The following is a 69,495-nucleotide window of genomic DNA, read 5'->3' on the forward strand; positions in this document are numbered from 1 at the left end:
TGGGTTAGTGTTAGTGTACGGGTTACAATTAGAGGACGGGTGAGGTTAAGGGTTTGGGGAAGGGTAAGGGTTAGGGTTCGGGCTAGGATTAGGGTTAGGGTATGGGGACGGTTTAGGGTCCAGGTCCGCATACGACAACGCTTTAGGGTGAGCGTACATGTGAGGGTGCGGGTTAGTGTTAGCGTATGGGTTAGGATTAGGTGACGGGTGAGGGTAAGGCTTTGGGGAAGGTTTAGAGTTAGGATTAGGGCTAGGGGTAGGGTTAGGGGACGAGGACGGTTTAGGGTCCAGGTGAGGGTACAACGCTTTAGGTTGAGCGTATGTGTGAGGGCGTGGGTTAGTGTTAGCGTACCGGTTAGGATTAGGGGACGGGTGAGGGTAAGGCTTCGGGGAAGGGTTAGGGTTAGGGTTTCAGCTAGGGTTAGGGTTAGGGGACGGGGACGGTTTAGGGTCCAGGTGAGGGTACGACAACGTTTTAGGGTGAGCGTACGTGTGAGGGCGCGGGTTCGTGTTAGCGTACGTGTTAGGATTAGGGGACGGGTGAGGGTAAGGCTTCGGGGAAGGGTTAGGGTTAGGGTTCGTGCTAGGGTTAGGGTTAGGAGACATGGACGGTTTAGGGTCCAGGTGAGGGTACGACAACGCTTTAGGGTGAGCGTACGTGTGAGGGTGCGGGTTTGTGTTAGCGTACGGGTTAGGATTAGGTGACGGGTGAGGGTAAGGCTTAGGGGAAGGGTTAGGGTTAGGGTTCGGGCTAGGGTTAGGGTTAGGGGACGGGGACGGTTTAGGGTCCAGGTGAGGGTACGAAAACGCTTTAGGGTGAGCGTACATGTGAGGGCGCGGGTTAGTGTTAGCGTACCGGTTCAGATTAGGGGACGGGTAAGGGTACGGCTTCGGGTAAGGGTTAGGGTTAGGGTTCGGGCTAGGTTTAGGGTTAGGGGACGGGGACAGTTTAGGGTCCAGGTGAAGGTATGACAACGTTTTAGTGTGAGTGTACGTGTGACGGCGCGCGTTAGTGTTAGCATACGGGTTACGATTAGGGGACGGGTGAGGGTAAGGGTTCGGGGAAGGGTTAGGGTTAGGGTTCAGGCTAGGGTCACGGTTAAGGGACGGGGACGGTTTACGGTCCAGGTGAGCGTACGACAACGCTTTAGGGTGAGCGTACGTGTGAGGGCGCGGGTTCGTGTTAGCGTACGGGTAGGATTAGGGGACAGGTGAGGGTAAGGCTTCGGGGAAGGGTTAGGGCTAGGGTTCCGGCTAGGGTTAGGGTTAAGAGACATGGACGGTTTAGGGTCCAGGTGAGGGTAGGACAACGCTTTAGGGTGAGCGTACGTGTGAGGGTGCGGGTTAGTGTTAGCGTACGGGTTAGGATTAGGTGACGGCTGAGGGTAAGGCTTAGGGGAAGGGTTAGGGTTAGGGTTCGGGCTAGGGTTAGGGTTACGGGATGGGGACGGTTTAGGATCCAGGTGAGGGTACGACAACGCTTTAGGGTGAGCGTACGTGTGAGGGCGCGGGTTAGTGTTAGCGTACGGTTTAGGATTAGGGGACGGGTGAGGGTAAGGGTTCGGGGAAGGGTTAGGGTTAGGGTTCGGGCTAGGGTTAGGGTTAGGGTGCGGGGACGGTTTAGGGTCCAGGTGAGGGTACGACAATGCTTTAGGGTGAGCGTACATGTAAGGGCGCGGGTTAGTGTTAGCGTACCGGTTCGGATTAGGGGACGGGTAAGGGTACGGCTTCGGGTAAGGTTTAGGGTTAGGGTTCGGGCTAGGGTTAGCGTTAGGGGATGGGGACGGTTTAGGGTCCAGTTGAAGGTATGACAACGTTTTAGGGTGAGCGTACGTGTGACGGTGCGCGTTAGTGTTAGCGTACGGGTTACGATTAGGGGACGGGTGAGGGTAAGGGATCGGGGAAGGGTTAGGGTTAGGGTTCAGGCTAGGGTTACGGTTAAGGGACGGGGACTGTTTACGGTCCAGGTGAGCGTTCGACAACGCTTTAGGGTGAGCGTACGTGTGCGGTCGCGGGTTAGTGTTCGCGTACGGGTTAGGATTAGGGCACGGGTTAGGGTAAGGGTTCGGGGAAGCGTTAGGGTTAGGGTTCGGGCTAGGGTTCGGGTTAGGGGACGGTGACGGTTTAGGGTTCAGGTGAGGGTACGACAATGCTTTAGGGTGAGCGTACGTGAGAGGGCGCGGGTTAGTGTTAGCGTACGAGTTAGGATTAGGGGACGTGTGAGGGTAAGGCTTCGGGGAAGGGTAAGGGTTAGGGTGCGGGCTAGGGTTAGGGTTAGGGGACGGGGACGGTTTAGGGTCCAGGTGAAGGTACGACAACGTTTTAGTGTGAGCGTACGTGTGAGGGCGTGGGTTAGTGTTAGTGTACGGGTTACAATTAGAGGACGGGTGAGGTTAAGGGTTTGGGGAAGGGTAAGGGTTAGGGTTCGGGCTAGGATTAGGGTTAGGGTATGGGGACGGTTTAGGGTCCAGGTCCGCATACGACAACGCTTTAGGGTGAGCGTACATGTGAGGGTGCGGGTTAGTGTTAGCGTATGGGTTAGGATTAGGTGACGGGTGAGGGTAAGGCTTTGGGGAAGGTTTAGAGTTAGGATTAGGGCTAGGGGTAGGGTTAGGGGACGAGGACGGTTTAGGGTCCAGGTGAGGGTACAACGCTTTAGGTTGAGCGTATGTGTGAGGGCGTGGGTTAGTGTTAGCGTACCGGTTAGGATTAGGGGACGGGTGAGGGTAAGGCTTCGGGGAAGGGTTAGGGTTAGGGTTTCAGCTAGGGTTAGGGTTAGGGGACGGGGACGGTTTAGGGTCCAGGTGAGGGTACGACAACGCTTTAGGGTGAGCGTACGTGTGAGGGCGCGGGTTCGTGTTAGCGTACGTGTTAGGATTAGGGGACGGGTGAGGGTAAGGCTTCGGGGAAGGGTTAGGGTTAGGGTTCGTGCTAGGGTTAGGGTTAGGAGACATGGACGGTTTAGGGTCCAGGTGAGGGTACGACAACGCTTTAGGGTGAGCGTACGTGTGAGGGTGCGGGTTTGTGTTAGCGTACGGGTTAGGATTAGGTGACGGGTGAGGGTAAGGCTTAGGGGAAGGGTTAGGCTTAGGGTTCGGGCTAGGGTTAGGGTTAGGGGACGGGGACGGTTTAGGGTCCAGGTGAGGGTACGAAAACGCTTTAGGGTGAGCGTACATGTGAGGGCGCGGGTTAGTGTTAGCGTACCGGTTCAGATTAGGGGACGGGTAAGGGTACGGCTTCGGGTAAGGGTTAGGGTTAGGGTTCGGGCTAGGTTTAGGGTTAGGGGACGGGGACAGTTTAGGGTCCAGGTGAAGGTATGACAACGTTTTAGTGTGAGTGTACGTGTGACGGCGCGCGTTAGTGTTAGCATACGGGTTACGATTAGGGGACGGGTGAGGGTAAGGGTTCGGGGAAGGGTTAGGGTTAGGGTTCAGGCTAGGGTCACGGTTAAGGGACGGGGACGGTTTACGGTCCAGGTGAGCGTACGACAACGCTTTAGGGTGAGCGTACGTGTGAGGGCGCGGGTTCGTGTTAGCGTACGGGTTAGGATTAGGGGACAGGTGAGGGTAAGGCTTCGGGGAAGGGTTAGGGCTAGGGTTCCGGCTAGGGTTAGGGTTAAGAGACATGGACGGTTTAGGGTCCAGGTGAGGGTAGGACAACGCTTTAGGGTGAGCGTACGTGTGAGGGTGCGGGTTAGTGTTAGCGTACGGGTTAGGATTAGGTGACGGCTGAGGGTAAGGCTTAGGGCAAGGGTTAGGGTTAGGGTTCGGGCTAGGGTTAGGGTTACGGGATGGGGACGGTTTAGGATCCAGGTGAGGGTACGACAACGCTTTAGGGTGAGCGTACGTGTGAGGGCGCGGGTTAGTGTTAGCGTACGGTTTAGGATTAGGGGACGGGTGAGGGTAAGGGTTCGGGGAAGGGTTAGGGTTAGGGTTCGGGCTAGGGTTAGCGTTAGGGGACGGGGACGGTTTAGGGTCCAGGTGAGAGTACAACAATGCTTTAGGGTGAGCGTATGTGTGAGGGCGCGGGTTAGTGTAAGCGTACGGGTTAGGATTAGGGGACGGGTGAGGGAAAGGTTTCGGGGAAGGGTTAGGGTTAGGGTTCGGGCTAGTGTTAGGGTTAGGGGATGGGGACGGTTTAGGGTCCAGGTGAGGGTACGACAACGCTTTAGGGTGAGAGTACGTGTGAGGGCGCGGGTTCGTGTTAGCGTACGGGTTAGGATTAGGGGACGGGTGAGGGTAAGGCTTCGGGGAAGGGTTAGGGTTAGGGTTCGGGCTAGGGTTAGGGTTAGGAGACATGGACGGTTTAGGGTCCAGGTGAGGTTACGACAACGCTTTAGGGTGAGCGTACGTGTGAGGGTGCGGGTTAGGGTTAGCGTACGGGTTAGGATTAGGTGACGGGTGAGGGTAAGGCTTAGGGGAAGGGTTAGGGTTAGTGTTTGGGCTAGGGTTAGGGTTAGGGGATGGGGACGGTTTAGGATCCAGGTGAGGGTACGACAACGTTTTAGGGTGAGCGTACGTGTGAGGGCGCGGGTTAGTGTTAGCGTACGAGTTAGGATTAGGGGACGGGTGAGGGTAAGGCTTCGGGGAAGGGTTAGGGTTAGGGTGCGGGCTAGGGTTAGGGTTAGGGGACGGGGACGGTTTAGGGTCCAGGTGACGGTACGACAACGCTTTAGGGTGAGCTTACGTTTAAGGGGGCGGGTTAGTGTTAGCGTACGGTTTAGGATTAGGGGACAGGTGAGGGTAAGGCTTCGGGGAAGTGTTAGAGTTAGGGTTCGGGCTAGGGTTAGGGTTAGGGGACGGGGACGGTTTAGGGTCCAGGTGAGGGTACGACAACGCTTTAGGGTAAGCGTACGTGTGAGGGCGGGGGTTAGTGTTAGCGTACGGGTTAGGATTAGGGGACGGGTGATGGTAAGGTTTCGTGGAAGGGTTAGGGTTAGTGTTCGGGTTAGGGTTAGGGTTAGGGGACGGGGACGGTTTAGGGTGCAGGTGAGGGTGTTACAACGCTTTAGGGTGAGCGTACGTGTGAGGGCGTGGGTCAGTGTTAGCGTACGGGTTAGGATTAGGGGACGGGTGAGGGTAAGGCTTCGGGGAAGGGTTAGGGTTAGGGTTCGGGCTATGGTTAGGGTTAGGGGACGGGGACGGTTTAGGGTCCAGGTGAGGGTACGACAATGCTTTAGGGTGAGCGTACGTGTGAGGGCACGGGTTAGTGTTAGCGTACGGGTTAGGATTAGGGGACGGGTGAGGGTAAGGCTTCGGGGAAGGGTTAGTGTTAGGGCTTGGGCTAGGGATAGGATTAGGGGACGGGGACGGTTTAGGGTCCAGGTGAGGGTACGACAACGCTTTAGGGTGAGCGTACGTGTGAGGGCACGTGTTAGTGTTAGCGTACCGGTTCGGATTAGGGGAGGAGTAAGGGTAAGGCTTCGGGGAAGGGTTAGGGTTAGGGTTCGGGCTAGGGTTAGGGTTAGGGGACGGGGACGGTTTAGGGTCCAGGTGAAGGTATGACAACGTCTTAGTGTGAGCGTACGTGTGAGGGCGCGGGTTAGTGTTAGCGTACGGGTTACGATTAGGGGACGGGTGAGGGTAAGGGTTCGGGGAAGGGTTAGGGTTAGGGTTCGGGCTAGGGTTAGGGTTAGGGGACGGGGACAGTTTATGTCCAGGTGAGGGTACGAAAACGCTTTAGGGTGAGCGTACGTGTTAGGGCGCGGGTTAGTTTTAGCGTACGGCTTAGGCTTATGGGACGGGTGAGGGTAAGGCTTCGGGGAAGGGTTAGGGTTAGGGTTCGGGCTAGGGTTAGGGTTAGGGTACGGGGACTGTTTATGGTCCACGTGAAGGTACAACAACGCTTTAGGGTGAGCGTACGTGTGAGGGCGCGGGTTAGTGTTAGCGTACGGGTTAGGATGAGGGGACGGGTGAGGGTAAGGCTTCGGAGAAGGGTTAGGGTTAGGGTTCGGGCTAGTGTTAGGGTTAGGGGACGGGGACGGTTTAGGGTCAAGGTTCGCATACGACAACGCTTTAGGGTGAGCGTACATGTGAGGGCCCGGGTTAGTGTTAGCGTACGGGTTAGGATTAGGTGACGGAAAAGTGTAAGGCTTCGGGGAAGGGTTAGGGTTAGGGTCCGGGCTAGGGTTAGGGTTAGGGGACGGGGACGGTTCAGGGTCCAGGTGAGGGTACGACAACGCTTTAGGGTGAGCGTATGTGTGAGGGCGCGGGTTAGAGTTAGCGTACGGGTTAGGATTACGGGACGGGTGAGGGTAAGGCTTCGGGCAAGGGTTAGGGTTAGGGTTCGGGCTAGGTTTAGGGTTAGGGGACGGGGACGGTTTAGGGTCCCGGTGAGGGTACGACAATGCTTTAGGGTGAGCGTACATGTGAGGGCGCGGGTTACTGTTAGCGTACGGGTTAGGATTAGGGGACCGGTGAGGGTAAGGCTTCGGGGAAGGGTTAGGGTTAGGGTTCGGGCTAGGGTTAGGGTTAGGGTGCGGGGACGGTTTAGGGTCCAGGTGAGGGTACGACAATGCTTTAGGGTGAGCGTACATGTAAGGGCGCGGGTTAGTGTTAGCGTACCGGTTCGGATTAGGGGACGGGTAAGGGTACGGCTTCGGGTAAGGGTTAGGGTTAGGGTTCGGGCTAGGGTTAGCGTTAGGGGATGGGGACGGTTTAGGGTCCAGGTGAAGGTATGACAACGTTTTAGGGTGAGCGTACGTGTGACGGTGCGCGTTAGTGTTAGCGTACGGGTTACGATTAGGGGACGGGTGAGGGTAAGGGATCGGGGAAGGGTTAGGGTTAGGGTTCAGGCTAGGGTTACGGTTAAGGGACGGGGACTGTTTACGGTCCAGGTGAGCGTTCGACAACGCTTTAGGGTGAGCGTACGTGTGCGGTCGCGGGTTAGTGTTCGCGTACGGGTTAGGATTAGGGCACGGGTTAGGGTAAGGGTTCGGGGAAGCGTTAGGGTTAGGGTTCGGGCTAGGGTTCGGGTTAGGGGACGGTGACGGTTTAGGGTTCAGGTGAGGGTACGACAATGCTTTAGGGTGAGCGTACGTGAGAGGGCGCGGGTTAGTGTTAGCGTACGAGTTAGGATTAGGGGACGTGTGAGGGTAAGGCTTCGGGGAAGGGTAAGGGTTAGGGTGCGGGCTAGGGTTAGGGTTAGGGGACGGGGACGGTTTAGGGTCCAGGTGAAGGTACGACAACGTTTTAGTGTGAGCGTACGTGTGAGGGCGTGGGTTAGTGTTAGTGTACGGGTTACAATTAGAGGACGGGTGAGGTTAAGGGTTTGGGGAAGGGTAAGGGTTAGGGTTCGGGCTAGGGTTAGGGTTAGGGTACGGGGACGGTTTAGGGTCCAGGTCCGCATACGACAACGCTTTAGGGTGAGCGTACATGTGAGGGTGCGGGTTAGTGTTAGCGTATGGGTTAGGATTAGGTGACGGGTGAGGGTAAGGCTTTGGGGAAGGTTTAGAGTTAGGATTAGGGCTAGGGGTAGGGTTAGGGGACGAGGACGGTTTAGGGTCCAGGTGAGGGTACAACGCTTTAGGTTGAGCGTATGTGTGAGGGCGCGGGTTAGTGTTAGCGTACCGGTTAGGATTAGGGGACGGGTGAGGGTAAGGCTTCGGGGAAGGGTTAGGGTTAGGGTTTCAGCTAGGGTTAGGGTTAGGGGACGGGGACGGTTTAGGGTCCAGGTGAGGGTACGACAACGCTTTAGGGTGAGCGTACGTGTGAGGGCGCAGGTTTGTGTTAGCGTACGTGTTAGGATTAGGGGACGGGTGAGGGTAAGGCTTCGGGGAAGGGTTAGGGTTAGGGTTCGTGCTAGGGTTAGGGTTAGGAGACATGGACGGTTTAGGGTCCAGGTGAGGGTACGACAACGCTTTAGGGTGAGCGTACGTGTGAGGGTGCGGGTTTGTGTTAGCGTACGGGTTAGGATTAGGTGACGGGTGAGGGTAAGGCTTAGGGGAAGGGTTAGGGTTAGGGTTCGGGCTAGGGTTAGGGTTAGGGGACGGGGACGGTTTAGGGTCCAGGTGAGGGTACGAAAACGCTTTAGGGTGAGCGTACATGTGAGGGCGCGGGTTAGTGTTAGCGTACCGGTTCAGATTAGGGGACGGGTAAGGGTACGGCTTCGGGTAAGGGTTAGGGTTAGGGTTCGGGCTAGGTTTAGGGTTAGGGGACGGGGACAGTTTAGGGTCCAGGTGAAGGTATGACAACGTTTTAGTGTGAGTGTACGTGTGACGGCGCGCGTTAGTGTTAGCATACGGGTTACGATTAGGGGACGGGTGAGGGTAAGGGTTCGGGGAAGGGTTAGGGTTAGGGTTCAGGCTAGGGTCACGGTTAAGGGACGGGGACGGTTTACGGTCCAGGTGAGCGTACGACAACGCTTTAGGGTGAGCGTACGTGTGAGGGCGCGGGTTCGTGTTAGCGTACGGGTTAGGATTAGGGGACGGGTGAGGGTAAGGCTTCGGGGAAGGGTTAGGGCTAGGGTTCCGGCTAGGGTTAGGGTTAAGAGACATGGACGGTTTAGGGTCCAGGTGAGGGTAGGACAACGCTTTAGGGTGAGCGTACGTGTGAGGGTGCGGGTTAGTGTTAGCGTACGGGTTAGGATTAGGTGACGGCTGAGGGTAAGGCTTAGGGGAAGGGTTAGGGTTAGGGTTCGGGCTAGGGTTAGGGTTACGGGATGGGGACGGTTTAGGATCCAGGTGAGGGTACGACAACGCTTTCGGGTGAGCGTACGTGTGAGGGCGCGGGTTAGTGTTAGCGTACGGTTTAGGATTAGGGGACGGGTGAGGGTAAGGGTTCGGGGAAGGGTTAGGGTTAGGGTTCGGGCTAGGGTTAGCGTTAGGGGACGGGGACGGTTTAGGGTCCAGGTGAGAGTACAACAATGCTTTAGGGTGAGCGTATGTGTGAGGGCGCGGGTTAGTGTTAGCGTACGGGTTAGGATTAGGGGACGGGTGAGGGAAAGGTTTCGGGGAAGGGTTAGGGTTAGGGTTCGGGCTAGTGTTAGGGTTAGGGGATGGGGACGGTTTAGGGTCCAGGTGAGGGTACGACAACGCTTTAGGGTGAGAGTACGTGTGAGGGCGCGGGTTCGTGTTAGCGTACGGGTTAGGATTAGGGGACGGGTGAGGGTAAGGCTTCGGGGAAGGGTTAGGGTTAGGGTTAGGTTTCGGGCTAGGGTTAGGGTTAGGAGACATGGACGGTTTAGGGTCCAGGTGAGGTTACGACAACGCTTTAGGGTGAGCGTACGTGTGAGGGCGCGGGTTAGTGTTAGCGTACGGTTTAGGATTAGGGGACGGGTGAGGGTAAGGGTTCGGGGAAGGGTTAGGGTTAGGGTTCGGGCTAGGGTTAGCGTTAGGGGACGGGGACGGTTTAGGGTCCAGGTGAGAGTACAACAATGCTTTAGGGTGAGCGTATGTGTGAGGGCGCGGGTTAGTGTAAGCGTACGGGTTAGGATTAGGGGACGGGTGAGGGAAAGGTTTCGGGGAAGGGTTAGGGTTAGGGTTCGGGCTAGTGTTAGGGTTAGGGGATGGGGACGGTTTAGGGTCCAGCTGAGGGTACGACAACGCTTTAGGGTGAGAGTACGTGTGAGGGCGCGGGTTCGTATTAGCGTACGGGTTAGGATTAGGGGACGGGTGAGGGTAAGGCTTCGGGGAAGGGTTAGGGTTAGGGTTCGGGCTAGGGTTAGGGTTAGGAGACATGGACGGTTTAGGGTCCAGGTGAGGTTACGACAACGCTTTAGGGTGAGCGTACGTGTGAGGGTGCGGGTTAGGGTTAGCGTACGGGTTAGGATTAGGTGACGGGTGAGGGTAAGGCTTAGGGGAAGGGTTAGGGTTAGGGTTTGGGCTAGGGTTAGGGTTAGGGGATGGGGACGGTTTAGGATCCAGGTGAGGGTACGACAACGTTTTAGGGTGAGCGTACGTGTGAGGGCGCGGGTTAGTGTTAGCGTACGAGTTAGGATTAGGGGACAGGTGAGGGTAAGGCTTCGGGGAAGGGTTAGGGTTAGGGTGCGGGCTAGGGTTAGGGTTAGGGGACGGGGACGGTTTAGGGTCCAGGTGACGGTACGACAACGCTTTAGGGTGAGCTTACGTTTAAGGGGGCGGGTTAGTGTTAGCGTACGGTTTAGGATTAGGGGACAGGTGAGGGTAAGGCTTCGGGGAAGTGTTAGAGTTAGGGTTCGGGCTAGGGTTAGGGTTAGGGGACGGGGACGGTTTAGGGTCCAGGTGAGGGTACGACAACGCTTTAGGGTAAGCGTACGTGTGAGGGCGGGGGTTAGTGTTAGCGTACGGGTTAGGATTAGGGGACGGGTGATGGTAAGGTTTCGTGGAAGGGTTAGGGTTAGTGTTCGGGTTAGGGTTAGGGTTAGGGGACATGGACGGTTTAGGGTCCAGGTGACGGTAGGACAACGCTTTAGGGTGAGCGTACGTGTGAGGGTGCGGGTTAGTGTTAGCGTACGGGTTAGGATTAGGTGACGGCTGAGGGTAAGGCTTAGGGGAAGGGTTAGGGTTAGGGTTCGGGCTAGGGTTAGGGTTAGGGGATGGGGACGGTTTAGGATCCAGGTGAGGGTACGACAACGCTTTAGGGTGAGCGTACGTGTGAGGGCGCGGGTTAGTGTTAGCGTACGGTTTAGGATTAGGGGACGGGTGAGGGTAAGGGTTCGGGGAAGGGTTAGGGTTAGGGTTCGGGCTAGGGTTAGCGTTAGGGGACGGGGACGGTTTAGGGTCCAGGTGAGACTACAACAATGCTTTAGGGTGAGCGTATGTGTGAGGGCGCGGGTTAGTGTTAGCGTACGGGTTAGGATTAGGGGACGGGTGAGGGAAAGGTTTCGGGGAAGGGTTAGGGTTAGGGTTCGGGCTAGTGTTAGGGTTAGGGGATGGGGACGGTTTAGGGTCCAGGTGAGGGTACGACAACGCTTTAGGGTGAGAGTATGTGTGAGGGCGCGGGTTCGTGTTAGCGTACGGGTTAGGATTAGGGGACGGGTGAGGGTAAGGCTTCGGGGAAGGGTTAGGGTTAGGGTTAGGTTTCGGGCTAGGGTTAGGGTTAGGAGACATGGACGGTTTAGGGTCCAGGTGAGGTTACGACAACGCTTTAGGGTGAGCGTACGTGTGAGGGTGCGGGTTAGTGTTAGCGTACGGGTTAGGATTAGGTGACGGGTGAGGGTAAGGCTTAGGGGAAGGGTTAGGGTTAGGGTTCGGGCTAGGGTTAGGGTTAGGGGATGGGGACGGTTTAGGATCCAGGTGAGGGTACGACAACGTTTTATTGTGAGCGTACGTGTGACGGTGCGCGTTAGTGTTAGCGTACGGGTTACGATTAGGGGTCGGGTGAGGGTAAGGGTTCGGGGAAGGGTTAGGGTTAGGGTTTAGGCTAGGGTTACGGTTAAGGGACGGGGACGGTTTACGATCCAGGTGAGCGTACGACAACGCTTTAGGGTGAGCGTACATGTGAGGGCGTGGGTTAGTGTTAGCGTACGAGTTAGAATTAGGGGACGGGTGAGGGTAAGGCTTCGGGGAAGAGTTAGGGTTAGGGTGCGGGCTAGGGTTAGGGTTAGGGGACGGGGACGGTTTAGGGTCCAGGTGTGGGTACGACAATGCTTTAGGGTGAGTGTACGTGTGAGGGCGCGGGTTAGTGTTAGCGTACGAGTTAGGATTAGGGGACGGGTGAGGGTAAGGCTTCGGGGAAGAGTTAGGGTTAGGGTGCGGGCTAGGGTTAGGGTTAGGGGACGGGGACGGTTTAGGGTCCAGGTGAGGGTACGACAACGCTTTAAGGTGAGCGTACGTGTGAGGGCGCGGGTTCGTGTTAGCGTACGGGTTAGGATGAGGGGACGGGTGAGGGTAAGGCTTCGGGGAAGGGTTAGGGTTAGGGTTAGGGTTAGGGGACGGGGACGGTTTAGGGTCCAGGTGAAGGTATGACAACGTTTTAGTGTGAGCGTACGTGAGAGGGCGCGGGTTAGTGTTATTGTACGGGTTACGATTAGAGGACGGGTGAGGGTAAGGGTTTGGGGAAGGGTTAGGGTTAGGGTTCGGGCTAGGGTTAGGGTTAGGGTATGGGGACGGTTTAGGGTCCAGGTCCGCATACGACAACGCTTTAGGGTGAGCGTACATGTGAGGGTGCGGGTTAGTGTTAGCGTACGGGTTAGGATTAGGTGACAGGTGAGGGTAAGGCTTTGGGGAAAGTTTAGAGTTAGGATTAGGGCTAGGGCTAGGGTTAGGGGACGGGGACGGTTTAGGGTCCAGGTGAGGGTACAACAATGCTTTAGGGTGAGCGTATGTGTGAGGGCGTGGGTTAGTGTTAGCGTACCGGTTAGGATTAGGGGACGGGTGAGGGTAAGGCTTCGGGGAAGGGTTAGGGATAGGGTTTCGGCTAGGGTTAGGGTTAGGGGACGGGGACGGTTTAGGGTCCAGGTGAGGGTACGACAACGCTTTAGGGTGAGCGTACGTGTGAGGGTGCGGGTTCGTGTTAGCGTACGTGTTAGGATTAGGGGACGGGTGAGGGTAAGGCTTCGGGGAAGTGTTAGGGTTAGGGTTCGGGCTAGGGTTAGGGTTAGGAGACATGGACGGTTTAGGGTCCAGGTGAGGTTACGACAACGCTTTAGGGTGAGCGTACGTGTGAGGGTGCGGGTTAGTGTTAGCGTACGGGTTAGGATTAGGTGACGGGTGAGGGTAAGGCTTAGGGGAAGGGTTAGGGTTAGGGTTCGGGCTAGGGTTAGGGTTAGGGGATGGGGACGGTTTAGGGTCCAGGTGAGGGTACGACAATGCTTTAGGGTGAGCGTACATGTGAGGGCGCGGGTTAGTGTTAGCGTACCGGTTCGGATTAGGTGATGGGTAAGGGAACGGCTTCGGGTAAGGGTTAGGGTTAGGGTTCGGGCTAGGGTTAGGGTTAGGGGACGGGGACAGTTAAGGGTCCAGGTGAAGGTATGACCACGTTTTAGTGTGAGCGTACGTGTGACGGCGCGCGTTAGTGTTAGCATACGGGTTACGATTAGGGGACGGGTGAGGGTAAGGGTTCGGGGAAGGGTTAGGGTTAGGGTTCGGGCTAGGGTTAGGGTTAGGGGATGTGGACGGTTTAGGGTCCAGGTGAGGGTACAACAACGCTTTACTGTGAGCGTATGTGTGAGGGCGCGGGTTAGTGTTAGCGTACGGGTTAGGATTAGGGGACGGGTGAGGGAAAGGTTTCGGGGAAGGGTTAGGGTTAGGGTTCGGGCTAGGGTTAGGGTTAGGGGGCGGGGACGGTTTAGGGTCCAGGTGAGGGTACGACAACGCTTTAGGGTGAGCGTACGTGTGAGGGCGCGGGTTCGTGTTAGCGTCCGGGTTAGGATTAGGGGACGGGTGAGGGTAAGGCTTCCGGGAAAGGTTATGGTTAGGGTTCGGGCTAGGGTTAGGGTTAGGAGACATGGACGGTTTAGGGTCCAGGTGAGGGTACGACAACGCTTTAGGGTGAGCGTATGTGTGAGGGTGCGGGTTAGTGTTAGCGTCCGGGTTAGATTTAGGTGACGGCTGAGGGTAAGGCTTAGGGGAAGGGTTAGGGTTAGGGTTCGGGCTAGGGTTAGGGTTAGGGGATGGGGACGGTTTAGGATCCAGGTGAGGGTACGACAACGCTTTAGGGTGAGCATACGTGTGAGGGCGCGGCTTAGTGTTAGCGTACGGGTTAGGATTAGGGGACGGGTGAGGGTAAGGGTTCGGGGAAGGGTTAGGGTTAGGGTTCGGGCTAGGGTTAGGGTTAGGGGACGGGGACGGTTTAGGGTCCAGGTGAGGGTATGAGAATGCTTTAGGGTGAGCTTACATGTGAGCGCGCGGGTTAGTGTTAGCGTACCGGTTCGGAGTAGGGGACGGGTGAGGGTAAGTCTTCGGGGAAGGGTTAGGGTTAGGGTTCGGGCTAGGGTTAGGGTTAGGTGATGGGGACGGTTTAGGGTCCAGGTGAGGGTATGACAACGCAGTAGGGTGAGCGTACATGTGAGGGCGCGGGTTAGTGTTAGCGTACGGGTTAGAATTAGGTGATGGGTGAGGGTAAGGCTTCGGGGAAGGGTTAGAGTTAGGATTAGGGCTAGGGTTAGGGTTAGGGGACGGGGACGGTTTAGGGTCCAGGTGAGAGTAAAACAACGCTTTAGGGTGAGAGTATGTGTGAGGGCGCGGGGTAGTGTTAGCGTACCGGTTAGGATTAGGGGACGGGTGAGGGTAAGGCTTCAGGGAAGTGTTAGGGTTAGGGTTCGGGCTAGGGTTTGGGTTAGGGGACGGGGACGGTTTAGGATCCAGGTGAGGGTACGACAACGCTTTAGGGTGAGCGTACGTGTGAGGGCACGGGTTCGTGTTAGCGTACGGGTTAGGATCAGGGGACGGGTGATGGTAAGGTTTCGGGGAAGGGTTAGGGTTAGTGTTCGGGCTAGGGTTAGTGTTAGGGGACGGGGACGGTTTAGGGTCCAGGTGAGGGTACGACAACGCTTTAGGGTGAGCGTATGTGTGAGGGCGCGGGTTAGTGTTAGTGTACCGGTTCGGATTAGGAGACGGGTAAGTGTAAGGCTTCGGGGAAGGGTTAGGGTTCGGGTTCGGGCTAGGGTTAGGGTTAGGGGACGGGGACGGTTTAGGGTCCAGGTGAAGGTATGACAACGTTTTAGTGTGAGCGTACGTGTGAGGGCGCGGGTTAGTGTTAGTGTACGGGTTACGATTAGAGGACGGGTGAGGGTAAGGTTTCGGGGAAGGGTTAGGGTTAGGGTTCGGGCTAGGGTTAGGGTTAGGGGACGGGGACGGTTTAGGGTCCAGGTCCGCATACGACAATGCTTTAGGGTGAGCGTTCATTTTAGGGCACGGGTTAGTGTTAGTGTACAGGTTAGTATTAGGGGACGGGTGAGGGTAAGGCTTCGGGGAAGGGATAGGGTTAGGGTTCGGGCTAGGGTTAGGGTTAGGGGACAGGGACGTTTAGGGTCCAGGTGAGGGTATGACAATGCTTTAGGGTGAGCGTACGTGTGAGGGCGCGGGTTAGTGTTAGCGTACGGGTTAGGATTAGGGGACGGGTGAGGGTAAGGCTTCAGGGAAGGGTTAGGGTTAGGGCTCGGGCTAGGGATAGGGTTAGGGGTCGGGGACGGTTTAGGATCCAAGAGACGGTACGACAACGCTTTAGGGTGAGCGTACGTGTGAGGGCACGGGTTAGTGTTAGCGTACCGGTTCGGATTAGGGGAAGAGTAAGGGTAAGGCTTCGGGGAAGGGTTAGGGTTAGGGATCGGGCTAGTGTTAGGGTTAGGGGACGGGGATGGTTTAGGGTCCAGGTGAAGGTATGACAACGTCTTAGTGTGAGCGTACGTGTGAGGGCGCGGGTTAGTGTTAGCGTACCGGTTACGATTAGTGGACGGGTGAGAGTAAGGTTTCTGGGAAGGGTTAGGGTTAGGGTTCGGGCTAGGGTTAGGGTTAGGGGACGGGGACAGTTTATGTCCAGGTGAGGGTACGACAACGCTTTAGGGTGAGCGTACGTGTGAGGGCGCGGGTTAGTTTTAGCGTACGGCTTAGGCTTATGGGACGGGTGAGGGTAAGGCTTCGGGGAAGGGTTAGGGTTAGGGTTCGGGCTAGGGTTAGGGTTAGGGTACGGGGACTGTTTATGGTCCACGTGAGGGTACGACAACGCTTTAGGGTGAGCGTACGTGTGAGGGCGCGGGTTAGTGTTAGCGTACGGGTTAGGATTACGGGACGGGTGAGGGTAAGGCTTCGGGCAAGGGTTAGGGTTAGGGTTCGGGCTAGGGTTACGGTTAGGGAACGGGGAGGGTTTAGGGTCCAGGTGAAGGTACGACAACGTTTTAGGGTGAGCGTACGTGTGAGGGCGCGGGTTAGTGTTAGCGTACGGTTTAGGATTAGGGGACGGGTGAGGGTAAGGGTTCGGGGAAGGGTTAGGGTTAGGGTTCGGGCAAGGGTTAGGGTTAGGGGACGGGGACGGTTTAGGGTCCAGGTGAGGGTACGATAATGCTTTAGGGTGAGCGTACGTGTGAAGGCGCGGGTTACTGTTAGCGTACGGGTTAGGATTAGGGGACGGGTGAGGGTAAGGCTTCGGGGAAGGGTTAGGGTTAGGGTTCGGGCTAGGGTTAGGGTTAGGGGACGGGGATGGTTTAGGGTCCAGGTGAGGGTACGACAATGCTTTAGGGTGAGCGTACATGTGAGGGCGCGGGTTAGTGTTAGCGTACCGGTTCGGATTAGGGGACGGGTATGGGTACGGCTTCGGGTAAGGGTTAGGGTTAGGGTTCGGGCTAGGGTTAGGGTTAGGGGACCGGGACGGTTTAGGGTCCAAGTGAAGGTATGACAACGTTTTAGTGTGAGCGTACGTGTGACGGTGCGCGTTAGTGTTAGCGTACGGGTTACGATTAGGCGACGGGTGAGGGTAAGGATTCGGGGAAGGGTTAGGGTTAGGGTTCAGGCTAGGGTTACGGTTAAGGAACGGGGACGGTTTACGGTCCAGGTGAGCGTACGACAACGCTTTAGGGTGAGCGTACGTGTGAGGGCGCGGGTTAGTGTTAGCGTACGGGTTAGGATGAGGGGACGGGTGAGGGTAAGGCTTCGGGGAAGGGTTAGGGTTAGGGTTCGGGCTAGGGTTAGGGTTAGGGGAGGGGGACGGTTTAGGGTCCAGGTGAGGGTACGGCAACTCTTTAGGGTGAGCGTACGTGTGAAGGCGCGGGTTAGTGTTAGCGTACGTGTTAGGATCAGGGGACGGGTGAGGGTAAGGCTTCGGGGAAGGGTTAGGGTTAGGGTTTCGGCTAGGGTTAGGGTTAGGAGACATGGACGGTTTAGGGTCCAGGTGAGGGTACGACAACGCTTTAGGGTGAGCGTACGTGGGAGGGTGTGGGTTAGTGTTAGCGTACGGGTTAGGATTAGGTGACGGGTGAGGGTAAGGCTTAGGGGAAGGGTTAGGGTTAGGGTTCGGGCTAGGGTTAGGGTTAGGGGATGGGGACGGTTTAGGATCCAGGTGAGGATACGACAACGCTTTAGGGTGAGCGTACGTGTGAGGGCACGGGTTAGTGTTAGCGTACGGGTTAGGATTAGGTGACGGGTGAGGGTAAGGCTTAGGGGAAGGGTTAGGGTTAGGGTTCGGGCTAGGTTTAGGGTTAGGGGATGGGGACGGTTTAGGATCCAGGTGAGGGTACGACAACGCTTTAGGGTGAGCGTACGTGTGAGGGCGCGGGTTAGTGTTAGCGTTCGGGTTAGGATTAGGGGACGGGTGAGGGAAAGGTTTCGGGGAAGGGTTAGGGTTAGGGTTCGGGCTAGGGTTAGGGTTAGGGGACGGGGACGGTTTAGGGTCCAGGTGAGGGTACGACAACGCTTTAGGGTGAGCGTACGTGTGAGGGTGCGGGTTAGTGTTAGCGTACGGGTTAGATTTAGGTGACGGGTGAGGGTAAGGCTTAGGGGAAGGGTTAGGGTTAGGGTTCGGGCTAGGGTTAGGGTTAGGGGATGGGGACGGTTTAGGATCCAGGTGAGGGTACGACAACGCTTTAGGGTGAGTGTACGTGTGAGGGCGCGAGTTAGTGTTAGCGTACGGGTTAGATTTAGGTGACGGGTGAGGGTAAGGCTTAGGGGAAGGGTTAGGGTTAGGGTTCGGGCTAGGGTTAGGGTTAGGGGATGGGGACGGTTTAGGATCCAGGTGAGGGTACGACAATGCTTTAGGGTGAGCTTACATGTGAGGGCGCGGGTTAGTGTTAGCGTACCGGTTCGGATTAGGGGACGGGTAAGGGTACGGCTTCGGGTAAGGGTTAGGGTTAGGTTTCGGGCTAGGGTTACAGTTAGGGCACGGGGACGGTTTAGGGTCCAGGTGAGGGTACGACAAAGCTTTAGGGTGAGCGTACATGTGAGCGCGCATGTTAGTGTTAGCATACGGGTTAGGAGTATGGGACGGGTGAGGGTAAGTCTTCGGGGAAGGGTTAGGGTTAGGGTTCGGGCTAGGGTTATGGTTAGGTGATGGGGACGTTTTAGGGTCCAGGTGAGGGTATGACAACGCATTAGGGTGAGCGTACATGTGAGGGCGTGGGTTAGTGTTAGCGTACGGGTTAGCATTAGGTGATGGGTGAGGGTAAGGCTTCGGGGAAGGGTTAGAGTTAGGGTTAGGGCTAGGGTTAGGGTTAGGGGACGAGGACGGTTTAGGGTCCAGGTGAGAGTAAAACAACGCTTTAGGGTGAGCGTATGTGTGAGGGCATGGGGTAGTGTTAGCGTACCGGTTAGGATTACGGGACGGGTGAGGGTAAGGCTTCAGGGAAGGTTTAGGGTTAGGGTTCGGGCTAGGGTTAGGGTTAGGGGACGGGGACGGTTTAGGGTCCAGGTGAAGGTACCACAACGCTTTAGGGTGAGCGTACGTGTGAGAGCGCGGGTTAGTGTTAGCGTACTGTTTAGGATTAGGGGACGTGTGAGAGTAAGGCTTCGGGGAAGTGTTAGGGTTAGGGTTCGTGCTAGGGTTAGGGTTAGGGGACGGGGACGGTTTAGGGTCCAGGTCCGCATACGACAATGCTTTAGGGTGAGCGTACAAGTGAGGGTGCGGGTTAGTGTTAGCATACGGGTTAGGAGTAGGGGACGGGTGAGGGTAAGGCTTCGGGGAAGGGTTATGGTTAGGGTTCGTGCTAGGTTTAGGATTAGGGGACGGGGACGTTTTAGGGTCCAGGTGAGGGTACGACAATGGTTTAGGGTGAGCGTACTTGTGAGGGCGCGGGTTAGTGTTAGCGTACGGGTTAGGATTAGGGGACGGGTGAGGGAAAGGTTTCGGGGAAGGGTTAGGGTTAGGGTTCGGGCTAGTGTTAGGGTTAGGGGACGGGGACGGTTTACGGTCCAGGTGACTGTACGACAACGCTTTAGGGTGAGCGTACATGTGAGGGCGTGGGTTAGTGTTAGCGTACCGTTTCAGATTAGGGGACGGGTAAGGGTACGGCTTCGGGTAAGGGTTAGGGATAGGGTTCGGGCTAGGGTTACGGTTAGGGCACGGGGACGGTTTAGGGTCCAGGTGAGGGTACGACAAGGCTTTAGGGTGAGCGTACGTATGAGCGCGCGTGTTAGTGTTAGCGTACGGGTTAGGAGTATGGGACGGGTGAGGGTAAGTCTTCGGGGAAGGTTTAGGGTTAGGGTTCGGGCTAGGGTTAGGGTTAGGTGATGGGGACGGTTTAGGGTCCAGGTGAGGGTATGACAACGCATTAGAGTGAGCGTACATGTGAGGGCGCGGGTTAGTGTTAGCGTACGGGTTAGCATTAGGTGATGGGTGAGGGTAAGGCTTCGGGGAAGGGTTAGAGTTAGGGTTAGGGCTAGGGTTAGGGTTAGGGGACGGGGACGGTTTAGGGTCCAGGTGAGAGTAAGGGTTAGGGTTAGGGTTAGGGTTAGGGTTAGGGTTAGGGGACGGGGACGGTTTAGGGTCCAGGTGAAGGTATGACAACGTTTTAGTGTGAGCGTACGTGTGAGGGCGCGGGTTAGTGTTAGTGTACGGGTTACGATTAGAGGACGGGTGAGGGTAAGGGTTCGGGGAAGGGTTAGGGTTAGGGTTCGGGCTGGGGTTAGGGTTAGGGGACGGGGACGGTTTAGGGTCCAGGTCCGCATACGACAATGCTTTAGGGTGAGCGTACATGTGAGGGTGAGGGTTAGTGTTAGCGTACGGGTTAGGAGTAGGGGACGGGTGAGGGTAAGGCGTAGGGGAAGGGTTAGGGTTAGGGTTCGTGCTAGGGTTAGGGTTAGGGGACGGGGACGGTTTAGGGTCCAGGTGAGTGTACGACAATGCTTTAGTGTGAGCGTACTTGTGAGGGCGCGGGTTAGTGTTAGCGTACGTGTTAGAATTAGGGGACGGGTGAGGGAAAGGTTTCGGGGAAGGGTTAGGGTTAGGGTTCGGGCTAGTGTTAGGGTTAGGGGACGGGGACGGTTTAGGGTCCAGGTGACTGTACGACAACGTTTTAGGGTGAGCGTACGTGTGAGGGCGCGGGGTAGTGTTAGCGTATGGGTTAGGAGTAGGGGAGGGGTGAGGGTAAGGGTTCAGGGAAGGGTTAGGGTTAGGGTTCGGGCTAGGGTTAGGGTTAGGGGACGGGGACGGTTTAGGGTCCATGTGAGGGTATGACAACGCTTTAGGGTGAGCTTATGTGTCAGGGCACGGGTTAGTGTTAGCGTACCGGTTAGGATTAGGGGACGGGTGAGGGTAAGGCTTCGGGGAAGTGTTAGGGTTAGGGTTCGGGCTAGGGTTAGGGTTAGGGGACGGGGACGGTTTAGGATCCAGGTGAAGGTACGACAACACTTTAGGGTGAAGGTACGTGTGAGGGCGGGGGTTAGTGTTAGAGTACGGGTTAGGATTAGGGGACGAATGAGGATAAGGGTTTGGGGAAGGGTTAGGGTTAGGGTTCGGGCTAGGGTTAGGGTTAGGGGACGGGGACGGTTTAGGGTCCAGGTGAAGGTATGACAACATTTTAGGGTGAGCGTACGTGTGAGGGCGCGGGTTAGTGTTAGCATACGGGTTACGATTAGGGGACGGGTGAGGGTAAGGGTTCGGGGAAGGGTTAGGGTTAGGGTTCGGGCTAGGGGTACGGTTAAGGGACGGGGACGGTTTACGGTCCAGGTGAGCGTACGACAACGCTTTAGGGTGAGCGTACGTGTGAGGGCGCGGGTTAGTGTTAGCGTACGGGTAGGATTAGGGCACGGGCGATGGTAAGGTTTCGGGGAATGGTTAGGGTTAGTGTTCAGGCTAGGGTTAGGGTTAGGGGACGGGGACGGTTTAGAGTCCAGTTGAGGGTACGACAACGCTTTAGGGTGAGCGTACGTGTGAGGGTGCGGGTTAGTGTTAGCGTACGGGTTAGATTTAGGTGACGGGTGAGGGTAAGGCTTAGGGGAAGGGTTAGGGTTAGGGTTCGGGCTAGGTTTAGGGTTAGGGGACGGGGACGTTTAGGGTCCAGGTGAGGGTACGACAATGCTTTAGGGTGAGCGTACGTGTGAGGGCGCGGGTTAGTGTTAGCGTACCGGTTCGGATTAGGGCACGGGTGAGGGTACGGCTTCGGGTAAGGGTTAGGGTTAGGGTTCGGGCTAGGGTTACGGTTAGGGCACGGGGACGGTTTAGGGTCCAGGTGAGGGTACGACAAGGCTTTAGGGTGAGCGTACGTATGAGCGCGCGTGTTAGTGTTAGCATACGGTTTAGGAGTATGGGACGGGTGAGGGTAAGTCTTCAGGGAAGGGTTAGGGTCAGGGTTCGTGCTAGGGTTAGGGTTAGGGGACGGGGACGGTTTAGGGTCCAGGTGAGGGTACGACAATGCTTTAGGGTGAGCGTACTTGTGAGGGCGCGGGTTAGTGTTAGCGTACGGGTTAGGATTAGGGGACGGGTGAGGGAAAGGTTTCGGGGAAGGGTTAGGGTTAGGGTTCGGGCTAGTGTTAGGGTTAGGGGACGGGGACGGTTTAGGGTCCAGGTGACTGTACGACAACGCTTTAGGGTGAGCGTATATGTGAGGGCGTGGGTTAGTGTTAACGTACCGGTTCAGATTAGGGGATGGGTAAGGGTACGGCTTCGGGTAAGGGTTAGGGATAGAGTTCGGGCTAGGGTTACGGTTAGGGCACGGGGACGGTTTAGGGTCCAGCTGAGGGTACGACAAGGCTTTAGGGTGAGCGTACGTGTGAGGGCGCGGGTTAGTGTTAGCGTACGGGTTAGGATTAGGGGACGGGTGAGGGTAAGGTTTCGGGGAAGGGTTAGGGTTAGGGTTCGGGCTACGGTTCGGGTTAGGGGACGGTGACGGTTTAGGGTCCAGGTGAGGGTACGACAATGCTTTAGGGTGAGCGTACGTGTCAGGGCGCGGGTTAGTGTTAGCGTACGAGTTAGGATTAGGGGACGGGTGAGGGTAAGGCTTCGGGGAAGGGTTAGGGTTAGGGTGCGGGCTAGGGTTAGGGTTAGGGGACGGGGACGGTTTAGGGTCCAGGTGAGGGTACGACAACGCTTTAAGGTGAGCGTACGTGTGAGGGCGCGGGTTCGTGTTAGCGTACGGGTTAGGATGAGGGGACGGGTGAGGGTAAGGCTTCGGGGAAGGATTAGTGTTATGGTTCGGGCTAGGGTTAGGGTTAGGGGACGGGGACGGTTTAGGCTCCAGATGAGGGCACGACAACGCTTTAGGGTGAGCGTACATGTGAGGGCGCGGGTTAGTGTTAGCGTACGGTTTAGGATTAGGGAACTGGTGAGGGTAAGGCTTCGGGAAAGGCTTAGGGTTAGGGTTCGGGCTAGGGTTAGGATTAGGGGAAGGGGACGTTTTAGGGTCCACGTGAGGGTATGACAACGCTTTAGGGTGAGCGTACGTGTGAGGGCGCGTGTTAGTGTTAGCGTACGGGTTAGGAGTAGGGGACGGGTCGGGGTAAGGCTTCGGGGAAGTGTTAGGGTTAGGGTTCGGGCTAGGGTTAGGGTTAGGAGACGGGCACGGTTTAGGGTCCAGGTGAGGGTACGACAACTCTTTAGGGTGAGCGTACGTGTGAGGGCGCGGGTTAGTGTTAGCGTACGGGTTAGGATTAGGGGACGGGTGAGGGTAAGGTTTCGGGGAAGGGTTAGGGTTAGTGTTCGGGCTAGGGTTAGGGTTAGGGGACGGGGACGGTTTAGGGTCCAGGTGAAGGTATGACAACGTTTTAGTGTGAGCGTACGTGTGAGGGCACGGGTTAGTGTTAGTGTACGGGTTACGATTAGAGGACGGGTGAGGGTAAAGGTTTGGGGAAGGGTTAGGGTTAGGGTTCGGGCTAGGGTTAGGGTTAGGGGACGGGGACGGTTTAGGGTCCAGGTTCGCATATGACAATGCTTTAGGGTGAGCGTACATGTGAGGGTGCGGGTTAGTGTTAGCGTACGGGTTAGGATTAGGTGACGGGTGAGGGTAAGGCTTCGGGGAAGGGTTAGGGTTAGGATTCGCGCTAGGGTTAGGATTAGGGGACGGGGACGTTTTAGGGTCCAGGTGAGGGTACAACAACGCTTTAGGGTGAGCGTATGTGTGAGGGCGCGGGTTAGAGTTAGCGTACGGGTTAGGATTACGGGACGGGTGAGGGTAAGGCTTCGGGCAAGGGTTAGGGTTAGGGTTCGGGCTAGGGTTAGGGTTAGGGAACGGGGAGGGTTTAGGGTCCAGGTGAAGGTACGACAACGTTTTAGGGTGAGCGTACGTGTGAGGGCGCGGGTTAGTGTTAGCGTACGGTTTAGGATTAGGGGACGGGTGAGGGTAAGGGTTCGGGGAAGGGTTAGGGTTAGGGTTCGGGGTAGGGTTAGGGTTAGGGGACGGGGACGGTTTAGGGTCCAGGTGAGGGTACGACAATGCTTTAGGGTGAGCGTACGTGTGAGGGTGCGGGTTAGTGTTAGCGTACGGGTTAGGATTAGGGGTCGGGTGAGGGTAAGGCTTCGGGGAAGGGTTAGGGTTACGGTTCGTGCTAGGGTTAGGGTTAGGGGACGGTGACAGTTTAGGGTCCGGGTGAGGGTACCACAACGCTTTAGGGTGAGCGTACTTGTGAGGGCGCGGGTTAGTGTTAGCGTAAGGGTTAGGATTAGGGGACGGGTGAGGGTAAGGCTTCGGGGAAGGGTTAGGGTTACGGTTCGGACTAGGGTTAGGGTTAGGGGACGGGGACGTTTAGGGTACAGGTGAGGGTACGACAATGCTTTAGGGTGAGCGTTCGTGTGAGGGCGCGGGTTAGTGTTAGCGTACGGGTTAGGATTACGGGACGGGTGAGGGTAAGGCTTCGGGGAAGGGTTAGGGTTAGGGCTCGGGCTAGGGTTAGGGTTAGGGGACGGGGACGGTTTAGGATCCAGGAGACGGTACGACAATGCTTTAGGGTGAGCGTACGTGTGAGGGCACGTGTTATTGTTAGCGTACCGGTTCGTATTAGGGGAGGAGTAAGGGTAAGGCTTCGGGGAAGGGTTAGGGTTAGGGTTCGGGCTAGGGTTAGGGTTAGGGGACGGGGACGGTTTAGGGTCTAGGTGAAGGTATGACAACGTCTTAGTGTGAGCGTACGTGTGAGGGCGCGGGTTAGTGTTAGCGTACGGGTTACGATTAGTGGACGGGTGAGGGTAAGGGTTCGGGGAAGGGTTAGGTTTAGGGATCGGGCTAGGGTTAGGGTTAGGGGACGGGGACAGTTTATGGGCTAGTTGAGGGTACGACAACGCTTTAGGGTGAGCGTACGTGTGAGGGCGCGGGTTAGTTTTAGCGTACGGCTTAGGCTTATGGAACGGGTGAGGGTAAGGCTTCCGGGAAGGGTTAGGGTTAGTGTTCTGGCTAGGGTTAGGATTAGGGTACGGGGACTGTTTATGGTCCACGTGAGGGTACGACAACGCTTTAGGGTGAGCGTACGTTTGAGAGCGCGGGTTAGTGTTAGGGTACGGGTTAGGATTAGGGGACGGTTGAGGGTAAGGCTTCGGGGAAGGGTTATGGTTAGGGTTCGGGCTAGGGTTAGGGTTAGGGGACGGAGACGGTTTAGGGTCCAGGTGACGGTACAACAACGCTTTAGGGTGAGCTTATGTTTAAGGGCGCAAGTTAGTGTTAGCGTACGGTTTAGGATTAGGGGACGGGTGAGGGTAAGGCTTTGGGGAAGGGTTAGGGTTAGGGTTCGGGCTAGGGTTACTGTTAGGGGACGGGGACGGTTTAGGGTCTAGGTGAGGGTACGACAAGGCTTTAGGGTGAGCGTATGTATGAGCACGCGAGTTAGTGTTAGCGTACGGGTTAGGAGTAGGGGACGGGTGAGCGTAAGTCTTCGGGGAAGGGTTAGGTTTAGGGTTCAGGCTAGGGTTAGGGTTAGGGGATGGGGACGGTTTAGGGTCCAGGTGAGGGTATGACAATGCATTAGGGTGAGTGTACATGTGAGGGCGCGGGTTAGTGTTAGCGTACGGTTTAGCATTAGGTGATGGGTGAGGGTAAGGCTTCGGGGAAGGGTTAGGGTTAGGGTTCGGGCTAGGGTTAGGGTTAGGCGACGGGGACGGTTTAGGGTCCAGGTGAGGGTACGACAACGCTTTAGGGTGAGCGTACGTGTGAGGGCTGGTTTAGTGTTAGCGTATGGGTTAGGATTAGAGGACGGGTGAGGGTAAGGCTTCGGGGAAGGGTTAGGGTGAGGGTTCGGGCTAGGGTTAGGGTTCGGGGACGGGGACAGTTTAGGGTCCAGGTGACGGTACGACAACGCTTTAGGGTGAGCGTACGTTTGAGGGCGCGGGTTAGTGTTAGCGTACGGTTTAGGATTAGGGGACGGGTGAGGGTAAGGCTTCGGGGAAGGGTTAGGTTTAGGGTTCGGGCTAGGGTTAGGGTTAGGGGACGGGGACGGTTTAGGGTCCACGTGAGGGTACGACAACGCGTTAGGGTGAGCGTACGTGTGAGGGCGCGGGTTAGTGTTAGCGTACGGGTTAGGATCAGGGGACGGGTAATGGTAAGGTTTCGGGGAAGGGTTAGGGTTAGTGTTCGGGCTAGGGTTAGGGTTAGGGGACGGGGACGGTTTAGGGTCCAGGTGAGGGTACGACAACGCTTTAGGGTGAGCGTACGTGTGAGGGCGCGGGTTAGTGTTAGTGTACCGGTTCGGATTAGGGGACGGGTAAGGGTAAGGCTTCGGGGAAGGGTTAGGGTTAGGGTTCGGGCTAGGGTTAGGGTTAGGGGACGGGGATGGTTTAGGGTCCAGCTGAAGGTATGACAACGTTGTAGTGTGAGCGTACGTGTGAGGGCGCGGGTTAGTGTTAGTGTACGGGTTACGATTAGAGGACGGGTGAGGGTAAGGTTTCGGGGAAGGGATAGGGTTAGTGTTCGGGCTAGTGTTAGGGGACGGGGACGGTTTAGGGTCCAGGTGACTGTACGACAACGTTTTAGGGTGAGCGTACGTGTGAGGGCGCGGGTTAGTGTTAGCGCATGGGTTAGGAGTAGGGGACGGGTGAGGGTAAGTCTTCGGGGAAGGGTTAGGGTTAGGGTTCGGGCTAGGGTTAGGGTTAGGTGACGGGGACGGTTTGGGGTCCATGTGAAGGTATGACAACGCTTTAGGGTTAGGGTTAGGGTTAGGGTTAGGGGACGGGGACGGTTTAGGGTCCAGGTGAGGGTACGACAATGCTTTAGGGTGAGCGTACGTCTGAGGGCGCGGGTTAGTGTTAGCGTACGTGTTAGGATGAGGGGACGTGTGAGGGTAAGGCTTCAGGGAAGGGTTAGGGTCATGGTTCGTGCTAGGGTTAGGGTTAGGGGACGGTGACAGTTTAGGGTCCGGGTGAGGGTACCACAACGCTTTAGGGTGAGCGTACTTGTGAGGGCGCGGGTTAGTGTTAGCGTACGGGTTAGGATTAGGGGACTGGTGAGGGTAAGGCTTCGGGGAAGGGTTAGGGTTTGGGGACGGGGACGGTTTAGTGTCCAGGTGAGGGTACGACAACGCTTTAGGGTGAGCGTACTTGTGAGGGCGCGGGTTAGTGTTAGCATACGGGTTAGGATGAGGGGACGGGTGAGGGTAAGGCTTCGGGGAAGGGTTAGTGTTATGGTTCGGGCTAGGGTTAGGGTTAGGGGACGGGGACGGTTTAGGCTCCAGATGAGGATACGACAACGCTTTAGGGTTAGCGTACATGTGAAGGCGTGGGTTAGTGTTAGCGTACGGGTTAGGATTAGGGGACGGGTGAGGGTAAGGCTTTGGGGAGGGGTTAGGGTTAGGGTTCGGACTAGGGTTAGGGTTAGGGGTTGGGGACGGTTTAGGGTCCAGTTGAGGATACGACAACGCTTTAGGGTGAACGTACATGTGAGGGCGCGGGTTAGTGTTAGCGTATGGGTTAGGAGTAGGGGACGGGTGAGGGTAAGGCTTCGGGGAAGTGTTAGAGTTAGGGTTAGGGCTAGGGTTAGGGTTAGGGGATGGGGACGGTTTACGGTCCAGGTGACAGTACAACAACGTTTTAGGGTGAGCGTACTTGTGAAGGCGCGTGTTAGTGTTAGCGTACGGGTTAGGATTAGGGGACGGGTGAGGGTAAGGCTTCGGGGAAGGGTTAGGGTTAGGGTTCGGGCTAGTGTTATGGTTAGGGGACGGGGACGGTTTAGGGTCCAGGTGAGGGTACGACAACGCTTTAGGGTGAGTGTACATGTGAGGGTGCGGGTTAGTGTTAGCGTACGGGTTAGGATTAGGGGACGGGTGAGGGTAATGCTTCGGGGAAGGGTTAGGGTTAGGGTTCGGGCTAGGGTTAGGTTAGGGGCCGGGGACGGTTTAGGGTCCAGGTGACGGTACGACAACGCTTTAGGGTGAGCATACGTTTGAGGGCGTGGGTTAGTGTTAGCGTACGGTTTAGGCTTAGGGGACGGGTGAGGGAAAGGCTTCGGGGAAGGCTTAGGGTTAGGGTTCGGGCTCGGGTTAGGATTATGGGACGGGGACGGTTTAGGGTCCAGGTGAGGGTATGACAACGCTTTAGGGTGTGCGTACGTGTGAGAGCGCGTGTTAGTGTTAGCGTACGGGTTAGGAGTAGGGGACGGGTGAGGGTAAGGCTTCGGGGAAGTGTTAGGGTTAGGGTTCAAGCTAGGGTTAGGGTTAGGGGACGGGGACGGTTTAGGGTCCAGGTGAGGGTACGACAACGCTTTAGGGTGAGCGTATGTGTGAGGGCGCAGGTTAGTGTTAGCGTACTGGTTAGGATTAGGTGACGGGTGAGGGTAAGGCTTCGGGGAAGCTTTAGGGTTAGGGTTCGGGCTAGGGTTAGGGTTAAGGGATGGGGACGTTTTAGGGTCCAGGTGAAGGTACGACAACGCTTTAGGGTGAGCGTAGGTGTGTGGGCACGGGTTAGTGTTAGCGTACGGGTTAGGATTAGCGGACGGGTGAGGGTAAGGCTTCGGGGAAGGGTTAGGGTTAGGGTTCGTGGTAGGGTTAGGGTTAGCGGACGGGGACGGTTTAGCGTCCAGGTGACGGTACGACAACGCTTTAGGATGAGCATACGTGTGAGGGCGCGGGTTAGTGTTAGCGTACGGTTTAGGATTAGGGGACGGGTGAGGGTAAGGCATCGGGGAAGAGTTAGGGTTAGGGTTCGGGCTTGGGTTAGGGTTAGGGGTCGGGGACGGTTTAGGTTCCAGGTGAGGGTACGACAACGCTTTAGGGTGAGCGTACGTGTGAGGGCGTGTGTTAGTGTTAGCGTACGAGTTAGGAGTAGGGGACGGGTGAGGGTAAGGCTTCGGGGAAGGGTTACGTTTAGTATTCGGGCTAGGGTTAGGGTTAGGGAACGGGGACGGTTTAGGGTCCAGCTGAGGGCACGACAACGCTTTAGGGTGAGCGTACGTGTGAGGGCGCAGGTTAGTGTTAGCGTACGGGTTAGGATTAGGGGACGGGTGATGGTAAGGGTTCGGGGAAGGGTTAGGGTTAGGGTTCGGGCAAGGGTTAGGGTTAGGGGACGGGGACGGTTTAGGCTCCAGGTCCGCATACGACAACGCTTTAGGGTGAGCGTACATGTGAGGGCGCGGGTTAATGTTAGTGTACGGGTTATGATTAGGGGACAGGTGAGGGTAAGGCGTCGGGGAAGGTTTAGGGTTAGGGTTTGGGCTAGGGTTAGGGTTAGGGGACGGGGAAGGTTTAGGGTCCAGGTGAGGGTACAACAGTGCTTTAGGGTGAGCGTACGTTTGAGGGAGCGGGTTAGTGTTAGCGTACGGGTTAGGATTAGGGGACGGGTGAGGGTAAGGCTTTGAGGAAGGTTTAGGGTTAGGGTTCGGGCTAGGGTTAGGGTTAGGGGATGGGGACGTTTTAGGGTCCAGGTGAAGGTACGACAACGCTTTAGGGTGAGCGTAGGTGTGTGGGCGCGGGTTAGTGTTAGCGTACGGGTTAGGATTAGGGGACGGGTGAGGGTAAGGCTTCGGGGAAGGGTTAGGGTTAGAGTTCGTGGTAGGGTTAGGGTTAGCGGATGGGGACGGTTTAGGGTCCAGGTGACGGTACGACAATGCTTTAGGATGAGCATACGTGTGAGGGCGCGGGTTAGTGTTAGCGTACGGTTTAGGATTAGGGGACGGGTGAGGGTAAGGCTTCGGGGAAGAGTTAGGGTTAGGGTTCGGGCTAGGGTTAGGGTTAGGGGACGGGGACGGTTTAGGGTCCAGGTGAGGGTACAACAACGCTTTAGGGTGAGCGTACGTGTGAGGGCGTGTGTTAGTGTTAGCGTACGAGTTAGGAGTAGGGGACGGGTGAGTGTAAGGCTTCGGGGAAGGGTTACGTTTAGTATTCGGGCTAGGGTTAGGGTTAGGGAACGGGGACGGTTTAGGGTCCAGCTGAGGGCACGACAACCCTTTAGGGTGAGCGTACGTGTGAGGGCGCAGGTTAGTGTTAGCGTACGGGTTAGGATTAGGGGACGGGTGATGGTAAGGGTTCGGGGAAGGGTTAGGGTTAGGGTTCGGGCAAGGGTTAGGGTTAGGGGACGGGGACGGTTTAGGGTCCAGGTCCGCATACGACAACGCACTAGGGTGAGCGTACATGTGAGGGCGCGGGTTATTGTTAGCGTACGGGTTAGGATTAGGTGACGGGTGAGGGTAAGGCTTCGGGGAAGGGTTAGGGTTAGGGTTAGGGGTAGGGTTAGGGTTAGGGGACGGGGACGGTTTAGGGTCCAGGTGAGGGGACGACAACGCTTTAGGGTGAGCATACGTGTGAGGGCGCGGGTTAGTGTTAGCGTACCGGTTAGGATTAGGGGACGGGTGAGGGTAAGACTTCGGGGAAGGGTTAGGGTTAGGGTTCGGGCTAGGGTTAGGGTTAGGGCATGGTGACGGTTTAGGGTCCAGGTGAAGTTACGACAAAGCTTTAGAGTGAGTGTATGTGTGAGGGCGCGTGTTAGTGTTAGCGTACAGGTTAGGGTAGGGGACGGGTGAGGGTAAGGCTTCAGGGAAGGGTTAGGGTTAGGTTCGGGCTAGGGTTATGGTTAGGGTACGGGGACGGTTTAGGGTCCAGGTGAGGGTATGACAACGCTTTAGGGTGAGCGTACGTGTGAGGGCGTGGGTTAGTGTTAGCGTTCGGGTTAGGATTAGGGTACGGGTGAGGGTAAGGCTTCGGGGAAGAGTTACGGTTAGTGTTCGGGCTAGGGTTAGGATTAGGGGACGGGGACGGTTTAGTGTCCAGGTGAGGGTACGACAACGCTTTAGGGTGAGCATACGTGTGAGGGCGAGGGTTAGTGTTAGCGTACGGGTTAGGATTAGAGGACGGCTGAGAGTAAGGCTTTGGGGAAGGGTTAGGGTTAGGGGAAGGGGACGGTTTAGGGTCCAGGTTCGCATACGACAACGCTTTAGGGTGAGCGTACATGTGTGGGCGCGGGTTAGTGTTAGCGTACGGGTTAGGATTAGGTGACGGGTGAGGGTAAGGCTTCGGGGAAGGGTTAGGGTTAGGTTTATGGCTAGGGTTAAGGTTAGGGTTAGGGGACGGGGACGGTTTAGGGTCCAGGTGAGGGTACGACAGCGCTTTATGGTGAGCGTACGTGTGAGGGCGCGTGTTAGTGTTAGCATACGGGTTAGGATTAGGGCAAGGGTGTGGGTAAGGCTTCGGGGAAGGGTTAGGGTTCGGGCTAAGCTTAGTTTTCGGGGACGGGGACGGTTTAGGGTCCAGGTGAGCGTACGACAACGCTTTAGGGTGAGCGTACGTGTGAGGGCGCAGGTTCGTGTTAGCGTACGGGTTAGGATTAGGTGACGGGTGAGTGTAAGGCTTTGGGGAAGGGTTAGGGTTAGGGTTCGGGCTAGGGTTAGGGTTAGGGAACGGGGACGGTTTAGGGTCCAGGTGAGGGTACGACATCGATTTAGGGTGAGCGTACGTGTGAGGGCGCGGGTTAGTGTTAGCGTTCGGGTTAGGATTATGGGACGTGTTAGGGTAAGGGTGTGGGTAAGGGTTAGGGTTAGGGTTAGGGAGAGGGGACAAGGATGGTTTAGGGTACAGGTTAGTGTATGACAATGGTTTAAGCTGAGCGTATTTGTTAGGGTATGGGTTATTGTTAGCGTACGGGTTAGGATTAGGGGACGGGTTAGGTTAAGGCTTCGGGTAAGGGTAAGGGTTAGGGAACGGGGACAGTTTAGGGTACAGGTTAAGGTACGACAAAGTTTTAGTGTGAGCGTACGTTTTAGGGTACTGGTTAATGTTAGCGTACGGGTTAGGATTAGGCGACGGGTTTGGGTAAGGCTTCGGGCAAGGGTTAGGGATAGGTTTAGGGTTAGGGTTAGGGGACGGTTTAGGGTACAGGTTAGTGTACGACAATGGTTTAGGGTGAGTGTACGTGTGAGGGCACGGGTTAGTGTTAGCGTACGGGTTAGGATTAGGGGACGGGTTAGGGTAAGGCTTCGGGTTAGGTTTAGGGTTAGGGTTATGGGACGGGGACGGTTTAGGGTACAGGTTAGGGTACGACAACGGTTTAGGGTGAGCATACGTGTTAGGGTACCGTTTAGTGTTAGCGTACGAGTTAGGATTAGGGGAGGGGTTAGTGTAAGGCTTCGGTTAAGAGTTAGGGTTAGGATTAGGGTTATGGTTAGGCTTCTCGTTTTTGGTTCAAGGTAGATTTTATTCCTCTTTTTTTATTTAAAGGTATAATCTTGGAAATTATTTTTTCATAAAAATACATGTATGTGAAGGGAAGAATTTTTTTCTGTTTTACTTTTTAATTTTTTTTAATTTTGAATTTTATTTCATTTTTTTTATACAGCAGTTTGTTATTGGTTATCTATTTTATACATGTAAATGTATACATGCCAATCCCAATCTCTCAACTCCTCCCACTACCACCACCCCAACAGCTTTCCCCCCTTCTTGTCCATACGTTTTTTGTCTACATCTGTTGCTCTATTTCTGCCTTGCAAAACGGTTCATCTGTACAAGTTTTCTAGGTTCCACGTATATGCATTAATATACAAGATTTGTTTTTCTCTTTCTGACTTACTTCACTCTGTATGACAGTCTCTAGATACATCGACGTCTCTACAAGTGACCCAATTTCATTCCTTTTTATGGTTTAGTAATATTCCATTTTATATATGTACCACATCTTTATGCATTCGTCTGTCTGTGGGCATTTAGGTTGCTTCCATTACCTGGATATTGTAAATAGTGATGCAATGAACATTGCGGTGAATGTCTCTTTTTGATTTATGGTTTTGTCTGGGTATATGCCCAGTAGTGGGATTGCTGTATCATATGGTAATTCTATTGTTAGGTTTTTAAGAAACTCCATATTGTTCTCCATAGTGACTGTATCAATTTACATTCCCAAAAATAGTGGAAGAGGGTTCCTTTCCTCCACACCCTTTTCAGCATTTGTTGTTTGTAGATTTTCTGATGATGCCCATTCTAACAGGTGTGAGGTGATACCTCATTGTTGAGTCTATTTCGTTGAGCAAGGAGTAGGTATTGTCTATTACATATTTGGCCTATGGAACGGTATCTGTGCTAATTTCAATCTCTGGTTTTATACAGCACCGCAACTCAACTGTCCCCTTAAACAAGCATGTTTTTTATCTAAATTGAGACTCTGTTTGGTTTTGTAATTCAGTTCATGTGTAGCCAAGTTTACACTCCCTCTATTAGTGGTATCTTATGATAACTTTCTTTCTCTGTGTTACATATTTCTCTTAGAATCATCGTACTTAAATCCACTCAGTTTGCTGCTACAGGCCTGATGACATTGATTTCATTGCTGAGTGATATTCCATTGTATGTAAGTAGCAGAATTTCTTTATCCATTTTTTTCTTTCTGGGATATTTAAGTTGTACTGGACTCGAGGTTCTTGTAAACACAGCAGCCCTAAATTTTGGGTTGGCTGTGTCTTGTTGATTTTAATTTTCCTAAGCTCTAGGGCCATAAGTGGAAGTGCCCTAGGCTCTGTAGCTTTGTTTTTTAGATGTTTCAGGAACCACCATACACTTCTCCAGAATGGCTCTCGGCAGTTCACACACCACCCATCAGCGTATAAAGGCTCCCTGTTCTCCATGGCCTGTCCTGCATTCCTGGTTTTTACAATTTTTTCAGATGGCCCTTTTGACCGGTGGGAAATGAGACTTCTTTGTCGTGCACATTTGCATTGTTGCTTGCTTGGTTGCCCATAAAGTGCGTATGCATTTTTTCCTGAATATATTCAGGAAAAAACGCATATGCCCTTTTTGGCCAACTGCATCATTGTTGAAATTCTGCCGCTTTTCATGTGCTTTAAAGACGAGTCCAATCTATCTCTTGAAATCTGTTTCTTGCAATTCTGCCTTGCATTCAGATCCTCTTCTTTGCCTTACCTCAACATATTTTTGGACGTTGGTTTTCATTTATAACTCTGCAGGTTTGTGAATTGCAGTGACCCTGAGCTCCATTTTTTAAGTTGCTCTTTTGTGAGCTGGCCTCAAAACCGCATGATTCCTTCAGGCCCTATTTTGGCTCCGGCGTGGCGGGCTGAGCCTTTTTTAAATTCTTATTCTTAATGGGAAATTAGAGTGACATGTGCCCGTCCAAACCCCTACAACTATTCTCTCATTGGTTCCCCCTCTTCCCATTCATCCTCCTAACAATTTGCAAAATGTGCGAAACAGAAGTTTAAATGTGCTGATTCTCCTAGTGGGGAGATTCTAAGTAACATGGCTGGAATGGTGAACAGGAGCACCAGGAGAGGATAAATGAGGTGCATTTTAGACACATCTCCTGATCACATGGTGTACAGTCCTCTGGGTTTTCCATGCATGTTTTAGCTGTAGGAAGATCCCTTGAACCTGCAGATTTGGGACCCATTGAATGGGTACCAGGTAGTATTACTTTAAAGGGTGTGCAATTCCTCATCCAACCTCACATTTCTCTTAGCACGAACAGTTTCCAGCCTTATGTCTCATCTTGCTGTGGGTCTAGATGTGTTCAATCCATGTTGCATCACCGTCCCTGAGGAAAAGTTGTAAGAGGTTTTCTCTGTCTCTCTGTCGTTTATTTTTTTCAATTTATTATTATATTGGTTACAGCTGATTTTCAAAGCTCTGTTTCTTGCTGCTCTACATCCACTTGATTCACGTACAGAGAGACATCAATAAATTCTTTTTCGGATTCTTACCAGTCGTATATATTCTTTTCCAGTGACTTGAGTGTGCTGAGTGCAGTTCTTTTAGCTACCGTGTAGGCCTTGTTGATTATCAATTTGGTATTTGGAATGGTATCTTTGCTAATTTCAACCTCCTGGATAATGCCTCACCCCTCCCCACCTTTCCTGTTTAGCAGCCTTATGCGTGTTTTCTACATATTTGACTATGTTTTTGTTTTGTAATTTATTTCATGTGTAGCCATTTTGGATTCCACCTTTAAGTGATATCTTATGATATGTGTCTTTTTCTTTTTGAATTATGTCACTTAGAATGATCATACGTAACTCCTCCGGAGTTGTTACAACTGGCCATATTTCATTGATTTCCAGGCTGAGTAATATTCCACTCTACCTAAGTACCACATCTCTATCCATTTTTTCCCTCCAGAGACATTTAAGTTATATCCTAGTCGAGGATCTTTTAAACAGAGAGGCGGTAAACATTGGGGTGCCTGTGTCCTCTCGATTTTTGTTTTTCCCAAGATATACGCCCATGAGTGCAAGTGCCCTATGCTCTGTAGCTCATTTTGTAGATGCTTTAGTAAACACAATACACTTCTCCAGAGTGGCCGTTGGCAATATACATTTCCACTATAAGCCTCACAGGGCTCCCTTTTCTCCTTGCCCTGTCCTGCATTTCTGGTGTTTACAGTTTATGAGGACGGCTCTTCTGACTGATGCGAAGTGATATCTTTTGTAGTATTGATTTCCAGTGCCCACCTGTTTGGTTGGCTAAAAAAGTGTATGCCCTTTTCTTGAATATATACAGAAAAAACGCATACACCCTTTTTGGCCAACTGCAGTGTTGGCAATGTTCAGCCCCTTTTCTTGTGCTTAATGGCGAGTCCTTTCTACCTCTTCAAATCCCTTTCCTGCCATTCTCCCTTGCTTACAAGTCCTTTTCTCTGATTTTCCTCAAGACATTTTTCAGTGATAGATATTTTCAACTCTTCAGTTTCATGAATTTTACTGCCCCTGAGTTCCATTGTTCAACTTGTGTTTATGGGAACTGGCCACAGAGCAGCGGGATTTCCTCAAGCCCTATACTGTTTCCATGGGCAACCCTAGCCTTTGGTCAATTCGTCTTCCTGATTGGAAATTAGAGTGACATGTGCCTGTCCGAACACCTAGGACTTGTCTCTCATTGTTCCTCATCCTTCCGCTTCATCCTCTGGACAAATTCCAAACTGTATGCAACAGGATGTTGACAGTGCTGACATTTCCAAGTGGGGAGACTGTTAGTAAAGACGCTGGAGGGGTGAACCCGAGCACCAGGAGATGAGGAGATGAGATGCCTTTTCCAAACTCTTCCCGATCAGACGGTATACCATCCTCTGGGTGTGACAGGCATGTTTTAGCAGTAGGAAGGGTCCCATTCATGTAAGGAGAACACCAGGGCTTTTTCAAAATCAGTGTCTCCCCGAAACCCAAACTGGGGCATTTTTTAGGCTACGGCTACACATATGTTCATTAAGGGCCTTGGGAAGTAGGCAGAGTCCAAACTTTAGATGATTGAAGTCTTCAGGGTCAGAAGCACTCACCACCGGCTTCCCTTAGGTTACATTTTAACTGTCATTGATAGATGATGTCAATAAAAATATCTATTCTTTTTCAGATTATTTCCCCTTATAGGTTATTGCAAAATATTGAGTGTAGTTCCCTGTGCTATATAGTAGTTCCTTGTTGATGATCTATTTTATACATAGCAGTGTGTATGTGTTAATCCCAAACTGTTAATTTATCCCTCCTCCCACCTTTCCCCTTTGGTAATAATAAATTATAAGATTTTATACTTCTCAGAAATGGGGGAGCTGAAAGAGAGGTATCATTTTCAATGGAAAAGCATTTAAAACAAGATTGAAGCTTTAACCAAGATTATTAGATGTACATCCTTGTAAAGAAATCACTTCGTTTCTCTAATATTGACCTGACAAATAAGACAAACCTTTTCACTGAACTTGCTTATAATAAAGTGATGGAAATATCAAATGGAAGTGTTAGAAACATCTTATTTTACCCGTGCCTTATACACTGTTCTATGTTAATTACAGTTTGGCTCACACATCTGTTCATTGAAGTTACAATGTTCTCAAATACTGTTACTCCTCCAGAGTGGACCCCAACAAGTGTCCCCCTGCCCAGTGTCATTGGAGCCAACAGATCGAGACTGAGTTTGGTTCAGAAGCAAAGGAAACTTTATATTTTGATCAGAGAATGGAGAGGTGAGAGCATGCGCTACCCCGCGGGCTGTGGGCTGGGCTGCTGTGTAGAGATCCTGTCAGAGTCAGTGGGAGGGAGGGGGCGGAGCTCTCGAGGGCCGGGTTGGCTGCAGCTCAGGCTCTATATCGTGGAGTCTGCACTGGGCCCCAGGAGCTGAGGTGTCGATCCAGCCATTCTGCACTAGGAAATCTGGTCTGAAGTGCCGGGTGTGGAACCTCTGCATGTGGGACCCTAGGAGCACATGAAATTAGACAAAGCACAAAGGATAAAAAAAGGTTAGACTTTATTTTATTGCCCAGATTCTATTTTTATCTCCCAGGGATTTTTAATGGGCTTTGCTGGGGACAAACCCCTCCTCTGCCTTTTGTCCCGTTCCTCATTCTTGGAGTGCTGAGGGTGCAGACCCTTCTTCTGTAACTGCTGAGTGCTGAGTTGGGAGCCCTCATACCCAGGGGCGAGGGTCAGAACTTCTCCCCAGCAGCCTCCAGGTGACGTTGATTGTCCCCAGGCCTCCTGCCTCCCTGCTCGTCCGCCTGAGCACCAGCATTGGAAGTGTTATAGATTCTAATGACCTTTAAGGGTCCAGGAAAGAGATGTGCAGAGACGCTGTGGGGGCCGGTTTCACCCCGCCCCACATTTGTTCGGCCAACTTAGGCTGACCGTTTCTGCCAGCCTAGATGCTCTGACCAGTAGTCTGTGCTTTCTTCAATTAGGCCCCTGAATTAACGTAAAAACAGCACCAGGTGTAGAGCCCTGCCCGCTCAGCTCCCAGACAGTCCAGGGTCAGTGGTGATCAAGGACCATGATGGCCACTGAGTCAACAGCCTTTTGAAGTAAACAGGAGTCCAGCCGGTCTTATTGGCCACCATCATCACGGTGTCTGTAGGCTTTTCTATGGTGACAGCATGATATACGGTTCCCCCGCCAAGATTATTAGCTCCCCTCTGGGTGCAGTAAGTCCTGCAAGCAGTAGTCTACTCTTTTGGGACACACTCTTGTTGTTTTATGAGAGAAACTCCAGGTCAAGTGATGGTCACACGAGTCATCATGGTGCCCCGTTGCCCCCGGTTATCTCTCTGGATGTTGGAGTTGGAGGGCCTCCTCACTCGAGGTCGGTGTGCCCACAGAGCGAACCCTGCAACTTCAGGGCATGGTTGGTGGTTAGGATCACCACGTGGGGTCCTTTTCCCTCAGGAGGGAGGTGGCCTTTTGGGCTGCTGATTTCAGGTTTTTAGATACCGCCAGTATCTTGGCCAGATGTGGCAGTGGGCCAAGCCCCTTGGTGACCGTAGTTTATCCTACCTGGATGGCATTCTTGCATTGTTCCATTTCAAGTGGTCCCAGTTTTTGCACTAATGCTCCAATGGCGATTCACCTTTCACCGGGAATGTAAAGGTCAAAGGGTTTAGCTAAATTAGGGAGTTCCAGGGCAAGGGTCTGAATTGACTGCTCTTTCCATTCTTGAAAGGCCACTTCTGGATTCTATTCAAAAGGATCATCATCTTTTCCTTTCAGTGTTTCATATAGAGGCCCAGCTAGTAGACTGTAGTTAGGGATCCAGAAGCAGCAAACCCTGGCCTCCCCAGGAACCCCTAAGCTGTCTTCTAGTTTTAGAAAGGGGTAAGGCTGCAAATGGTTTCTTCCCTTTCCTGGGATGGGCTTCTCCGACCTTCTGTGAGAATGAAGCCCAGGCAGGTCACCGTAGTCTGTGATATTTGAGCTTTTTCTTGGACAACTTCTATCCTTTATTGGCTTGGTAGTTCAGAGGCCTCCTTAGTAGGGCTGGCGATCAGAATGTCGTCTGCATATTGAAGGAGGGTTTCCTTTTCCAGAGGTAGAACTTTTAGGTCTTTAGCTAAGCTTTCCCCAAAGATGGTGTGGGAATTTTTGAACCCTTGGGGCAAGACGGACCGGAAGTATTGTTTTAGTTGTGTGTTGAGTCCTGCCACTCACAAGCCAAAATTTCTTGTGACTCTGGGACTAATGGAATACAAAAGAAGGCATCATTGAAGACTAATACAGAATACCATGTCCTGGTGGTTGGTAGAATGACCAGCAGGGTGTAGGAATTAGGAACTACTGGAGGTATATCCTCGGTGGCTTCACTGACTGTCCTGACATCCTTTATCAGGTCCCCAGCAGCCCATGGGGCTCTCGTGGTCAGGCCAATCCCAGGATATGGAGCTCACCTGGGCAGGTACCCCACTCCCACCCCAGCCCACGGGGCTCTCGTGGTCAGGCCCCTCCCAGGATACAGAGCTACCCTTGCAGGTACCATGGCAGGGCTGGGCACACGGGAACCGTGCACATAGCCCTCATTGCAGAGCACCCCCAGCTCACCTGTCGCTCAGAGCTGACACAGAGCACCTCAGAGCAGGACTTGAACTAACAAACAGCAGCTCCAACAGGTCTGTGACCCTGGGCATCACTCTGTGAGGCCTCCCTCCACCTGGTCTTCCAGAGACTTCCACTGCACCCGGGGCACCAGGCCTCTGTCTCCACCCACCACCCACCCCTCCTCTCCCTGACTCCTGGGTTCCTCTCATTAGGAGAGGGTTTTCTGGAAGTTGTCTCCCACTCATGGGCCAGATAAAATGATTAGAAAACAAGCCAGAGCTGCAGCCCCTTGTCTATCCTGACTCTCAGGAGCCCACACCTGTTCCTTGGACCTGGCTGGTTCAGCAAGTTCCATTTTCTGCAACTGTGAGCCCCTGAGGGGTGATGATTGGCTGACCTGGGCGGCCTGACCGTGCCGGCCAGCCCTTCCCAGGTGTGCCTGAGTTGAGATCAATATAAACACCGCTCCAGGCAGCAAGAGCCCCTGCAGCTGTGCCTGACGCCATTTTCTCTGCCCTGTCAGCAGTCTCGGAGCTGGGCTGGTGGGAGGGGGTGAGAGGCCACGGCTTTGTGGGTGGCCCAGTGTGAGTGGAGGGGGCTCTGCTGGACTTTCTGCAGCAGTTGCCAGGCTGCCACCTGCTAAAGAAGAGGATGTGTCACCCATACCTGCCGCTGGAATTTCTCCCAGGGCAGAGGTGAGGCAGGAAAAAAGCAGTGGGGGCCGGGACAGGAGGGGTATCACAGGCAGGGAAATGGAAATCTTCCAGAAGAGCACCAAGGGCCAGGACCATCCTGGCTGGCCTGCAGACACCAAGTCGGCCAGCATGCTGTTGCTTGTGTGGCTCCATGGCCCTTCCTCTAGGCTTTCAAGTCCTTGTACATATTCAGGTGTTTTACCTGGGAAGGGTGGGAGCAGTTCAACAGCAGCTGGCCTGGGGCTCAGCTCACGTTTACTCGCAGATGCCTCGGCACGGTCCCCCAGCTTAGCAATGAGGACGCTGTTGCATGGGGGCTGCTGGCTGAATGGGGGACAATTCCCCACCACTGACCAACTTCAGAATTGTTTACAACTGGAGCAAGTGCCCTGATACGGTTTTCTTCTGTGTAACTGGTGGGTTCTGTTTTTTTTTTTTCTTTTTTTCATTTTTGGTTCAAGGTAGATTTTATTCCTCTTTTTTGTATTTACAGATATAAGCAAGGAAATAATTTATTGATATAAATACATGTATGTGAAGGGAAGAAATTTTTTCTGTTTTACTATTTTAAATTTTATTTTTCTTAATTTTGAATTTTATTTTATTATTTTATACAGCAGGTTCTTATTGGTTATCTATTTTATACATATAAATGTATACATGCCAATCCCAATCTCTCAACTCCTCCCACCACCACCACCCCAACAGCTTTCCCCCCTTGGTGTCCATACGTTTGTTGTCTACATCTGTTGCTTTATTTCTGCCTTGCAAAACGGTTCATCTGTACAATTTTTCTAGGTTCCACATATATGCATTAATATACAAGATTTGTTTTTCTCTTTCTGACTTACTTCACTCTGTATGACAGTCTCTAGATCCATCGACGTCTCTACAAGTGACCCAATTTCATTCCTTTTTATGGCTTAGTAATATTCCATTTTATATATGTACCACATCTTTATGCATTCGTCTGTCTGTGGGCATTTAGGTTGCTTCCATTACCTGGATATTGTAAATAGTGATGCAATGAACATTGCGGTGAATGTCTCTTTTTGATTTATGGTTTTGTCTGGGTGTATGCCCAGTAGTGGGATTGCTGTATCATATGATAATTCTATTGTTAGGTTTTTAAGAAACTCCATATTGTTCTCCATAGTGACTGTATCAGTTTACATTCCCAACAATAATGGAATAGGGTTCCTTTCCTCCACACCCTTCCCAGCATTTGTTGTTTGTAGATTTTCTGATAATGCCCATTCTAAGAGGTGTGAGGAGATGCCTCATTGATGAGTCTATTTCGTTGAGCAAGGAGTAGGTATTGTCTATTACATATTTGGCTTATGGAACGGTATCTGTGCTAATTTCAATCTCTGGTTTTATACAGCACCCCAACTCAACTTTCCCCTTAAGCAAGCATAAGTTTTTTATCTAAATGCGAGACTCTGTTCGGCTTTGCCGTTCAGTTCATGTGTAGCCAAGTTTACACTCCCTCTATTAGTGATATCTTATGATAACTTTCTTTCTCTGTGTGACGTATTTCTCTTAGAATCATCGTACTTAAATCCACTCAGTTTGCTGCTACAGGCCTGATGACATTGATTTCATTGCTGAGTGATATTCCATTGTACGTAAGTAACACAACTTCTTTATCCATTTTTTTTCTTTCTGGGATATTTAAGTTGTACTGCACTCGAGGTTCTTGTAAACACAGCAGCCCTAAATTTTGGGTTGGCTGTGTCTTGTTGATTTTAATTTTCCTAAGCTCTAGGGCCATAAGTGGAAGTGCCCTAGGCTCTGTAGCTTTGTTTTTTAGATGTTTCAGGATACACCATACACTTCTCCAGAGTGGCTGTTGGCAATTGACATCCAGCCAATCAGCATAACAAGGCTCCCTGTTCTCCATGGCCTGTCAAGCGTTTCTGGTTTTTACACTTTATTCAGAAGGCCCTTTTGACCGATGGGAAATGAGAGTTCATTGTAGTGCGGATTTCCATTGCTCGATTGCTTGGTTGGCCAAAAAGGGCGTATGCGTTTTTTCCTGAATATATTCAGGAAAAAACGCATACGCCCATTTTGGCCAAGTGCATCATTGTCAAAGATCTGCCGCTTTTCATATGCTTTAAATGCAATTCCAATCTACCTCCTGAAATCTGATTCCTGCAATTCTGCCTCGCATTCAAGTCCTCTTGGCAGCCTTACTTCAATATATTTTTGGACGATAGCTGTCATTTATAACTGCAGGTTTGTGAATTACACTGCCCCTGAGCTCCTTTCCTCAACTCGCTTTCTTGTGAGCTGGCCGAAAAACCACAGGATTGCTTCAGGCCCTAATCTGGTTCCGGCACGGCACGCTGAGCCTTTGGTGAATTCCTCTTCCTGGTGGGAAATTAGAGTTAAATGTGCCCGTCCAGACACCTACAGCTATTCTCTCATTGGTTCTCCCTATTCCCTTTCATCTTCCGCAGAAATTGCAAACTGTGGCAAACAGGAGGTTAAAGGCACTGACTCTCCAAGTGGGGAGAGTGTTAGTAAAGCGTCTGGAATAGCGAACCCGAGTACCAGGGGACGAAAACTGAGATGCGTTTATAAACGTTTCCCGATCACACGGTGGACCATACTCTGGGTTCCCCATGCATGTTTTAGCTGAAGGAAGAATCCCTTAAACCTGGAGAGTTGGGACCCATGGAGTGGGTACCATGCAGTATTACTTCAAAGGGTCTGCATTTGCTCACCGAACCTCACCAATCCTATCAGCCCCAAGTGTCCAGCCTTATGTCTCACCCAGCTGTGGGTGTAGATGTGGTAAATCCAGGATTCATCACAAGCCCTGAATGAATTATTTAAGAATTGCTCTCTATTTCACTGTGATTGTGTTCTGTTTTTGAAATTTATTTTTATAATGGGATTTAGCTGAATTTCACTGCTGCATTTATGCCGCTGTACACACACTTGATTCTCTTACGGAGACATATAAATACATAGGTTTTAAGATTCTTACTCGTCAGGTATATTCCTAGGCGTTGAATATGGGGTGTTGAGTCCATTTCGTTGAGCAAGGAGTAGGTCTTTGTCTATTACATATTTGGCTTATGGAACGGTATCTGTGCTAATTTCAATCTCTGGTTTTATGCAGCACCCCAACTCACATTTCGCCTTAAGCAAGCATAAGTTGTTTTCTAAATTTGAGACTCTGTTTTGTAATTCAGTTCATGTGTAGCCAAGTTTACATTCCGTGTATTAGTGATATCTTATGATGTTTCTTTTTCTGTGTGACTTATATCACTTAGAATCATCTTACGTGAATCCACTCCTTATGCTGCTATGGGCCTGAGGACATAGATTTCATTGCTGAGTGATATTCCATTGTATGTAAGTACCACAACTTCTTTATCCATTTTTCGCTTTCTGGGATATTTAACTTATACCGTGGACGAGGTTCTTGTAAACAGAGCCGTCCCAAACTTTGGGGTGGCCGTGTCTTTTTGATTTTAATTTCCCTAAGCTATAGGACCATAAGTGGAAGTGCCCTAGGCTCTGTAGCTTTGTTTTTTAGATGTTTCAGGAAACACCATACACTTCTCCAGAGTGGCTGTTGGCAATTTACATCCCACGCATCTGCATAACAAGGCTCCCTGTTCTCCATGGCCTGTCCTGCCTTTCTGGATTTTACACTTTTTTCAGATGGCCCTTTTGACCGTGGGGAAGTGAGACTTCCTTGTAGTGCGGATTTCCATTGCACGCTTGCTTGGTTGGCCAAAAAGGGCGTATGCGTTTTTTCCTGAATATATTCAGGAAAAAACGCATACGCCCTTTTTGGCCAAGTGCATCATTGTCGACGTTCTGCCTCTTTTGATATGCTTTAAATTCAATTCCAGTCTACCTCCTGAATCGGTTTCCTGCAATTCTGCCCCGCACTCAAGTCCTCTTCGCAGCCTTACTTCAATATATTTTTGGACGATAGCTGTCATTTATAACTGTGCAGGTTGTGAATTACAGTGCCCCTGAGCTCCTTTCTTCAACTCGCTTTCTTTTGAGCTGGCCGCAAAACCGCAGGATTGCTTCAGACCGTAATCTTGTTCCGGCACGGCTCGCTGAGCCTTTGGTGAATTCCTCTTTCTGGTGGGAAATTAGAGTTAAATGTGCCCGTCCAGACGCCTACAGCTAGTCTCTCATTGGTTCTCCCTATTCCCTTTCATCTTGCGCAGAAATTGCAAACTGTGGCAAACAGGAGGTTAAAGGCACTGACTCTCCAAGTGGGGAGAGTGTTAGTAAAGCGTCTGGAATGGTGAACCCGAGTACCAGGGGACAAAAACTAAGATGCATTTAAAAACGTTTCCCGATCACACGGTGGACCATACTCTGGGTTCCCCATGCATGTTTTAGCTAAAGGAAGAATCCCTTAAACATGGAGACTTGTGACCCATGGAATGGGTACCATGCAGTATTACTTCAAAGTGTCTGTATTTCCTCACCAAACCTCACAAATCCTATCAGCCGCAAGTGTCCAGCCTTATGTCTCACCCAGCTGTGGGTGTCGATGTGGTAAATCCAGGTTTTATCACAAGACCTGAATGAATTATTTAAGAATTGCTCTCTATTTCACTGTCATTGTGTTTTGTTTTTGAAATTTGTTTTTATAATGGGATTTAGCTGATTTTCCCTGCTGCGTTTATGCCGTTTTACTCACACTTGATTTTCCTATGGAAACGTATAAATACATAGGTTTTAAGATTCTTACTAGTCAGGTATATTCCTAGGCATTGAATATGGGGTGTTGCGTGCATTTCGCTGTGCAAGGAGTAGGTCTTGTCTATTACATATTTGGCTTATGGTGCTAATTTCAACCTCTGGTTTTATGCAGCACCCCAACTCACCTTTCCCCTTAAGCAAGTATAAGTTCGTTTTCTAAATTTGAGACCCTGTTCTGTTTTGTAATTCAGTTAATGTGTAGGGAAGGTTACATTCTGAGTATTAGTGATATCTTATGATGTTTCTTGTTGTGTGTGACTTATTTCACTTAAAATCATCGTACATGAATCCACTCATTATGCTGCTACGGGCATGATGACATAGATTTCATTGATGAGTGATATTCCATTGTACGTAAGTACCACATCTACTTTATCCATTTTTCGCTATCTGGGATATTTAACGTGTATCATACGTGTTAGGGTATGGGTTAGTGTTAGCATACGGGTTAGGATTAGGTGACGGGTTAGGGTAAGGCTTCAGGTAAGGGTTAGTTTTAGGATTCGGGTTAGGGGACGGGGACTGTTTACGGTACAGTTTAGGGTACGACAACGGTTTATGGTGAGCGTACGTGTTAGGGTATGGGTTAGTGTTAGCATACGGGTTAGGATTTGGGGATGGCTTAGGGTAAGGCTTCGGGTAAGGGTTAGGGTTAGGGTTAGGGTTAGGGTTAGGGGATGGGGTCGGTTTACGGTACAGGTGAGGGTACGACAACGCTTTAGGGTGAGCGTACGTGTGAGGGCGCGGGTTAGTGTTAGCGTTCGGGTTAGGATTATGGGACGGGTGAGGGTAAGGTTTCGGGGAAGGGTTAGGGTTCGGGCTACGGTTAGGGTTAGGGGACATGGACGGTTTAGGGTCCAGGTGAGGGTACGACAACACTTTAGGGTGAGCGTATGTGTGAGGACGCGGGTTAGTGTTAGCGTACGGGTTAGGATTAGGGGACGGGTGAGGGTAAGGCTTCGGGGAAGGGTTAGGGTTAGGGTTCGGGCTAGGGTTAGGGTTAGGGTTAGGGGACGGGGACGGTTTAGGGTCCAGGTGAGGGTACGACAACGCTTTAGGGTGAGCGTACGTGTGAGGGCACGGGTTAGTGTTAGCGTAAGGGTTAGGAATAGGGGACGGCAGAGGGTAAGGCTTCGGGGAATGGTTAGGGTTAGGGTTTGGGCTAGGGTTAGGGTTAGGGGACGGGGACGGTTTAGGGTCCAGGTGAGTGTACGACAATGCTTTAGGGTGAGCGTACCTGTGAGGGCGCGGGTTAGTGTTAGCGTACGGGTTAGGATTAGGGGACGGGTGAGGGTAAGGCTTCGGGGAAGTTTTAGGGTTAGGGTTCGGGCTAGGGTTAGGGTTAGGGTTAGGGGACGCTTTAGGGTGCAAGTGAAGGTACGACAATGCTTTAGGTTGAACGTACGTGTGAGGGCGTGGGTTAGTGTTAGCGTACGGGTTAGGATTAGGGGACGGGTGAGGGTAAGGTTTCGGGGAAGAGTTAGGGTTAGGGTTCGGGCTAGGGTTAGGGTTAGGGGACGGGGACGGTTTACGGTCCAGGTGAGGGTACGACAACGCTTTAGGGTGAGTGTACGTATGAGGGCGTGTGTTAGTGTTAGCGTACGAGTTAGGAGTAGGGGACGGGTGAGGGTAAGGCTTCGGGGAAGGGTTAGGGTTAGGGTTCGTTCTAGGGTTAGGGTTAGGGGACGGCGACGGTTTAGGCTCCAGGTGAGGGTACAACAACGCTTTAGGGTGAGCGTAATTGTGAGGGTATGGGTTAGTGTTAGCGTACGGGTTAAGATTAGGGAACGGGTGAGGGTAAGGTTTCGGGGAAGGGTTAGGGTTAGGGTTCGGGCTAGGGTTAGGGTTAGGGGACGGGGACGGTTTAGGGTCCAGGTGAGGGTATGACAACGTTTTAGGTTGAGCGTACGTGTGAAGGCGCGGGTTAGTGTTAGGGTACGGGCTATGATTAGGGGACGGGTGAGGGTAAGGTTTCGGGGAAAGGTTAGAGTTAGGGTTCCGGCTAGGGTTAGGGTTAGGGGACGGGGACGGTTTAGGGTCCAGGTACGCATACAACAACGCTTTAGGGTGAGCATACATGTTAGGGCGCGGGTTAGTGTTAGTGTATGGGTTAGGATTAGGTGACGGGTGAGGGTAAGGCTTCGGGGAAGGGTTAGAGTTAGGGTTAGGGCTAGGGTTAGGGTTAGGGGACGGGGACAGTTTAGGGTCCAGGTGAGGGTACAACAACGCTTTAGGGTGAGAGTATGTGTGACGGCGCGGGTTAGTGTTAGGGTACCAGTTAGGATTAGCGGACGGGTGAGGGTAAGGCTTCGGGGAAGGGTTAGGGTTAGGGTTCGGGCTAGGGTTACGGTTAGGGGACGGGGATGGTTTAGGGTCCAGGTGAAGGTACGACAACGCTTTAGTGTGAGCGTACGTGTGAGGGCGTGGGTTAGTGTTAGCGTACGGGTTAGGATTAGGGGATGGGTGAAGATAAGGGTTAGGGGAAGGTTAGGGTTAGGGTTTGTGCTAGGGTTAGGGTTAGGGGAAGGGGACGGTTTAGGGTCCAGGTGAGGGTACGACAACGCTTTAGTGTGAGCGTACGTGTGAGGGCGCGAGTTAGTGTAGCGTACGAGTTAGGATTAGTGGACAGGTGAGGTTAAGGCTTCGGGGAAGGGTTAGGGTTAGGGTTAGGGCTAGAGTTACGGTTACGGGACGGGGACGGTTTAGGGCCCAGATGAGAGTACGACAAGGCTTTAGGGTGAGCGTACGTGTAAAATTGCGGGTTAGAGTTAGCGTACGTGTTAGGAGTAGGGGACGGGTGAGGGTAAGGCTTCGGGGAAGTGTTAGGGTTAGGGTTCGGGCTAGGGTTAGGGTTAGGGGACGGGGAAGGTTTAGGGTCCAGGTGAGGGTACGACAACGCTTTAGGGTGAGCGTACGTGTGAGGGCGCGTGTTAGTGTTAGCGTACGGCTTAGGCTTATGGGACGGGTGAGGGTAAGGGTTCGGGGAAGGGTTAGAGTTAGGGTTCGGGCTAGGTTTAGGGTTAGGGTACGGGGACTGTTTAGGGTCCACGTGAGGGTACGACATCGCTTTAGGGTGAGTGTACCTGTGAGGGCGTGGGTTAGTGTTAGCATACGGGTTAGGATTAGGGGACGGGTGAGGGTAAGGCTTCGGGGAAGGGTTAGGGTTAGGGTTCGGGCTAGGGTTACGGTTAAGGGACGGGGACGGTTTACGGTCCAGGTGAGCGTACGACAACGCTTTAGGGTGAGCGTACGTGTGAGGGCGCGGGTTAGTGTTAGCGTACGTGTTAGGATGAGGGGACAGGTGAGGGTAAGGCTTCAGGGAAGGGTTAGGGTTAGGGTTCGGTCTAGGGTTAGGGTTAGGGGACGGGGACCGTTTAGGGTCCAGGTGAGGGTACGACAAAGCTTTAGGGTGAGAGTACCTGTGAGAGCGCGGGTTAGTGTTAGCGTACCGGTTAGGATTATGGGACGGGTGAGGGTAAGGGTTCGGGGAAGGGTTAGGGTTAGGGTTTGGGCTAGGGTTAGGGTTAGGGGACGGGGATGGTTTAGCGTCCAGGTCCGCATACGACAACGCTTTAGGGTGAGCGTACGTGTGAGGGCGCGGGTTAGTGTTAGCGTCCGGGTTAGGATTAGGGGACGGGTGAGGGTAAGGGTTCGGGGAAGAGTTAGGGTTAGGGTTTGGGCTAAGGTTAGGGTTAGGGGACGGGGAGGGTTTAGGGTCCAGGTGAAGGTACGACAACGTTTTAGGGTGAGCGTACGTGTGAGGGCGCGGGTTAGTGTTAGCGTACGGTTTAGGATTAGGGGACGTGTGAGGGTAAGGGTTCGGGGAAGGGTTAGGGTTAGGGTTCGGGCCAGGGTTAGGGTTAGGGGACATGGACGGTTTAGGCTCCAGGTGAGGGTACGACAACGCTTTAGGGTGAGCGTACGTGTGAGGGTGAGGGTTAGTGTTAGCGTACGGGTTAGGATTAGGGGACAGGTGAGGGTAAGGCTTCGGGAAAGGGTTAGGGTTAGGGTTCGGGCTAAGGTTAGGGTTAGAGGACCGGGATGGTTTAGGGTCCAAGTGAGGGTACGACAACGCTTTAGGGTGAGCGTATGTGTGAGGGTGCGGGTTAGTGTTAGCGTACGGGTTAGGATTAAGGGACGGGTGAGGGTAAGGCTTCGGGGAAGGGTTAGGTTTAGGGTTCGGGCTAGGGTTAGGGTTAGGGGACGGGGACGGTTTAGGGTCCAGGTGAGGGTACGACAACGCTTTAGGGTGAGCGTACTTGTGAGGGCGCGGGTTAGTGTTAGCGTACGTGTTAGGATTAGGGGACGGGTGAGGGAAAGGTTTCGGGGAAGGGTTAGGGTTAGGGTTCGGGGTAGTGTTAGGGTTAGGGGACGGGGACGGTTTAGGGTCCAGGTGACTGTACGACAACGTTTTAGGGTGAGCGTACGTGTGAGGGCGCGGGGTAGGGTTAGCGTATGGGTTAGGAGTAGGGGACGGGTGAGGGTAAGGGTTCAGGGAAGGGTTAGGGTTAGGGTTCGGGCTAGGGTTAGGGTTAGGGGACGGGGACGGTTTAGGGTCCATGTGAGGGTATGACAACGCTTTAGGGTGAGCTTATGTGTCAGGGCACGGGTTAGTGTTAGCGTACCGGTTAGGATTAGGGGACGGGTGAGGGTAAGGCTTCGGGGAAGGGTTAGTGTTAGGGTTCGGGCTAGGGATAGGGTTAGGTGAAGGGGACGGTTTAGGATCCAGGTGAAGGTACGACAACGCTTTAGGGTGAAGGTACGTGTGAGGGCGGGGGTTAGTGTTAGAGTACGGGTTAGGATTAGGGGACGGGTGAGGATAAGGGTTCGGGGAAGGGTTAGGGTTAGGGTTCGGGCTAGGGTTAGGGTTAGGGGACGGGGACGGTTTAGGGTCCAGGTGAAGGTATGACAACATTTTAGGGTGAGCGTACGTGTGAGGGCGCGGGTTAGTGTTAGCGTACGGGTTAGGATTAGGGGACGGGTGAGGGTAATGGTTCGGGGAAGTGTTAGGGTTAGAGTTCGGGATAGGGTTAGGGTTAGGGGACGGGGATGGTTTAGGGTCCAGGTTCGCATACGACAACGCTTTAGGGTGAGCGTACATGTTAGGGCGTGGCTTAGTGTTAGTGTACGGGTTAGGATTAGGGGACGGGTGAGGGTAAGGCTTCGGGGAAGGGTTAGGGTTAGGGGACCGGGACGGTTTAGGGTCCAGGTGAAGGTATGACAACGTTTTAGTGTGAGCTTACGTGTGACGGCGCGCGTTAGTGTTAGCATACGGGTTACGATTAGGGGACGGGTGAGGGTAAGGGTTCGGGGAAGGGTTAGGGTTAGGGTTCAGGCTAGGGTTACGGTTAAGGGACGGGGACGGTTTACGGTCCAGGTGAGCGTACGACAACGCTTTAGGGTGAGCGTACGTGTGAGGGCGCGGGTTAGTGTTAGCGTACGGGTAGGATTAGGGCACGGGTGATGGTAAGGTTTCGGGGAATGGTTAGGGTTAGTGTTCAGGCTAGGGTTAGGGTTAGGGGACGGGGACGGTTTAGGGTCCAGGTGAGGGTACGACAACGCTTTAGGGTGAGCGTACGTATGAGCGCGCGTGTTAGTGTTAGCATACGGGTTAGGAGTATGGGACGGGTGAGGGTAAGTCTTCGGGGAAGGGTTAGGGTTAGGGTTCGGGCTAGGGTTAGGGTTAGGTGATGGGGACGGTTTAGGGTCCAGGTGACGGTATGACAACGCATTAGGGTGAGCGTACATGTGAGGGCGCGGGATAGTGTTAGCGTACGGTTTAGCATTAGGTGATGGGTGAGGGTAAGGCTTCCGGGAAGGGTTAGAGTTAGGGTTAGGGCTAGGGTTAGGGTTAGGGGACGGGGACGGTTTAGGGTCCAGGTGAGAGTAAAACAACGCTTTAGGGTGAGCGTATGTGTGAGGGCGCGGGGTAGTGTTAGCGTACCGGTTAGGATTAGGGGACGGGTGAGGGTAAGGTTTCTGGGAAGGGTTAGGGTTAGAGTTCGGGCTAGGGTTAGGGTTAGGGGACGGGGACGGTTTAGGGTCCAGGTGAGGGTACGACAACGCTTTAGGGTGAGCGTACGTGTGAGGGCGCGGGTTAGTGTTAGTGTACCGGTTCGGATTAGGGGACGGGTAAGGGTAAGGCTTCGGGGAAGGGTTAGGGTTAGAGTTCGGGCTAGGGTTAGGGTTAGGGGACGGGGACGGTTTAAGGTCCAGGTGAAGGTATGACAACGTTTTAGTGTGAGCGTACGTGTGAGGGCACGGTTTAGTGTTAGTGTACGGGTTACGATTAGAGGACGGGTGAGGGTAAGGGTTCGGGGAAGTGTTAGGGTTAGAGTTCGGGCTAGGGTTAGGGTTAGGGGACGGGGACGGTTTAGGGTCCAGGTCCGCATACGAAAATGCTTTAGGGTGAGCGTACATGTGAGGGTGCGGGTTAGTGTTAGCGTACGGGTTAGGATTAGGGGACGGGTGAGGGTAAGGCTTCGGGGAAGGGTTAGGGTTAGGGTTCGTGCTAGGGTTAGGGTTAGGGGACGGGGACGGTTTACGGTCCAGGTGAGGGTACGACAATGCTTTAGGGTGAGCGTACTTGTGAGGGCGCGGGTTAGTGTTAGCGTACGGGATAGGATTAGGGGACGGGTGAGGGAAAGGTTTCGGGGAAGGGTTAGGGTTAGGGTTCGGGCTAGTGTTAGGGTTAGGGGACGGGGACGGTTTAGGGTCCAGGTGACTGTACGACAACGCTTTAGGGTGAGCGTATATGTGAGGGCGTGGGTTAGTGTTAGCGTACCGGTTCAGATTAGGGGACGGGTAAGGGTACGGCTTCGGGTAAGGGTTAGGGATAGGGTTCATGGCTAGGGTTACGGTTAGGGCACGGGGACGGTTTAGGGTCCAGGTGAGGGTACGACAAGGCTTTAGGGTGAGCGTACGTATGAGCGCGCGTGTTAGTGTTAGCGTACGGGTTAGGAGTATGGGACGGGTGAGGGTAAGTCTTCGGGGAAGGGTTAGGGTTAGGGTTCGGTCTAGGTTTAGGGTTAGGGGATGGGGACGGTTTAGGGTCCAGGTGAGGGTATGACAACGCATTAGGGTGAGCGTACATGTGAGGGCGCGGGTTAGTGTTAGCGTACGGGTTAGCATTAGGTGATGGGTGAGGGTAAGGCTTCGGGGAAGGGTTAGAGTTAGGGTTAGGGCTAGGGTTAGGGTTAGGGGACGGGGACGGTTTAGGGTCCAGGTGAGAGTAAAACAACGCTTTAGGGTGAGCGTATGTGTGAGGGCGCGGGGTAGTGTTAGCGTACCGGTTAGGATTAGGGGACGGGTGAGGGTAAGGCTTCAGGGAAGGGTTAGGGTTAGGGTTCGGGCTAGGGTTAGGGTTAGGGGACAGGGACGGTTTAGGGTCCAGGTGAAGGTACCACAACGCTTTAGGGTGAGCGTACGTGTGAGAGCGCGGGTTAGTGTTAGCGTACGGTTTAGGATTAGGGGACGGGTGAGGGTAAGGCTTCGGGGAAGTGTTAGGGTTAGGGTTCGGGCTAGGGTTAGGGTTAGGGGACGGGGACGGTTTAGGGTCCAGGTGAGGGTACAACAACGCTTTAGGGCGAGCGTACGTGTGAGGGCGCGGGTTAGTGTTAGCGTACGGGTTAGGATCAGGGGCTGGGTGATGGTAAGGTTTCGGGGAAGGGTTACGGTTAGTGTTCGGGCTAGGGTTAGGGTTTCGGGATGGGGACGGTTTAGGGTCCAGGTGAGGGTACGACAACGCTTTAGGGTGAGCGTACGTGTGAGGGCGCGGGTTAGTGTTAGTGTACCGGTTCGGATTAGGGGACGGGTAAGGGTAAGGCTTCGGGGAAGGGTTAGGGTTAGGGTTCGGGCTAGGGTTAGGGTTAGGGGACGGGGACAGTTTAGGGTCCAGGTGAAGGTATGACAACGTTTTAGTGTGAGCGTACGTGTGAGGGCGCGGGTTAGTGTTAGTGTACGTGTTACGATTAGAGGACGAGTGAGGGTAAGGGTTCGGGGAAGGGTTAGGGTTAGGGTTCGGGCTAGTGTTAGGGTTAGGGGACGGGGACGGTTTAGGGTCTAGGTCCGCATACGACAATGCTTTAGGGTGAGCGTACATGTGAGGGTGCGGGTTAGTGTTAGCGTACGGGTTAGGAGTAGGGGACGGGAGAGGGTAAGGCTTCGGGGAAGGGTTAGTTTTAGGATTCGGGTTAGGGGACGGGGACTGTTTACGGTACAGTTTAGGGTACGACAACGGTTTAGGGTGAGCGTACGTGTTAGGGTATGGGTTAGTGTTAGCATACGGGTTAGGATTTGGGGATGGCTTAGGGTAAGGCTTCGGGTAAGGGTTAGGGTTAGGGTTAGGGTTAGGGTTAGGGGATGGGGTCGGTTTACGGTACAGGTGAGGGTACGACAACGCTTTAGGGTGAGCGTACGTGTGAGGGCGCGGGTTAGTGTTAGCGTTCGGGTTAGGATTATGGGACGGGTGAGGGTAAGGTTTCGGGGAAGGGTTAGGGTTCGGGCTACGGTTAGGGTTAGGGGACATGGACGGTTTAGGGTCCAGGTGAGGGTACGACAACACTTTAGGGTGAGCGTATGTGTGAGGACGCGGGTTAGTGTTAGCGTACGGGTTAGGATTAGGGGACGGGTGAGGGTAAGGCTTCGGGGAAGGGTTAGGGTTAGGGTTCGGGCTAGGGTTAGGGTTAGGGTTAGGGGACGGGGACGGTTTAGGGTCCAGGTGAGGGTACGACAACGCTTTAGGGTGAGCGTACGTGTGAGGGCACGGGTTAGTGTTAGCGTAAGGGTTAGGAATAGGGGACAGCAGAGGGTAAGGCTTCGGGGAATGGTTAGGGTTAGGGTTTGGGCTAGGGTTAGGGTTAGGGGACGGGGACGGTTTAGGGTCCAGGTGAGTGTACGACAATGCTTTAGGGTGAGCGTACCTGTGAGGGCGCGGGTTAGTGTTAGCGTACGGGTTAGGATTAGGGGACGGGTGAGGGTAAGGCTTCGGGGAAGTTTTAGGGTTAGGGTTCGGGCTAGGGTTAGGGTTAGGGTTAGGGGACGCTTTAGGGTGCAAGTGAAGGTACGACAATGCTTTAGGTTGAACGTACGTGTGAGGGCGTGGGTTAGTGTTAGCGTACGGGTTAGGATTAGGGGACGGGTGAGGGTAAGGTTTCGGGGAAGAGTTAGGGTTAGGGTTCGGGCTAGGGTTAGGGTTAGGGGACGGGGACGGTTTACGGTCCAGGTGAGGGTACGACAACGCTTTAGGGTGAGTGTACGTATGAGGGCGTGTGTTAGTGTTAGCGTACGAGTTAGGAGTAGGGGACGGGTGAGGGTAAGGCTTCGGGGAAGGGTTAGGGTTAGGGTTCGTTCTAGGGTTAGGGTTAGGGGACGGCGACGGTTTAGGCTCCAGGTGAGGGTACAACAACGCTTTAGGGTGAGCGTACTTGTGAGGGCATGGGTTAGTGTTAGCGTACGGGTTAAGATTAGGGAACGGGTGAGGGTAAGGTTTCGGGGAAGGGTTAGGGTTAGGGTTCGGGCTAGGGTTAGGGTTAGGGGACGGGGACGGTTTAGGGTCCAGGTGAGGGTATGACAACGTTTTAGGTTGAGCGTACGTGTGAAGGCGCGGGTTAGTGTTAGGGTACGGGCTATGATTAGGGGACGGGTGAGGGTAAGGTTTCGGGGAAAGGTTAGAGTTAGGGTTCCGGCTAGGGTTAGGGTTAGGGGACGGGGACGGTTTAGGGTCCAGGTACGCATACAACAACGCTTTAGGGTGAGCATACATGTTAGGGCGCGGGTTAGTGTTAGTGTATGGGTTAGGATTAGGTGACGGGTGAGGGTAAGGCTTCGGGGAAGGGTTAGAGTTAGGGTTAGGGCTAGGGTTAGGGTTAGGGGACGGGGATAGTTTAGGGTCCAGGTGAGGGTACAACAACGCTTTAGGGTGAGAGTATGTGTGACGGCGCGGGTTAGTGTTAGGGTACCAGTTAGGATTAGCGGACGGGTGAGGGTAAGGCTTCGGGGAAGGGTTAGGGTTAGGGTTCGGGCTAGGGTTACGGTTAGGGGACGGGGATGGTTTAGGGTCCAGGTGAAGGTACGACAACGCTTTAGTGTGAGCGTACGTGTGAGGGCGTGGGTTAGTGTTAGCGTACGGGTTAGGATTAGGGGATGGGTGAAGATAAGGGTTAGGGGAAGGTTAGGGTTAGGGTTTGTGCTAGGGTTAGGGTTAGGGGAAGGGGACGGTTTAGGGTCCAGGTGAGGGTACGACAACGCTTTAGTGTGAGCGTACGTGTGAGGGCGCGAGTTAGTGTAGCGTACGAGTTAGGATTAGTGGACAGGTGAGGTTAAGGCTTCGGGGAAGGGTTAGGGTTAGGGTTAGGGCTAGAGTTACGGTTACGGGACGGGGACGGTTTAGGGCCCAGATGAGAGTACGACAAGGCTTTAGGGTGAGCGTACGTGTAAAATTGCGGGTTAGAGTTAGCGTACGTGTTAGGAGTAGGGGACGGGTGAGGGTAAGGCTTCGGGGAAGTGTTAGGGTTAGGGTTCGGGCTAGGGTTAGGGTTAGGGGACGGGGAAGGTTTAGGGTCCAGGTGAGGGTACGACAACGCTTTAGGGTGAGCGTACGTGTGAGGGCGCGTGTTAGTGTTAGCGTACGGCTTAGGCTTATGGGACGGGTGAGGGTAAGGGTTCGGGGAAGGGTTAGAGTTAGGGTTCGGGCTAGGTTTAGGGTTAGGGTACGGGGACTGTTTAGGGTCCACGTGAGGGTACGACATCGCTTTAGGGTGAGTGTACCTGTGAGGGCGTGGGTTAGTGTTAGCATACGGGTTAGGATTAGGGGACGGGTGAGGGTAAGGCTTCGGGGAAGGGTTAGGGTTAGGGTTCGGGCTAGGGTTACGGTTAAGGGACGGGGACGGTTTACGGTCCAGGTGAGCGTACGACAACGCTTTAGGGTGAGCGTACGTGTGAGGGCGCGGGTTAGTGTTAGCGTACGTGTTAGGATGAGGGGACAGGTGAGGGTAAGGCTTCAGGGAAGGGTTAGGGTTAGGGTTCGGTCTAGGGTTAGGGTTAGGGGACGGGGACCGTTTAGGGTCCAGGTGAGGGTACGACAAAGCTTTAGGGTGAGCGTACCTGTGAGAGCGCGGGTTAGTGTTAGCGTACCGGTTAGGATTATGGGACGGGTGAGGGTAAGGTTTCGGGGAAGGGTTAGGGTTAGGGTTTGGGCTAGGGTTAGGGTTAGGGGACGGGGATGGTTTAGCGTCCAGGTCCGCATACGACAACGCTTTAGGGTGAGCGTACGTGTGAGGGCGCGGGTTAGTGTTAGCGTCCGGGTTAGGATTAGGGGACGGGTGAGGGTAAGGGTTCGGGGAAGAGTTAGGGTTAGGGTTCGGGCTAAGGTTAGGGTTAGGGGACGGGGAGGGTTTAGGGTCCAGGTGAAGGTACGACAACGTTTTAGGGTGAGCGTACGTGTGAGGGCGCGGGTTAGTGTTAGCGTACGGTTTAGGATTAGGGGACGTGTGAGGGTAAGGGTTCGGGGAAGGGTTAGGGTTAGGGTTCGGGCCAGGGTTAGGGTTAGGGGACATGGACGGTTTAGGCTCCAGGTGAGGGTACGACAACGCTTTAGGGTGAGCGTACGTGTGAGGGTGAGGGTTAGTGTTAGCGTACGGGTTAGGATTAGGGGACAGGTGAGGGTAAGGCTTCGGGAAAGGGTTAGGGTTAGGGTTCGGGCTAAGGTTAGGGTTAGAGGACCGGGATGGTTTAGGGTCCAAGTGAGGGTACGACAACGCTTTAGGGTGAGCGTATGTGTGAGGGTGCGGGTTAGTGTTAGCGTACGGGTTAGGATTAAGGGACGGGTGAGGGTAAGGCTTCGGGGAAGGGTTAGGTTTAGGGTTCGGGCTAGGGTTAGGGTTAGGGGACGGGGACGGTTTAGGGTCCAGGTGAGGGTACGACAACGCTTTAGGGTGAGCGTACTTGTGAGGGCGCGGGTTAGTGTTAGCGTACGTGTTAGGATTAGGGGACGGGTGAGGGAAAGGTTTCGGGGAAGGGTTAGGGTTAGGGTTCGGGGTAGTGTTAGGGTTAGGGGACGGGGACGGTTTAGGGTCCAGGTGACTGTACGACAACGTTTTAGGGTGAGCGTACGTGTGAGGGCGCGGGGTAGGGTTAGCGTATGGGTTAGGAGTAGGGGACGGGTGAGGGTAAGGGTTCAGGGAAGGGTTAGGGTTAGGGTTCGGGCTAGGGTTAGGGTTAGGGGACGGGGACGGTTTAGGGTCCATGTGAGGGTATGACAACGCTTTAGGGTGAGCTTATGTGTCAGGGCACGGGTTAGTGTTAGCGTACCGGTTAGGATTAGGGGACGGGTGAGGGTAAGGCTTCGGGGAAGGGTTAGTGTTAGGGTTCGGGCTAGGGATAGGGTTAGGTGAAGGGGACGGTTTAGGATCCAGGTGAAGGTACGACAACGCTTTAGGGTGAAGGTACGTGTGAGGGCGGGGGTTAGTGTTAGAGTACGGGTTAGGATTAGGGGACGGGTGAGGATAAGGGTTCGGGGAAGGGTTAGGGTTAGGGTTCGGGCTAGGGTTAGGGTTAGGGGACGGGGACGGTTTAGGGTCCAGGTGAAGGTATGACAACATTTTAGGGTGAGCGTACGTGTGAGGGCGCGGGTTAGTGTTAGCGTACGGGTTAGGATTAGGGGACGGGTGAGGGTAATGGTTCGGGGAAGTGTTAGGGTTAGAGTTCGGGATAGGGTTAGGGTTAGGGGACGGGGATGGTTTAGGGTCCAGGTTCGCATACGACAACGCTTTAGGGTGAGCGTACATGTTAGGGCGTGGCTTAGTGTTAGTGTACGGGTTAGGATTAGGGGACGGGTGAGGGTAAGGCTTCGGGGAAGGGTTAGGGTTAGGGGACCGGGACGGTTTAGGGTCCAGGTGAAGGTATGACAACGTTTTAGTGTGAGCTTACGTGTGACGGCGCGCGTTAGTGTTAGCATACGGGTTACGATTAGGGGACGGGTGAGGGTAAGGGTTCGGGGAAGGGTTAGGGTTAGGGTTCAGGCTAGGGTTACGGTTAAGGGACGGGGACGGTTTACGGTCCAGGTGAGCGTACGACAACGCTTTAGGGTGAGCGTACGTGTGAGGGCGCGGGTTAGTGTTAGCGTACGGGTAGGATTAGGGCACGGGTGATGGTAAGGTTTCGGGGAATGGTTAGGGTTAGTGTTCAGGCTAGGGTTAGGGTTAGGGGACGGGGACGGTTTAGGGTCCAGGTGAGGGTACGACAACGCTTTAGGGTGAGCGTACGTATGAGCGCGCGTGTTAGTGTTAGCATACGGGTTAGGAGTATGGGACGGGTGAGGGTAAGTCTTCGGGGAAGGGTTAGGGTTAGGGTTCGGGCTAGGGTTAGGGTTAGGTGATGGGGACGGTTTAGGGTCCAGGTGACGGTATGACAACGCATTAGGGTGAGCGTACATGTGAGGGCGCGGGATAGTGTTAGCGTACGGTTTAGCATTAGGTGATGGGTGAGGGTAAGGCTTCGGGGAAGGGTTAGAGTTAGGGTTAGGGCTAGGGTTAGGGTTAGGGGACGGGGACGGTTTAGGGTCCAGGTGAGAGTAAAACAACGCTTTAGGGTGAGCGTATGTGTGAGGGCGCGGGGTAGTGTTAGCGTACCGGTTAGGATTAGGGGACGGGTGAGGGTAAGGTTTCTGGGAAGGGTTAGGGTTAGAGTTCGGGCTAGGGTTAGGGTTAGGGGACGGGGACGGTTTAGGGTCCAGGTGAGGGTACGACAACGCTTTAGGGTGAGCGTACGTGTGAGGGCGCGGGTTAGTGTTAGTGTACCGGTTCGGATTAGGGGACGGGTAAGGGTAAGGCTTCGGGGAAGGGTTAGGGTTAGAGTTCGGGCTAGGGTTAGGGTTAGGGGACGGGGACGGTTTAAGGTCCAGGTGAAGGTATGACAACGTTTTAGTGTGAGCGTACGTGTGAGGGCACGGTTTAGTGTTAGTGTACGGGTTACGATTAGAGGACGGGTGAGGGTAAGGGTTCGGGGAAGTGTTAGGGTTAGAGTTCGGGCTAGGGTTAGGGTTAGGGGACGGGGACGGTTTAGGGTCCAGGTCCGCATACGAAAATGCTTTAGGGTGAGCGTACATGTGAGGGTGCGGGTTAGTGTTAGCGTACGGGTTAGGATTAGGGGACGGGTGAGGGTAAGGCTTCGGGGAAGGGTTAGGGTTAGGGTTCGTGCTAGGGTTAGGGTTAGGGGACGGGGACGGTTTACGGTCCAGGTGAGGGTACGACAATGCTTTAGGGTGAGCGTACTTGTGAGGGCGCGGGTTAGTGTTAGCGTACGGGTTAGGATTAGGGGACGGGTGAGGGAAAGGTTTCGGGGAAGGGTTAGGGTTAGGGTTCGGGCTAGTGTTAGGGTTAGGGGACGGGGACGGTTTAGGGTCCAGGTGACTGTACGACAACGCTTTAGGGTGAGCGTATATGTGAGGGCGTGGGTTAGTGTTAGCGTACCGGTTCAGATTAGGGGACGGGTAAGGGTACGGCTTCGGGTAAGGGTTAGGGATAGGGTTCATGGCTAGGGTTACGGTTAGGGCACGGGGACGGTTTAGGGTCCAGGTGAGGGTACGACAAGGCTTTAGGGTGAGCGTACGTATGAGCGCGCGTGTTAGTGTTAGCGTACGGGTTAGGAGTATGGGACGGGTGAGGGTAAGTCTTCGGGGAAGGGTTAGGGTTAGGGTTCGGTCTAGGTTTAGGGTTAGGGGATGGGGACGGTTTAGGGTCCAGGTGAGGGTATGACAACGCATTAGGGTGAGCGTACATGTGAGGGCGCGGGTTAGTGTTAGCGTACGGGTTAGCATTAGGTGATGGGTGAGGGTAAGGCTTCGGGGAAGGGTTAGAGTTAGGGTTAGGGCTAGGGTTAGGGTTAGGGGACGGGGACGGTTTAGGGTCCAGGTGAGAGTAAAACAACGCTTTAGGGTGAGCGTATGTGTGAGGGCGCGGGGTAGTGTTAGCGTACCGGTTAGGATTAGGGGACGGGTGAGGGTAAGGCTTCAGGGAAGGGTTAGGGTTAGGGTTCGGGCTAGGGTTAGGGTTAGGGGACAGGGACGGTTTAGGGTCCAGGTGAAGGTACCACAACGCTTTAGGGTGAGCGTACGTGTGAGAGCGCGGGTTAGTGTTAGCGTACGGTTTAGGATTAGGGGACGGGTGAGGGTAAGGCTTCGGGGAAGTGTTAGGGTTAGGGTTCGGGCTAGGGTTAGGGTTAGGGGACGGGGACGGTTTAGGGTCCAGGTGAGGGTACAACAACGCTTTAGGGCGAGCGTACGTGTGAGGGCGCGGGTTAGTGTTAGCGTACGGGTTAGGATCAGGGGCTGGGTGATGGTAAGGTTTCGGGGAAGGGTTACGGTTAGTGTTCGGGCTAGGGTTAGGGTTTCGGGATGGGGACGGTTTAGGGTCCAGGTGAGGGTACGACAACGCTTTAGGGTGAGCGTACGTGTGAGGGCGCGGGTTAGTGTTAGTGTACCGGTTCGGATTAGGGGACGGGTAAGGGTAAGGCTTCGGGGAAGGGTTAGGGTTAGGGTTCGGGCTAGGGTTAGGGTTAGGGGACGGGGACAGTTTAGGGTCCAGGTGAAGGTATGACAACGTTTTAGTGTGAGCGTACGTGTGAGGGCGCGGGTTAGTGTTAGTGTACGGGTTACGATTAGAGGACGAGTGAGGGTAAGGGTTCGGGGAAGGGTTAGGGTTAGGGTTCGGGCTAGTGTTAGGGTTAGGGGACGGGGACGGTTTAGGGTCTAGGTCCGCATACGACAATGCTTTAGGGTGAGCGTACATGTGAGGGTGCGGGTTAGTGTTAGCGTACGGGTTAGGAGTAGGGGACGGGAGAGGGTAAGGCTTCGGGGAAGGGTTAGGGTTAGGGTTCGTGCTAGGGTTAGGGTTAGGGGACGGGGACGGTTTAGGGTCCAGGTGAACGTATGACAACTTCTTAGTGTGAGCGTACGTGTGAGGGCGCGGGTTAGTGTTAGCGTACGGGTTACGATTAGGGGACGGGTGAGGGTAAGGGTTCGGGGAAGGGTTAGGGTTAGGGTTCGGGATAGGGTTAGGGTTAGGGTACGGGGACTGTTTATGGTCCACGTGAGGGTACGACAACACTTTAGGGTGAGCGTACGTGTGAGGGCGCGGGTTAGTTGTAGCGTACGGCTTAGGCTTATGGGACGGGTGAGGGTAAGGCTTCGGGGAAGGGTTAGGGTTAGGGTTCGGGCTAGGGTTAGGGTTAGGGTACGGGGACTGTTTAAGGTCCACGTGAGGGTACGACAACGCTTTAGGGTGAGCGTACGTGTCAGGGCGCGGGTTAGTGTTAGCGTACGGGTTAGGATTAGGGGACGGTTGAGGGTAAGGGTTCGGGGAAGGGTTAGGGTTAGGGTTCGGTATAGGGTTAGGATTAGGGGACGGGGACGGTTTAGGGTCCAGGTGAAGGTACGACAACGCTTTAGGGTGAGGGTACGTGTGAGGGCGGGGGTTAGTGTTAGAGTACGGGTTAGGATTAGGGGACGGGTGAGGATAAGGGTTCGGGGAAGGGTTAGGGTTAGGGTTCGGGCTAGGGTTAGGGTTAGGGGACGGGGACGGTTTAGGGTCCAGGTGAAGGTATGACAACATTTTAGGGTGAGCGTACGTGTGAGGGCGCGGGTTAGTGTTAGCGTACGGGTTAGGATTAGGGGTCGGGTGAGGGTAATGTTTCGGGGAAGGGTTAGGGTTAGGGTTCGGGATCGGGTTAGGGTTAGGGGACGGGGATGGTTTAGGGTCCAGGTTCGCATACGACAACGCTTTAGGGTGAGCGTACATGTTAGGGCGCGGGTTAGTGTTAGTGTACGGGTTAGGATTAGGGGACGGGTGAGGGTAAGGCTTCGGGGAAGGGTTAGGGTTAGGGGACCGGGACGGTTTAGGGTCCAGGTGAGGGTACGACAACGCTTTAGGTTGAGCATATGTGTGAGGGCGCGTGTTAGTGTTAGCGTACGGGTTAGGATGAGGGGACGGGTGAGGGTAAGGCTTCGGGGAAGGGTTAGTGTTATGGTTCGGGCTAGGGTTAGGCTTAGGGGACGGGGACGGTTTAGGCTCCAGATGAGGGTACGACAACGCTTTAGGGTGAGCGTACATGTGAGGGCGCGGGTTAGTGTTAGCGTACGGTTTAGGATTAGGGAACGGGTGAGGGTAAGGCTTCGGGGAAGCCTTAGGGTTAGGGTTCGGGCTAGGTTAGGATTAGGGGACGGGGACGGTTTAGGGTCCACGTGAGGGTATGACAACGCTTTAGGGTGAGCGTACGTGTGAGGGCGCGTGTTAGTGTTAGCGTACGGGTTAGGAGTAGGGGACGGGTGAGGGTAAGGCTTCGGGGAAGTGTTAGGGTTAGGGTTCGGGCTAGGGTTAGGGTTAGGGGACGGGCACGGTTTAGGGTCCAGGTGAGGGTACGACAACTCTTTAGGTTGAGCGTACGTGTGAGGGCGCGGGTTAGTGTTAGCGTACGGGTTAGGATTAGGGGACGGGTGAGGGTAAGGTTTCGGGGAAGGGTTAGGGTTAGGGTTCGGGCTAGGGTTCGGGTTAGGGGACGGTGACGGTTTAGGGTCCAGGTGAGGGTACGACAATGCTTTAGGGTGAGCGTACGTGTGAGGGCGCGGGTTAGTGTTAGCGTACGAGTTAGGATTAGGGGACGGGTGAGGGTAAGGCATCGGGGAAGGGTTAGGGTTAGGGTGCGGGCTAGGGTTAGGGTTAGGGGACGGGGACGGTTTAGGGTCCAGGTGAGGGTACGACAACGCTTTAAGGTGAGCGTTCGTGTGAGGGCGCGGGTTCGTGTTAGCGTACGGGTTAGGATGAGGGGACGGGTGATGGTAAGGCTTCGGGGAAGGGTTGGGGTTAGGGTTCGGGCTAGGGTTAGGGTTAGGGGACGGGGACGTTTCAGGGTCCAGGTGAGGGTACGGCAACTCTTTAGGGTGAGCGTACGTGTGAAGGCGCGGGTTAGTGTTAGCGTACAGGTTAGGATTAGGGGACGGGTGAGGGTAAGGTTTCGGGGAAGGGTTAGGGTTAGTGTTCGGGCTAGGGTTAGGTTTAGGGGACGGGGACGGTTTAGGGTCCAGGTGAGGGTACGACAACGCTTTAGGGTGAGGGTACGTGTGAGGGCGCAGGTTAGTGTTAGTGTACCGGTTCGGATTAGGGGACGGGTAAGGGTAAGGCTTCGGGGAAGGGTTAGGGTTAGGGTTCGGGCTAGGGTTAGGGTTAGGGAACGGGGACGGTTTAGGGTCCAGGTGAAGGTATGACAACGTTTTAGTGTGAGCGTACGTGTGAGGGCGCGGGTTAGTGTTAGTGTACGGGTTACGATTAGAGGACGGGTGAGGGTAAGGTTTTGGGGAAGGGTTAGGGTTAGGGTTCGGGCTAGGGTTAGGGTTAGGGGACGGGGACGGTTTAGGGTCCAGGTTCGCATACGACAATGCTTTAGGGTGAGCGTACATGTGAGGGCGCGGTTTAGTGTTAGCGTACGGGTTAGGATTAGGGGACGGGTGAGGGTAAGGCTTCGGGGAAGGGTTAGGGTTAGGGTTCGGGCTAGGGTTACGGTTAGGGGACGGGGACGGTTTAGGGTATAGGTGAGGGTACGACAAGGCTTTAGGGTGAGCGTATGTATGAGCGCGCGAGTTAGTGTTAGCGTACGGGTTAGGAGTAGGGGACGGGTGAGGGTAAGTCTTCGGGGAAGGGTTAGGGTTAGGGTTCAGGCTAGGGTTAGGGTTAGGGGATGGGGACGGTTTAGGGTCCAGGTGATGGTATGACAACGCATTAGGGTGAGCGTACATGTGAGGGCGCGGGTTAGTGTTAGCGTACGGGTTAGCATTAGGTGATGGGTGAGGGTAAGGCTTCGGGGAAGGGTTAGGGTTAGGGTTCGGGCTAGGGTTAGGGTTAGGCGACGGGGACGGTTTAGGGTCCAGGTGAGGGTAAGACAACGCTTTAGGGTGAGCGTACGTGTGAGGGCTGGGTTAGTGTTAGCGTATGGGTTAGGATTAGAGGACGGGTGAGGGTAAAGCTTCGGGGAAGGGTTAGGGTTAGGGTTCGGGCTATGGGTTAGGGTTCGGGGACGGGGACAGTTTAGGGTCCAGGTGACGGTACGACAACGCTTTAGGGTGAGCGTACGTTTGAGGGCGCGGGTTAGTGTTAGCGTACGGTTTAGGATTAGGGGACGGGTGAGGGTAAGGCTTCGGGGAAGGGTTAGGTTTAGTGTTCGGGCTAGGGTTAGGGTTAGAGGACGGGGACGGTTTAGGGTCCAGGTGAGGGTACGACAACGCTTTAGGGTGAGCGTACGTGTGAGGGCGCGGGTTAGTGTTAGCGTACGGGTTAGGATCAGGGGACGGGTAATGGTAAGGTTTCGGGGAAGGGTTAGGGTTAGTGTTCGGGCTAGGGTTAGGGTTAGGGGACGGGGACGGTTTAGGGTCAAGGTGAGGGTATGACAATGCTTTAGGGTGAGCGTACGTGTGAGGGCGTGGGTTAGTGTTAGTGTACCGGTTCGGATTAGGGGACGGGTAAGGGTAAGGCTTCGGTGAAGGGTTAGGGTTAGGGTTCGGGCTAGGGTTAGGGTTAGGGGACGGGGATGGTTTAGGGTCCAGCTGAAGGTATGACAACGTTTTAGTGGGAGCGTACGTGTGAGGGCGCGGGTTAGTGTTAGTGTACGGGTTACGATTAGAGGACGGGTGAGGGTAAGGTTTCGGGGAAGGGTTAGGGTTAGTGTTCGGGCTAGTGTTAGGGGTCGGGGACGGTTTAGGGTCCAGGTGACTGTACGACAACGTTTTAGGGTGAGCGTACGTGTGAGGGCGCGGGTTAGTGTTAGCGCATGGGTTAGGAGTAGGGGACGGGTGAGGGTAAGTCTTCGGGGAAGGGTTAGGGTTAGGGTTCGGGCTAGGGTTAGGGTTAGGTGACGGGGACGGTTTGGGGTCCATGTGAGGGTATGACAACGCTTTAGGGTGAGCTTTTGTGTCAGGGCACGGGTTAGTGTTAGCGTACCGGTTAGGATTAGGGGACGGGTGAGGGTAAGGCTTCGGGGAAGGGTTAGGGTTAGGGTTCGGTCTAGGGTTAGGGTTAGGGGACGGGGACGGTTTAGGGTCCAGGTGAAGGTATGACAACATTTCAGTGTGAGCGTACCTGTGAGGGCGTGGGTTAGTGTTAGTGTACGGGTTAGGATTAGGGGACGGGTGAGGGTAATGGTTCGGGGAAGGGTTAGGTTTAGGGTTCGGGATAGGGTTAGGGTTAGGGGACGGGGATGGTTTAGGGTCCAGGTTCGCATACGACAACGCTTTAGTGTGAGCGTACATGATAGGGCGCGGGTTAGTGTTAGTGTACGGGTTAGGATTAGGGGACGGGTGAGGGTAAGGCTTCGGGGAAGGGTTAGGGTTAGGGGACGGGGATGGTTTAGGGTCCAGGTGAGGGTACGACAACGCTTTAGGGTGAGCGTACATGTGAGGGCGCGGGTTAGTGTTAGCGTACGGTTTAGGATTAGGGGATGTGTGAGGGTAAGTCTTCGGGGAAGGCTTAGGGTTAGGGTTCGGGCTAGGGTTAGGATTAGGGGATGGGGACGGTTTAGGGTCCAGGTTAGGGTACGACAATGCTTTAGGGCGAGCGTACGTGTGAGGGCGGGGGTTAGTGTTAGAGTACGGGTTAGGATTAGGGGACGGGTGAGGGTAAGGCTTCGGGGAAGTGTTAGGGTTTGGGTTCGGGCTAGGGTTAGGGTTAGGGGACGGGCACGGTTTAGGGTCCAGGTGAGGGTACGACAACTCTTTAGGGTGAGCGTACGTGTGAGGGCGCGGGTTAGTGTTAGCGTACGGGTTAGGATTAGGGGACGGGTGAGGGTAAGGCTTCGGGGAAGGGTTAGGGTTAGGGCTCGGGCTAGGGTTAGGGTTAGGGGACGGGGACGGTTTAGGATCCAGGAGACGGTACGACAATGCTTTAGGGTGAGCGTACGTGTGAGGGCACGTGTTATTGTTAGCGTACCGGTTCGTATTAGGGGAGGAGTAAGGGTAAGGCTTCGGGGAAGGGTTAGGGTTAGGGTTCGGGCTAGGGTTAGGGTTAGGGGACGGGGACGGTTTAGGGTCCAGGTGAAGGTATGACAACGTCTTAGTGTGAGCGTACGTGTGAGGGCGCGGGTTAGTGTTAGCGTACGGGTTACGATTAGTGGACGGGTGAGGGTAAGGGTTCGGGGAAGGGTTAGGGTTAGGGTTCGGGCTAGGGTTAGGGTTAGGGGACGGGGACAGTTTATGGGCTAGGTGAGGGTACGACAACGCTTTAGCGTGAGCGTACGTGTGAGGGCGCGGGTTAGTTTTAGCGTACGGCTTAGGCTTATGGGACGGGTGAGGGTAAGGCTTCCGGGAAGGGTTAGGGTTAGGGTTCGGGCTAGGGTTAGGATTAGGGTACGGGGACTGTTTATGGTCCACGTGAGGGTACGACAACGCTTTAGGGTGAGCGTACGTGTGAGGGCGCGGGTTAGTGTTAGGGTACGGGTTAGGATTAGGGGACGGGTGAGGGTAAGGGTTCGGGGAAGGGTTATGGATAGGGTTCGGGCTAGGGTTAGGGTTAGGAGACGGGGACGGTTTAGGGTCCAGGTGACGGTACGACAACGCTTTAGGGTGAGCTTATGTTTAAGGGCGCAAGTTAGTGTTAGCGTACGGTTTAGGATTAGGGGAGGGGTGAGGGTAAGGCTTTGGAGAAGGGTTAGGGTTAGGGTTCGGGCTAGGGTTACGGTTTGGGGACGGGGACGGTTTAGGGTATAGGTGAGGGTACGACAAGGCTTTAGGGTGAGCGTATGTATGAGCACGCGAGTTAGTGTTAGCGTACGGGTTAGGAGTAGGGGACGGGTGAGGGTAAGTCTTCGGGGAAGGGTTTGGGTTAGGGTTCAGGCTAGGGTTAGGGTAAGGGGATGGGGACGGTTTAGGGTCCAGGTGAGGGTATGACAACGCATTAGGGTGAGCGTACATGTGAGGGCGCGGGTTAGTGTTAGCGTACGGGTTAGCATTAGGTGATGGGTGAGGGTAAGGCTTCGGGGAAGGGTTAGGGTTAGGGTTCGGGCTAGGGTTAGGGTTAGGCGACGGGGACGGTTTAGGGTCCAGGTGAGGGTACGACAACGCTTTAGGGTGAGCGTACGTGTGAGGGCTGGGTTAGTGTTAGCGTACGGGTTAGGATTAGAGGACGGGTGAGGGTAAGGCTTCGGGGAAGGGTTAGGGTTAGGGTTCGGGCTAGGGTTAGGGTTCGGGGACGGGGACAGTTTAGGGTCCAGGTGACGGTACGACAACGCTTTAGGGTGAGCGTACGTTTGAGGGCGCGGGTTAGTGTTAGCGTACGGTTTAGGATTAGGGGACGGGTGAGGGTAAGGCTTCGGGGAAGGGTTAGGTTTAGGGTTCGGGCTAGGGTTAGGGTTAGAGGACGGAGACGGTTTAGGGTCCAGGTGAGGGTACGACAACGCTTTAGGGTGAGCATACGTGTGAGGGCGCGGGTTAGTGTTAGCGTACGGGTTAGGATCAGGGGACGGGTAATGGTAAGGTTTCCGGGAAGGGTTAGGGTTAGTGTTCGGGCTAGGGTTAGGGTTAGGGGACGGGGACGGTTTAGGGTCCAGGTGAGGGTACGACAATACTTTAGGGTGAGCGTACGTGTGAGGGCGCGGGTTAGTGTTAGTGTACCGGTTCGGATTAGGGGACGGGTAAGGGTAAGGCTTCGGGGAAGGGTTAGGGTTAGGGTTCGGGCTAGGGTTAGGGTTAGGGGACGGGGATGGTTTAGGGTCCAGCTGAAGGTATGACAACGTTTTAGTGTGAGCGTACATGTGAGGGCGCGGGTTAGTGTTAGTGTACGGGTTACGATTAGAGGACGGGTGAGGGTAAGGTTTCGGGGAAGGGTTAGGGTTAGTGTTCGGGCTAGTGTTAGGGGTCGGAGACGGTTTAGGGTCCAGGTGACTGTACGACAACGTTTTAGGGTGAGCGTATGTGTGAGGGTGCGGGTTAGTGTTAGCGCATGGGTTAGGAGTAGGGGACGGGTGAGGGTAAGTCTTCGGGGAAGGGTTAGGGTTAGGGTTCGGGCTAGGGTTAGGGTTAGGTGACGGGGACGGTTTGGGGTCCATGTGAGGGTATGACAACGCTTTAGGGTGAGCTTTTGTGTCAGGGCTCGGGTTAGTGTTAGCGTACCGGTTAGGATTAGGGGACGGGTGAGGGTAAGGCTTCGGGGAAGGGTTAGGGTTAGGGTTCGGTCTAGGGTTAGGGTTAGGGGACGGGGACGGTTTAGGGTCCAGGTGAAGGTATGACAACATTTTAGTGTGAGCGTACCTGTGAGGGCGTGGGTTAGTGTTAGTGTACGGGTTAGGATTAGGGGACGGGTGAGGGTAATGGTTCGGGGAAGGGTTAGGTTTAGGGTTCGGGATAGGGTTAGGGTTAGGGGACGGGGATGGTTTAGGGTCCAGGTTCGCATACGACAACGCTTTAGTGTGAGCGTACATGTTAGGGCGTGGGTTAGTGTTAGTGTACGGGTTAGGATTAGGGGACGGGTGAGGGTAAGGCTTCGGGGAAGGGTTAGGGTTAGGGGACGGGGACGGTTTAGGGTCCAGGTGATGGTACGACAACGCTTTAGGGTGAGCGTACATGTGAGGGCGCGGGTTAGTGTTAGCGTACGGTTTAGGATTAGGGGATGTGTGAGGGTAAGTCTTCGGGGAAGGCTTAGGGTTAGGGTTCGGGCTAAGGTTAGGATTAGGGGATGGGGACGGTTTAGGGTCCAGGTTAGGGTACGACAATGCTTTAGGGCGAGCGTACGTGTGAGGGCGCGGGTTATTGTTAGCGTACGGGTTAGGATCAGGGGCTGGGTGATGGTAAGGTTTCGGGGAAGGGTTACGGTTAGTGTTCGGGCTAGGGTTAGGGTTTGGGGACGGGGACGGTTTAGGGTCCATGTGAGGGTAGACAACGCTTTAGGGTGAGCGTACGTGTGAGGGCGCGGGTTAGTGTTAGTGTACCGGTTCGGATTAGGGGACGGGTAAGGGTAAGGCTTCGGGGAAGGGTTAGGGTTAGGGTTCGGGCTAGGGTTAGGGTTAGGGGACGGGGACAGTGTAGGGTCCAGGTGAAGGTATGACAACGTTTTATTGTGAGCGTACGTGTGAGGGCACGGGTTAGTGTTAGTGTACGGGTTACGATTAGAGGACGGGTGAGGGTAAGGGTTCGGGGAAGGGTTAGGGTTAGGGTTCGGGCTAGGGTTAGGGTTAGGGGACGGGGACGGTTTAGGGTCTAGGTCCGCATACGACAATGCTTTAGGGTGAGCGTACATGTGAGGGTGCGGGTTAGTGTTAGCGTACGGGTTAGGAGTAGGGGACGGGAGAGGGTAAGGCTTCGGGGAAGGGTTAGTGTTAGGGTTCGTGCTAGGGTTAGGGTTAGGGGACGGGGACGGTTTAGGGTCCAGGTGAAGGTATGACAACTTCTTAGTGTGAGCGTACGTGTGAGGGCGCGGGTTAGTGTTAGCGTACGGGTTACTATTAGGGGACGGGTGAGGGTAAGGGTTCGGGGAAGGGTTAGGGTTAGGGTTCGGGATAGGGTTAGGGTTAGGGGACGGGGACGGTTTAGGGTCCAGGTGAGGGTACGACAACGCTTTAGGGTGAGCGTACATGTGAGGGCGTTGGTTAGTGTTAGTGTACGGGTTAGGATTACGTGACGGGTGTGTGTAAGGCTTCGGGGAAGTGTTAGTGTTAGGGTTCGGGCTAGGGTTAGGGTTAGGGGACAGGGACGGTTTAGGGTCCAGGTGAGGGTACGACAATGCTTTAGGGTGAGTGTACCTGTGAGGGCGTGGGTTAGTGTTAGCGTACGGGTTAGGATTAGGGGACTGGTGAGGTTAAGGCTTCAGGGAAGGGTTAGGGTTAGGGTTCGGGCTAGGGTTACGGTTAAGGGACGGGGACGGTTTAAGGTCCATGTGAGCGTACGACAACTCTTTAGGGTGAGCACACGTGTGAGGGCGCGGGTTAGTGTTAGCGTACGGGTTAGGATGAGGGGACGTGTGAGGGTAAGGCTTCGGGGAAGGGTTAGGGTTAGGGTTCGGGCTAGGGTTAGGATTAGGGGGCGGGGACGGTTTAGGGTCCAGGTGAGGGTACGACAACGCTTTAGGGTGAGCGTACGTGTGAGGGCGTGGGTTATTGTTAGCGTAACAGTTAGGATTAGGGGACGGGCGAGGGTAAGGCTTCGGGGAAGTGTTAGGGTTACGGTTCGGGCTAAGGTTAGGGTTAGGGGACGGGGACGGTTTAGGGTCCAGGTCCGCATACGACAACACTTTAGGGTGAGCGTACATGTGAGGGCGCGGATTAGTGTTAGCGTACGGGTTAGGATTAGGTGACGGGTGAGGGTAAGGCTTCGGGGAAGGTTTAGGGTTAGCGTTAGGGCTAGGGTTAGTGTTAGGGGACGGGGACAGTTTAGGATCCAGGTGAGGGTACGACAACGCTTTAGGGTGAGCGTATGTGTGAGGGCGGGGGTTAGTGTTAGCGTAACGGTTAGGATTAGGGGACGGGTGAGGGTAGGGCTTCGGGGAAGGGTTAGGGTTAGGGTTAGGGGACGGGGACGGTTTAGGGTCCAGGTGAGGGTACGACAACGCTTTAG

Source organism: Leucopleurus acutus (genome assembly GCF_964270905.1).
Source record: "Leucopleurus acutus genome assembly, chromosome: 17".
NCBI classification, from domain to species: Eukaryota; Metazoa; Chordata; class Mammalia; order Artiodactyla; family Delphinidae; genus Leucopleurus; species Leucopleurus acutus.